General features: G+C 45.8%; 1 protein-coding gene across 1 annotated transcript; it reads right to left on the bottom strand.

Moving 5' to 3' along the window:
* Nucleotides 1-19,305: 19,305 nt before the first annotated feature.
* LOC137545712 (keratin, type II cytoskeletal 6A-like) lies at nucleotides 19,306-33,189 on the bottom strand. Its single transcript, XM_068267246.1, has 9 exons — nucleotides 32,571-33,189; nucleotides 32,063-32,277; nucleotides 27,106-27,166; nucleotides 26,910-27,005; nucleotides 24,874-25,038; nucleotides 24,500-24,625; nucleotides 23,709-23,929; nucleotides 20,548-20,582; nucleotides 19,306-20,373 (listed from the first exon to the last, which is right to left on the bottom strand). The coding sequence occupies exons 1-9, from the start codon at nucleotides 33,060-33,062 to the stop codon at nucleotides 20,102-20,104; spliced, it is 1,683 nt and encodes a 560-aa protein (XP_068123347.1). The 5' UTR covers nucleotides 33,063-33,189; the 3' UTR covers nucleotides 19,306-20,101.
* Nucleotides 33,190-72,089: the final 38,900 nt, after the last annotated feature.

The raw sequence follows: 72,089 nt of genomic DNA, 5'->3' as shown, positions 1-72,089 counted from the left end.
TTTTCGAGAAAGGCCATACCCCAACTGCACCGTGAAGTTGAGAGGCAAGTGGTGTCATCTTTTGCGAAGAGCGTTGGGTCAAGGGTACACCTGACCACGGATGCCTGGTCTGCCAAGCACGGGCAGGGCCGCTACATTACGTACACAGCCCATTGGGTCAACCTGGTGGTGAACGATGGCAAGCAGGGCGCAGCGGACTAAATTGTGACACCTCCACGGCTTGCAGGCAGGCCTCCTGCCACCTCCTCTCCTCCTGCTACATGCTCTTCGCTGTCCTCCTCCTCCTTGGCTGAGTGGCAGTTCTCCTCTCCAGCTACACAGCCCCAGCTCCGCAGGGCCTATGCTGCATGCCAGGTACGACGGTGTCACGCCATCTTAGACATGTCTTGTCTCAAAGCGGAGAGTCACACTGGAGCAGCTCTCCTGGCTGCTCTTAAGAAACAGGTGGATGAGTGGCTGACCCCGCACCACCTGGAGATAGGCAACGTGGTGTGCGACAACGGCAGCAATCTGCTTGCCGCTTTGCATATGGGGAAGCTGACACACATACCCTGCATGGCACATGTCATGAATCTAGTTGTTCAAAGATTTGTGGCAAAGTACCCTGGCTTAGCGGATGTCCTGAAGCAGGCCAGGAAGTTCTGTGGGCATTTGAGGCGGTCTTACACAGCCATGGCACGCTTTGCGGAAATTCAGCGGAAAAACAACATGCCGGTGAGACGCCTCATTTGCGATAGCCCGACTCGCTGGAATTCGACCCTGCTCATGTTCTCCCGCCTGCTAGAACAGAAGAAAGCCGTCACCCACTACCTCTACAACTACAGTAGAATGAAACAGTCTGGGAAGATGGGGATGTTCTGGCCCGACAACTGGACACTGATGAAAAATGCATGCAGGCTCATGCGGCCGTTTGAGGAGGTGACCAACCTGGTGAGCCGCAGTGAGGGCACCATCAGCGACTTAATTCCCTACGCTTACTTCTTGGAGCGTGCTGTGCGTAGAGTGGCGGATGAAGCTGCGAATGAGCGTGACCAGGAACCGTTACGGCAGGAACAGGCATGGGACCAATTTTTATCAGACCCAGCTGTTTCCTCAACACCTGTGGCAGCACAGAGGGGGGAGGAGGAGGAAGAAGAGAAGTCGTGTGCAGAAGATGAGTCAGACTCAGAGGATGATCAGCAAGGTGTTTCTTTGGGGGAGGAGGAGGAGGAGGGGACGGCGGCAGGAGAACACCCGCAGCAGGCGTCGCCGGGGGCTTGTGCTGCTCAACCTTCCCGTGGTATAGTTCGCGGCTGGGGGGAGGAGGTTGACTTACATGACGTCACTGAGGAAGAGCAAGAGGAGATGGAGGGTACTGGATCCGACTTTGTGCTGATGTCGTCTTTTATGCTGTCCTGCCTGTTGAGGGACCCCCGTATAAAAAAACCTCAAGGGGAATGAGCTGTACTGGGTGGCCACACTACTAGACCCTCGGTACAGGCACAAAGTGGCGGACCTGTTACCAACTCACCTGAAGGTGGAAAGGATGCAGCACATGCAGAACCAGCTGTCAACTATGCTTTACAATGCCTTTAAGGGTGATGTGACAGCACAACGCCAGCAAGGTACCACTGCCACTAATCCTCCTCCCGTGTCCACGCAGTCAAAGACAGGATGCTCCAGCGATCTCATGGTGATGTCGGACATGCGGACGTTCTTTAGTCCAACGCCTCGCCGTAGCCCTTCCGGATCCACCCTCCACCAATGCCTGGAACGGCAGGTAGCCGACTACCTGGCCTTAAGTGTGGATGTAGACACTGCTGTGAACAGCGATGAGGAACCCTTGAACTACTGGGTGCGCAGGCTTGACTTGTGGCCAGAGCTGTCCCAATTTGCCATCCAACTTCTCTCCTGCCCTGCCGCAAGCGTCCTGTCAGAAAGGACCTTCAGCGCAGCTGGAGGCATTGTCACTGAGAAGAGAAGTCGCCTAAGTCACAAAAGTGTTAAGTACCTCACCTTTATCAAAATAAATGAGGCATGGATCCCGGAGGGCTGCTGCTCGCCCCAAGACTAAGTCAGTCCCCGCACACACAGCATCTCTGCCTGCACGCCGTGTGACTGGCTGCCTGGCCTGCCCCAAGAAGACTAAGTCGCTCCCAGTCCCTCCACACAGCATGTCTGCCTGCAGGCCGCTTGACTACCTTCTCCGCCACCACCAACAGGGTCCGGGACTCCAGGCGGATTGCTGAATTTTTTAGGCCGCTGCTAGCAGCGGCCGCTGTAATAATTTTTCTGGTTCGTGTACATGACTGCCTAATTTTTCTGGCTGCACTGCGGGCAGCTGCAACAACAAAAGAAAAGGCATGTACATGCGCCCATTCCCCTTCGTGATCATTACCTTGCCGTGGTGAAGGGGCTTGCGTATCACAATGAAGCAATGACCGGCGCCTAGATGAGTGTCTCGGGGGGCACACAAAAGATAATAAGGTCGTTGCTTCATTGTGGTCAGACCAAATTTGATCAGCTGGACAGTCACTGTTCTGTCATTCAGCTACATCAGCCAGGCGACCATATGGGCTGTAAAGCCACCAAAACCTGCACTCTCGCCATGGTGCGCACCAGTCCAGCACGGCCGTCATTACACAAACAGCTGTTTGCGGTGCGTTACACGGTGAGTTTGGTGTGTCAGTGTGAAGCAGTACCTTAATTACACTCCCTGATTGATGTATACACATGCAAGATGTTTTAAAGCACTTTAGGCCTGTCATTTAGCATTCAATGTGATTTCTGCCCTTAAAACGCTGCTTTGCGTCAAATCCAGATTTTTCCCGGGGACTTTTGGCGTGTATCCCACTCCGCCATGCCCCCCTCCAGGTGTTAGACCCCTTGAAACATCTTTTCCATCACTTTTGTGGCCAGCATAATTTTTTTTTTTCAAAGTTCACATCCCCATTGAAGTCTATTGCGGTTCGCGAACTTTAACGCAAACCGAACGTTCCGCGAAAGTTCGCAAACCTGGTTCGCGAACCTAAAATCGGAGGTTCGGCCCAACTCTAGTACTGACTGTAAAGAATAAAAGAGGTGGTTGACACAGAATGGGGGCATGGAACACAATGTTGGACCACTTGGGAGGGAGCTGAGGCCAATACTAAAAAAAATTATAAAGTGCAGTTTGTTACCAATATGCAACTACTGTATACGTTTTTGTAGAGTTTTTTGTGATGCTCCCTGTCACGTGGCTATGCCTTAATTATTCCCTTCTCTTTCCTAGTGCCTAACCCTAACCTCTCCCCATCACACACCACTTTCTGCCACCTAACCCTAAGATCCTAACTCTAAATGTTAAATAACCCCCTCCTTTCTCACCCAGTTCCCCTTAAAGTGGTCTGAAACTCATAACATTCAATAAAAATGTGTTTTCCTACTTTTTATTACTCATACAGTTATCATATTTGCTTAAAGGGACTCCGAGCTCTACTTAAAAAGTAAAATAGTACTCACCGAGGGCTTTCTTTAGTCCAGCGCTGGTCGGGAGGTCCCACGACGGCGTCCTGGCTCCTCTCCTAGGCCCCGCTCCGGAATGGCTGACCGGCCGCAGCTCGGGCGACACTCTGCTGAGTTTCAGGCTGTTCCTTCCGCGTATGACGCGGCTGACGTCACACGCCGGCCGCCTCGCGTCATCACGGCGGCCGGCGTGGCAGTACGGCGCATGCGCGATTAAAGCACGCATGCGCCGTACTGCCACGCCGGCCGCCGTGATGACGCGAGGCGGCCGGCGTGTGACGTCAGCCGCGTCATAAGCGGAAGAAGGAGCCCGACACTCAGCAGAGTGTCGCCCAGGCTGCCGCCGTCCAGCCATTCCGGAGCGGGGCCTAGGAGAGGAGCCAGGACGCCGTCGTGGGGCCTCACGACCAGCGCTGGACTAAAGAAAGCCCCTGGTGAGTACTATTTTACTTTTTAAGTAGAGCTCGGAGTCCCTTTAAGTGCATAAGTAATATTGTCTGTTTACAAATTACAAGTTTCCAAAGTGTAGTTTATCGTACCTTGAAAGCTGGCATTGCATTTTATTCAAACTGCATTTTATTACATATGAACATCTTCTAATGAGCTTTTCTGAACTGTGTGTGGGTGTCTGTGTGTGTGCGTGCGTGCGTACGTGCGTACGTGCGTGCGTGTGTGTGTGTGTGTGTCTGAAGCACAGAGAGCTCCTTTTCACTTATTAGACTGTGTTTACACACATTGTAACAAGATTGGAATGTAAACAAAGATACTGTTATCTACAGTTTGGTTGCAGATTGAAGCTGAATAGCAGGACAAAATGCTTTTGTTTCATTTCATTTCACTTCAGTGATGTTCTGCTAAAAAAAAAAAATTCTGGGATAGTAGCTTTTAAGCTGTGAGGAATCTTTTAGAGCAAAGTGGAAGTGCTGGCTTTCAGACCACTTTACAATTTTCCATCAGATCAGATCTATTCAATGGATCTATTAGATAATTTCCAACTGGTCCAATCGGATTGCGATAGATTTTGCAATACATTTTGGGTACTTATCAATGCAAAATCTCAAAATTGATCTGAAACAATTTGGACATCTACACACGATGCAATTTCTTATCAGATTACCGGTTGATCTTATGGAAAATTGTATCATGCAGATGAGGCCTAACACTGAGGCCCATATGCAATTAAGGTTTTCTCCTGAGTTTTCATGTAGGAGATACATTTTCATCTTCTGTTTAAAAGAATGTTTAGCACTTTGCAGTTGAAAAAGTACCACAAAGTAAGTGAAAAAGTACTACTGAAATTATGTTGATATTTTCTTGCTTGCTGATGGTTTAACCACTTAATTCTATCTGGATGACTATTTGCTGGACGCTTATACACATCCAGTGTCTCTGGGAAAGTAGCTCACTGCAGGGGAGTGGAGGATCGGTTTGTCCCAGCGTGGGCACAGGACGTCTGCAGGGGGCCAGTAGAAGCCTCGGGTAACTTAAACTCCCCCTCCCCTCAGTTAAGGTTCGCTTTCATCCATGAATAAAGATTAATAAAAAAAATCCCCCACTCCCTCCCCCCCTTCCCAGCTACCAAAAACAAAAAAACTCAACCAACAGTTAAAAAAAAAAATAAGTACTTGCCTCAGGGACTCAGCTTTTTTAATATGTCATGAGGAATTATTACTGTTATTTTAGTGAATAAGAGCTTGTAGTTATTAAATGGATAAAAAAAAAATTCACCTTTATTTCCAATCAATATCTTGTGGTTGTTTTGGTAAGCTGAAGTGGAAAGAGATCAAAGAAGGTGGCAGGTGGGACCCTTGATACCCACTAGACTTGATACTAGGCTTGATACCCACTAGGTTGCCTGGTGGCTGCTGCTACCTTATGTGTTTGCAGTTTTTCTATACCTCTCACTGCTTCCTTTTTGACCACCTAAGCTATTGCCTAACCTTATATGTGATACTTACTCATATGCTGGAATTATCTAGTTACAATTATTTACTATATCCAGGATTCTCTGGTGATACTTACTTATATATTCATGTATCTGTGACTATCTGCTCAATTAGCATTGTTAATGCTTTGCTGCATTCTTGGGAGGTTAAAACCTTCTTCTGGTACATTTTCAGGAAGGAAACAACATTTACAACATCAATTTTGACCTGGATATGTGAGAAATGTTGGCCATACATAGAATAGTAATGACCCGATCAGACTCATGATCTATACTGATTATCCACAACATAACCACTGACAGATTAATTTCAGACACTGTTGACTTTGCCATCAGTGGTAAGCTTGAACTCTCCCAAGGTGTAGAGTCTAAATGGTTCTGGGTCCTCAACGAGCACCCTACAATGGATGATGAGCTGCTACACCTAGTGGCCAAGGGATTACTTTGCTGCTTGGTATCCACCAGGTCGCACCCCTGAGATTGTCCCACCAGTGGTGAGAAAGAACAGGTGATGCTGCAATATGAAGCCATTCCAGGTACAAGCTGGGTTCAGGGCAGGCAGAGTTCATGTATAGTTCATGTGTAGGGTCACAGTCCAAGGTCAAGGACAGGCAATGTTCACGGTCATGTCACAAGCCAAGGTCACGGGCAGGTGGATATGAAGCATAAACAAAGTAACAGGCCAAGGTCAAGTTAGGAGTAGAGTTGGGCCGAACCTCCGATTTTAGGTTCGCGAACCGGGTTCGCGAACTTTCGCGGAACGTTCGGTTCGCGTTAAAGTTCGCGAACCGCAATAGACTTCAATGGGGATGCGAACTTTGAAAAAAAAAAATAATTATGCTGGCCACAAAAGTGATGGAAAAGATGTTTCAAGGGGTCTAACACCTGGAGGGGGGCATGGCGGAGTGGGATACACGCCAAAAGTCCCCGGGAAAAATCTGGATTTGACGCAAAGCAGCGTTTTAAGTGCAGAAATCACATTGAATGCTAAATGACAGGCCTAAAGTGCTTTAAAACATCTTGCATGTGTATACATCAATCAGGTAGTGTAATTAAGGTACTGCTTCACACTGACACACCAAACTCACCGTGTAACGCACCGCAAACAGCTGTTTGTACTAGTGACGGCCGTGCTGGACTGGTGCGCACCATGGCGAGAGTGCAGGTTTTGGTGGCTTTACAGCCCATATGGTCGGCCTGGCTGATGTAGCTGAATGACAGAACAGTGACTGTCCAGCTGATCAAATTTGGTCTGACCACAATGAAGCAACGACCTTATTATCTTTTGTGTGCCCCCCGAGACACTCATCTAGGCGCCGGTCATTGCTTCATTGTGATACGCAAGCCCCTTCACCACGGCAAGGTAATGATCACGAAGGGGAATGGGCGCATGTACATGCCTTTTCTTTTGTTGTTGCAGCTGCCCTCAGTGCAGCCAGAAAAATTAGGCAGTCATGTACACGCACCATAAAAATTATTACAGCGGCCGCTGCTAGCAGCGGCCTAAAAAATTCAGCAATCCGCCTGGAGTCCCGGACCCTGTTGGTGGTGGCGGAGAAGGTAGTGAAGCGGCCTGCAGGCAGACATGCTGTGTGGAGGGACTGGGAGCGACTTAGTCTTTTTGGGGCAGGCCAGGCAGCCAGTCACACGGCGTGCAGGCAGAGATGCTGTGTGTGCGGGGACTGACTTAGTCTTGGGGCGGGCAGCAGCCCTCCGGGATCCATGCCTCATTCATTTTGATAAAGGTGAGGTACTTAACACTTTTGTGACTTAGGCGACTTCTCTTCTCTGTGACAATGCCTCCAGCTGCGCTGAAGGTCCTTTTTGAGAGGACGCTTGCGGCAGGGCAGGAGAGAAGTTGGATGGCAAATTGGGACAGCTCTGGCCACAGGTCAAGCCTGCGCACCCAGTAGTTCAAGGGTTCCTCATCGCTGTTCACAGCAGTGTCTACATCCACACTTAAGGCCAGGTAGTCGGCTACCTGCCGGTCGAGGCGTTGGTGGAGGGTGGATCCGGAAGGGCTACGGCGAGGCGTTGGACTAAAGAACGTCCGCATGTCCGACATCACCATGAGATCGCTGGAGCGTCCTGTCTTTGACTGCGTGGACACGGGAGGAGGATTAGTGGCAGTGGTACCTTGCTGGCGTTGTGCCGTCACATCACCCTTAAAGGCATTGTAAAGCATAGTTGACAGCTGGTTCTGCATGTGCTGCATCCTTACCACCTTCCGGTGAGTTGGTAACAGGTCCGCCACTTTGTGCCTGTACCGAGGGTCTAGTAGTGTGGCCACCCAGTACAGCTCATTCCCCTTGAGGTTTTTTATACGGGGGTCCCTCAACAGGCAGGACAGCATAAAAGACGACATCTGCACAAAGTCGGATCCAGTACCCTCCATCTCCTCTTGCTCTTCCTCAGTGACGTCAGGTAAGTCAACCTCCTCCCCCCAGCCGCGAACAATACCACGGGAAGGTTGAGCAGCACAAGCCCCCTGCGACGCCTGCTGCGGTTGTTCTCCTGCCGCTGTCCCCTCCTCCTCCTCCTCCTCCTCCCCCAAAGAAACACCTTGCTCATCATCCTCTGAGTCTGACTCGTCTTCTGCACACGACCTCTCTTCTTCCTCCTCCTCCCCCCTCTGTGCTGCCGCAGGTGTTGAGGAAACAGCTGGGTCTGATGAAAATTGGTCCCATGCCTGTTCCTGCCGTAACGGTTCCTGGTCACGCTCATTCGCAGCTTCATCCGCCACTCTACGCACAGCACGCTCCAAGAAGTACGCGTAGGGAATTAAGTCGCTGATGGTGCCCTCACTGCGGCTCACCAGGTTGGTCACCTCCTCAAACGGCCGCATGAGCCTGCATGCATTTTTCATCAGTGTCCAGTTGTCGGGCCAGAACATCCCCATCTTCCCAGACTGTTTCGTTCTACTCCAGTTGTAGAGGTACTGGGTGACGGCTTTCTTCTGTTCTAGCAGGCGGGAGAACATGAGCAGGGTCGAGTTCCAGCGAGTGGGGCTATCGCAAATGAGGCGTCTCACCGGCATGTTGTTTTTACGCTGAATTTCTGCAAATCGTGCCATGGCTGTGTAAGAGCGCCTCAAATGCCCACAGAACTTCCTGGCCTGCTTCAGGACATCCGCTAAGCCAGGGTACTTTGCCACAAATCTTTGAACCACTAGATTCATGACATGTGCCATGCAGGGTATGTGTGTCAGCTTCCCCATATGCAAAGCGGCAAGCAGATTGCTGCCGTTGTCGCACACCACGTTGCCTATCTCCAGGTGGTGCGGGGTCAGCCACTCATCCACCTGTTTCTTAAGAGCAGCCAGGAGAGCTGCTCCAGTGTGACTCTGCGCTTTGAGACAAGCCATGTCTAAGATGGCGTGACACCGTCGTACCTGGCATGCAGCATAGGCCCTGCAGAGCTGGGGCTGTGTAGCTGGAGAGGAGAACTGCCACTCAGCCAAGGAGGAGGAGGAGGACAGCGAAGAGCATGTAGCAGGAGGAGAGGAGAGGAGGTGGCAGGAGGCCTGCCTGCAAGCCGTGGAGGTGTCACAATTTGGTCCGCCGCTTTCTGCTTGCCATCGTTCACCACCAGGTTCACCCAATGGGCTGTGTAGGTAATGTAGCGGCCCTGCCCGTGCTTGGCAGACCAGCCATCCGTGGTCAGGTGTACCCTTGACCCAACGCTCTTCGCAAGAGATGACACCACTTGCCTCTCAACTTCACGGTGCAGTTGGGGTATGGCCTTTCTCGAAAAATAAGTGCGGCCTGGCATCTTCCACTGCGGTGTTCCGATGGCCACAAATTTACGGAAGGCCTCAGAGTCCACCAGCCGGTATGGTAACAGCTGGCGAGCTAACAGTTCCGCCACGCCAGCTGTCAGACGCCGGGCAAGGGGGTGACTGGCCAAAAGTGGCTTCTTCCGCTCAAACATTTCCTTCACGGACACCTGACTGCTGCTGTGGGCAGAGGAGCAGGAACCGCTCAAGGGCAGAGGCGGAGTGGAGGAGGGTGCCTGTGAAGGTGCAAAGGAGAAAGCGGCAGAAGCAGATGATGCACCTGAAGGAGGAAGAGGAGAAGGAGGGTGACTTTTCTTTTGTGTGCTGCTGCTGCTTTTGCTCAGGTGGCCATCCCATTGCTGTTTGTGCCTTTTCTCCAGGTGCCTTCGTAAGGCACTTGTCCCTACGTGAGTGTTGGCCTTTCCACGGCTCAATTTTTGTTGGCAGAGCGAACAGATGGCTTTGGTCCGATCTGAGGCACACACATTAAAAAATTTCCACACCGCTGAGCCACCCTGGGATGTGGGCACTATGGGGACCTCAGCAGCTGATGCTGAAGGGCAAGTTGGCTGGCTGTACATAGGTGGCGATACATGGTGCCGGACTCTGCCACCAGCTGTTTCTGACGAAGAGCTGCCCCAGCTTCTTTCAGCAACTTCTCTCCTCCTACTACTCTCTGACTCCCCCTCTGAACTGTCCCCCTCTTCATCTCCTCTATTGGGAACATACAGAGGATCCCTATTACCGTCATCATCGTAGTCATCCTGCCCAGCTTCGCTTGCCTCAGACAAATCCAAACTTGCACCATCAGTAGGTCCTTCATCCTCCTGACACGTTACATCCATAGTGTTGCCGCGTAACTCAGACATATTAGCTGGTGAAAATTCATCTGGCTGTAACAACAATGGCTGTGCATCAGTGATTTCAACACTAAATAATTCTTGCGAAGTGTCAAATGCAGCGGAAGTGGTGCTAGTAGTAGCGCTGGTGGCTGAGCAAGATGAGGTGTTCTGTGTCGCTAAATACTCAACCACGTCCTGACAATCTTGGGAGGTGATGGGACATGCCTTCTTCCGAGCACTGTACTGTGGGCCAGGTCCACACGAAATTACATTTACACGACCTCGCGCAGACCTGCCGGGTGGCCTTCCTCTGCCTCTGCCACTACCTCTTCCTCTTCCTCTACCTGTTTTGTCCATATTGGGTATGCACGGAGTGGTATATCACACTGCGTGCACTCACGTAGGTAGGTGGGTTCACTTAACTGCACAGGTATGCGCACTGATGCGGTGGGTTCACTGAACAGAACAGGTATACAGTGGCGGGTTCACAGAACAGGTATGCAGTGGCAGGATCACTGAACACAATAGGTATGCAGTGGCGTGTTCACTAAACAGGTATACAGTGGCGGGTCCACTGAACAGAACAGGTATACAGTGGCGGGTTCACAGAACAGGTATACAGTGGCGGGTCCACTGAACAGAACAGGTATACAGTGGCGGGTCCACTGAACAGAACAGGTATACAGTGGCGGGTCCACTGAACAGAACAGGTATACAGTGGCGGGTCCACTGAACAGAACAGGTATACAGTGGCGGGTTCACAGAACAGGTATACAGTGGCGGGTCCACTGAACAGAACAGGTATACAGTGGCGGGTTCACAGAACAGGTATGCAGTGGCAGGATCACTGAACACAATAGGTATGCAGTGGCGTGTTCACTAAACAGGTATACAGTGGCGGGTCCACTGAACAGAACAGGTATACAGTGGCGGGTCCACTGAACAGAACAGGTATACAGTGGCGGGTCCACTGAACAGAACAGGTATACAGTGGCGGGTCCACTGAACAGAACAGGTATACAGTGGCGGGTCCACTGAACAGAACAGGTATACAGTGGCGGGTTCACAGAACCGGTATGCAGTGGCAGGATCACTGAACACAATAGGTATGCAGTGGCGTGTTCACTAAACAGGTATACAGTGGCGGGTCCACTAAACAGAACAGGTATACAGTGGCGGGTCCACTGAACAGAACAGGTATACAGTGGCGGGTCCACTGAACAGAACAGGTATACAGTGGCGGGTCCACTGAACAGAACAGGTATACAGTGGCGGGTTCACAGAACAGGTATGCAGTGGCAGGATCACTGAACACAATAGGTATGCAGTGGCGTGTTCACTAAACAGGTATACAGTGGCGGGTCCACTGAACAGAACAGGTATACAGTGGCGGGTTCACAGAACAGGTATACAGTGGCGGGTCCACTGAACAGAACAGGTATACAGTGGAGGGTCCACTGAACAGAACAGGTGTACAGTGGCGGGTCCACTGAACAGAACAGGTATACAGTGGCGGGTCCACTGAACAGAACAGGTATACAGTGGCGGGTTCACAGAACAGGTATACAGTGGCGGGTCCACTGAACAGAACAGGTATACAGTGGCGGGTTCACAGAACAGGTATGCAGTGGCAGGATCACTGAACACAATAGGTATGCAGTGGCGTGTTCACTAAACAGGTATACAGTGGCGGGTCCACTGAACAGAACAGGTATACAGTGGCGGGTCCACTGAAACAGAACAGGTATACAGTGGCGGGTCCACTGAACAGAACAGGTATACAGTGGCGGGTTCACAGAACAGGTATACAGTGGCGGGTCCACTGAACAGAACAGGTATACAGTGGCGGGTTCACAGAACAGGTATGCAGTGGCAGGATCACTGAACACAATAGGTATGCAGTGGCGTGTTCACTAAACAGGTATACAGTGGCGGGTCCACTGAACAGAACAGGTATACAGTGGCGGGTTCACTGAACAGGTATACAGTGGCGGGTCCACTGAACAGAACAGGTATACAGTGGCGGGTTCACAGAACAGGTATGCAGTGGCAGGATCACTGAACACAATAGGTATGCAGTGGCGTGTTCACTAAACAGGTATACAGTGGCGGGTCCACTGAACAGAACAGGTATACAGTGGCGGGTCCACTGAACAGAACAGGTATACAGTGGCGGGTCCACTGAACAGAACAGGTATACAGTGGCGGGTTCACAGAACAGGTATACAGTGGCGGGTCCACTGAACAGAACAGGTATACAGTGGCGGGTTCACAGAACAGGTATGCAGTGGCAGGATCACTGAACACAATAGGTATGCAGTGGCGTGTTCACTAAACAGGTATACAGTGGCGGGTCCACTGAACAGAACAGGTATACAGTGGCGGGTTCACTGAACAGGTATACAGTGGCGGGTCCACTGAACAGAACAGGTATACAGTGGCGGGTTCACAGAACAGGTATGCAGTGGCAGGTTCACTGAACACAACAGGTATGCAGTGGCAGGTTCACTGAACACAACAGGTATGCAGTGGCGGGTTCACTGAACAGGTATACAGTGGCGGGTCCACTGAACAGAACAGGTATACAGTGGCGGGTCCACTGAACAGAACAGGTATACAGTGGCGGGTCCACTGAACAGAACAGGTATACAGTGGCGGGTTCACAGAACAGGTATACAGTGGCGGGTCCACTGAACAGAACAGGTATACAGTGGCGGGTTCACAGAACAGGTATGCAGTGGCAGGATCACTGAACAGGTATGCAGTGGCAGGATCACTGAACAGGTATGGAGTGGCAGGATCACAGTACAGGTATGCAGTGGGCTGAGGGCTCACTGAACAGAACAGGTATGCAGTGGCAGGATCACTGAACAGGTATGGAGTGGCAGGATCACAGTACAGGTATGCAGTGGGCTGAGGGCTCACTGAACAGAACAGGTATGCAGTGGCAGGATCACTGAACAGGTATGCAGTGGCAGGATCACTGAACAGGTATGCAGTGGCAGGATCACAGTACAGGTATGCAGTGGGCTGAGGGCTCACTGAACAGAACAGGTATGCAGTGGCAGGATCACTGAACAGGTATGGAGTGGCAGGATCACAGTACAGGTATGCAGTGGGCTGAGGGCTCACTGAACAGAATAGGTATGCAGTGGCAGGATCACTGAACAGGTATGCAGTGGCAGGATCACTGAACAGGTATGCAGTGGCAGGATCACAGTACAGGTATGCAGTGGGCTGAGGGCTCACTGAACAGAACAGGTATGCAGCCAGGAAGAAGTTAAGCCTAACTAATCTTTCCCTATATGAGAGACTGCAGCAGCTCGCCCTACTCTCTAATGGCCGCCGCTGCCTGCCTTATATAAGGGGGGGTGGGGCTCCAGGGGCTAGTGTAGCCTAATTGGCTACACTGGGCCTGCTGACTGTGATGTAGAGGGTCAAAGTTGACCCTCAGTGCATTATGGGGCGAACCGAACTTCTTCCGCAAAAGGTTCGCGTGCGGTACCCGCACGCGAACCACCTACGTTCGCGCGAACCACGTTCGCCGGCGAACCGTTCGGCCCAACTCTAGTTAGGAGCTCAACAGGGTCAGGCAGGCAAAGACACTAGAACACCAGGTCAGGGCTAACCCAAGCTGAGAGAGAGCAATAAACACTGAGTGCTTAAAGCAGCAGGCTTTTGTGGGCAAGAATATGGTATTTTGTACATGTATAGCATGCATGCTGGAAAGGTGTAATGTTGTATGTCAGTGTTTCTCAAACCTATCCTCATGACTGCCCAACGGTGCATGTTTTGCAGGCAACCTCATCTATGCACAGGTGGAGTAATTAGTGTCTCAGCTAGGTGGATTCCATGTAGCTGAGACACTAATTACCCCACCTGTGCACAGGTGAGGTTGCCTGCAAAACATGCACCATTGGGGAGTCATGAGGACAGGTTTGAGAAACACTGTTGTATGCCATTATGCCGTAAGGTGTTATACACTTAAGCACATAAAGTCATGAACAGCCTTATGAGCAGAACAGTTGATAGTGGTGAGCATGACAATAATATAGATTATAACATAAAATGGCACCTTTCCAGGAATGAGGTATATTGGGCAGCAAATGAACAATAAGTTCTTGAAGGTGATATATTGGAAGCAGGAAAATTAGGTAAACATATCTGACACTTTAAAATGTATCTTAATAGTAGGGTGAGGACAAGTGGTGGCGATTACCCTAAAGCTCATAACTTAATGAAATGCTTGCACTTTACATTTTAATAGTTTCACCAACTGACTTAGGATAAAAAAAAACTTTTATAGACTGGAGAATGGGGAAACTAGCTGGGCTTTGCTATTACCTCAAAAAGTTGGCAGCACTGACTTCAAAGTATAAAGCTGAGAATGAAACCAATAAAATGATCTTGAAATTTCACACAGAGGCCCATATGCAATTCACTTTTTCACCTGAGTTTTCTCCCAGATGATATTTTCACAACTTGTAAATAAAATGCCTTTTACACCATCAGCAAGCAACAAATACTCAAAATAATTTTGGCTGTACATTGTCACCTTATTTTTGCTACTTTTTGCATCGCAAAGTGCTAAAAAGTTATTTTAAAACAACGATGAAAAATTATCTCCTAGGAGAAAACTCAAGTGAAAAAGTGAATTGCATATGGGCCAGAGTGGGTAACTGAAATTTGTAAGTCAGCTCGACACTTGACCTGGTCTAATATGGTATCAATGCAGTAGAATAAGATCCAGAGCACACAGCAGTGGTCAATAATTATCTTTCAGAACTTGTCTACATACATTGTACGGTAGATGCAACACTTGCCTCACCGCCTCTTCTAATTTGGTCAGAATTTAGTCAAATAAACTCCAACAGAATTACTACACATCTATATACATGTAGTGTAATAGAGTAGGCTGTCCCACCGTGCCTCTAGTAAAACTATCTAAATGCAAGTAAAATATGCCCCACACAGCAATGCCAACAATTGGCTTCCCCTACAAATGTTCTCTCCAACTTAGTATCTGCCTGATGCTGAATATGTGTGTTGGGCTGGCCGGTTGCTTGACCTCAGACAACCAGTGCAAAATTAACACTAACTGCAGCTCCCCCCCCCCCCCCCCCTTCCCGGGGAGAGTGATGTTCTGGAGAAACAATTCACTCAACCTCTAGGTGCAGTCTGCAACACTTCCTGCAGCTCCCAGAAGCTTTCCCATATGACTTCAGAAGCGTGCATGCGACCCGACGCAGGCCACATGACACGCCAGGTGTTTTATAAGACGGCACCTGGAGGTTCGGTAAGTTGTTTCTGCTGCATAAAAGCTCTGCAAATGTTATAGGTTTTGCCCTCGTTCTCCCCCTCAGACATGGTGGCTTGTTGAGCCTTCTGGATTCCTGAGTTATGGATAATGGGGGGTTTACTGTAGTTGACTACCATACTGTGAATACTGGTGGATCTAAAACGTCTGGCATTAAAAGCCTTAGTTGAGGCACTACCCTATTTAACCAATATGAAATGGTGAATGGAGAGGAGACATGCTTCCCAACAAAGGACTCCATGGCTTGCCAGGCATCACCTGCTTATTGGCGGGAGCAGACCCAGCTGCTTTATGGAATTGCCCTCAAAATTTGTCACCGTAAAGATCGCAGACATTTAGTTTGGTTTCTATACTCAGATGTGCATAACATACAAAAAGCAATAATAATAGTCTGTACTAGAAACACCTATTCACATTATTTTGTATACAGGCTTTTCCCTTGAGTCTGATCACTTCTCAGGAGCAAAATTATCATTTTCCAACCCCAAAATCCTTCACATCCAACTGATACATACACAGCACTGCTGCTTCCTTATTTGGATGCAGTTTTCCCATACCTCTCACTGCTTCCTATGAAAACTCAAGCCAGTGCCCAACCCTATATTTGATACTTACTCATATTCTGTGTCTGTGATTAGCTAGGCATAATTACTTACCATATATACCGTATCTAGGATTATCTGGTTATATGTCCTGATCTATATAAATCAATAATATATACTTATGTACCTGTGATTATCTGTTAATATGCTGTTGCATCCCTGTGAGTTTCGCTCCTGCGTCTAGGGCATTCTCAGAAAGTACACAACACTAAGAGCAATGAGATATGAACAGCTGTATGGGCAGTGCGTACATATGTGGTCATTTTTTGCGTTATTACACCCTGCAAAATGCATACTGGGAAAGCACCCTTGAAGTGTTCCAGAGACCTTAGAACCGAAAGCATTCATACTTATCCGGGGCTTCCTGCAGCCCCATAAGCACATGTGAGTCCCTCGCTGTCCTCCTGCGGTCTGCCATTCAGCCTCAATCAGCCCCGGTAACTGGCTTAGTCATGTCAGTCAGGGTCTTCTGCACATTCGCAGGAGGTCCACACAGACCGCGACTGATGCGACTGAGCCAGTTACCGGGGCTGATAGTGGCTGAACCGCAGACCGCAAGAGGACGGCGACGGACTGACATGTGCTTATGGGGCTGGAGGAAGCCCCAGGTAAGTATCAATTCTTTTGGTTCTAAGATCTCTGGTTTCCTTTAAGTTTTGCCTATTGTATTGCACTAGTCATTTAGCCCTTTACATAACAGGCACTAAAGAACAGTGTCACGCACACGTTCCCGCATCTGACCTGCGGAGAACAGCGGTACACACGGGAACCTAGATGCAGAAACCCGGCATCTCTTTTAAGTAGAATAATAATATAGGTACTAGTGATAATCGTCATCTGCGTCATTACGATTATGTGAAATTTTGCGTACATTTTTGCAATTAGAACCATACGAAATTATCATTTGGAAATTCAATTGTCTATTTGTAATTTTGCATAATTTTGGGCCAAATTTGCAAAAAAAGATGAGAGCAGAGAAAAGCTGGCTAATGTAAATAACACACACACACACAGGGGAGTGTGCATAGAGGGGGCATGCATAGCAGATCACACTGAAGAGTTGGCAGCCTTCCAGACACAGGATGACAAGTCCGACAGGGGAAAGATAAGCTGATTTATTACAGAGATGGTGATAGTAGAAAGTGCTGAAGTAAGCCAGAGCACATTATAATCGGTCTAGGAACCTGTAGAATGGTAGAAAACACAATGACATTTTTGTTACAGAGCCCCTTTAACAGCTACAAGGTATTTTTGAATTTTCTTTTTACTTATTTCCACTATTGTCCCTAACTTAGGCAGCAATTTTGGTGAGGATATCATGTTTGAGGGCTTTGCTAATATCAGCCAAAGTCGGCACAAAATTACACAAAAATTATGTGCAACAGCAAAATGAAGGTTTCTGATTACGGTTACAAGCTAAATTACAAATTTTCCAGAAATTTAGCATTACAAATCTGTATTATAATTGCAAATTACAATGTAAAATTACGATTATGCTAAATTTCTGCTCATCGCTATTAGGTACATTCTTTTTGAATTAGTCTGACTCTTCAAATCCGTGACCAGCAACTCTATAGACATAGGCCCAGTAAACACCTTCAATAATGGTCATCCAAAATAATAATTCTTGATCATTTTGGGTGGCCTTTCTCTGTACAAACAGTGAGTGGAGGGGAAAAACAAGTTGGAGTGTACTAACAATTGGGCATGGTTTTGCAGCATGTCCAGTCACTAACAAACAGTAAGATTTTAGAGACTGTTATAAATATTTTAGTAAGGTGCCTGAAATGACCAGTGGTGACACAATCTTAAGAGGAACTCCAGTGAAAATAATGTAATAAAAAAGTGCTTCATTTTTACAATAATTATGTATAAATGATTTACATTCTAACATTTATTACATGGTGACATTTTTACTGTTGGCAGGTGATGTAGCTGCTGCATGCTTTTTTGGCAGTTGGAAACAGCTGTAAACAGCTATTTCCCACAATGCAACGAGGTTCACAGACAGGAAACTGCCAGGAGTACCACGGTCCTCAGAGTTTCTTGTGGGAGGGGTTTCCCCACAATTTCAGTCACCCTGATGGTCTGTTTGTAAAAAGGAATAGATTTCTCATGTAAAAGGGGGTATCAGCTACTGATTGGGATAAAGTTCAATTCTTGGTCAGAGTTTATCTTTAAAGCTTGTATGAATCTTGACAAAGATGGTAGTGATAGTCATGTCTGGGAGAACTCATGGAGAAACATGTGATTTGTTTGATCAGCTGATAGATTTGCGAAGCTCTGATTTGCTGTGATCACATCTTTCTTTAGCACACGATCCTGACTAGCAAATCAGAGACGTACATATTTCTCACCTGATCAAACTGATCACATACTTCTCCATGAGTTCTCCTGGACATGACCAAGACAGATGGAACACAAGAATAGAAAGATACTGACTGAAAAGAACTGCCTTTCCTTGCTGACCTCACCAACCAGGAAATAAAGAGTTTCCTCTCTCTGTTTAGATATATGAAGTAGACACATGCTCAATTTACTTCAGTTCACCTCATAAAACAGAAATACACCTCTGTGACAGAGGTACAAATCATTCCGTTGAAGTGTTTGCAATTATCCAACAACACATGATCTAAATTCTAATGTTTAATGCATTGATCTGCAATTTCAATATAAAAGTTATGAGTACATCTGGATGAGCACGACCCTATAAAAAAAGAACATTATAGGTTTCTTTCGTAGCTCACATACAATTATGGTTGGTTCTCTCTTGTAAAAAAAAATAATTTAATTGTTATAACTTGCTGTAACAATCACTAGCAGTATGTAATTAAACTGTGAATTGTGAAATATCTGTGTGTATGCTAATCTGAGCACTAGTATCAGTTATGTCATAAACAAGTGACGTATGTATGGCTACTATATAGTAAAAATACTTTTTTAAGGGGGAACTATAGTCCAAATACACCCTTTGCTCGAATAGGTTAGCTATACCATAAGAACGTCTATAAACAATTTCATAGAGAGTGACTGAAAAAGTTAGTAGATTGGTTACAGTTCCTCTTTAACTCCTTACTAGTTACCTTACAAGTGACTGTTTTACCTCCCTTGCTATGTTCATTTTGAATTTAAAGCTGTTCTGAGTTGTGATTATTTCATTATCTATAACATCCTTTGTGATGTTAACCCTAAAATGTACCTGAAGTGCCTACTTGAAAATGTGTGTGCAACCAAACATTTTTAGTTTTTTTTTGTTTCATACAGTGTGGAATAAAATTCAAAGTAAAGAACCATCAAGCAATGTTTTCTGAATGATAAGCTTTTATTGAATGGTTCCAGGAAGTTCAGGTTGGTTAAAGCACCAAAGAGAGCAGAAAAAAGCACCCAAGATTTTGAAAATGAAAACATGAAACTTATGCAACATATGCAATCTTCTAGTGACCTCATTTCTGTAATCAGGAGATGTGACATAGTTGAATTTATTTATTAACAAAGTTTAAAGGAAAGTTAACTGCTGTAGCCCTCACAGCAGAATATATCTGATTGGCTGCTGTGGTTTAACACTGTGATGTGTTGGCTCTCCTTGGTTGGAGATTACTGCTGAAGATAAGTGCCCAAGAAAACCGAGTACATTTTCTGGTCATGTCAGACACTAGGGAAGGTTCTGATTTGTTATTAAAGTTGTGCAATTACCTGTACACAATTACAATGACCATTTCTTTAACCATTTCCTTACCAGCAGTCTCTGGCCCCTTAAGGACTAGAGATTGCTGTTTCACAAAATGGGGATTACTGACGTCATGCCGCACGGACCAACCTCTCTTGAGTTTTCTCCATGGATATATATTTTGAAACTTTGCCAATAAAATAATTTTAAAGTTCCTGCTAGGCAAGAAAATGATTAAAACAAGTTTGATATTACCTACTTTTTTAGTGCTTTTTTTAATTGCAGAGTGCTAAAAAGTTTTTTTTAATAAGATGAAAAATTATCTCTTGGGAGAAAACTCAAAAGAAAAAGTTACTTGGAACAGGGCCAATATATCTATTGGGCATTATACATTTTGTACATAGCTGCAGAAGTAACATGTTTATGGACAAAAAGGCTGCTTTCCTCCTAGACAGAAATTTTGGAAGCTCTTAGAATTTTCGGGAAGTACTGGAGGTTGTTGAAGTTTTAGATACGATCTTCACACTTGAGTTATTGCCACCTGCAGAAACAGAGGTGCCTGGCTTCAGATTATTTACGGAGAAGCTTCCACTGCTAAATCCTTGTCCGCCACTAACACTGAGACCACTTCCACTACCAAGTCCGCTTCCACCGCCAACGTTTAGACCGCCTCCAACGCTGAAACCACCTCCATAGCCATGGCTTGCTCCACTGCTGGCACTGTAGGATGAGCTCACTACAGCTGGTAGAAAAAATGTTATATTAGTCACTCATAGACACACACACAGATATATATATATATATATATATATATATATATATATATATATATATATATATATATATGGTATATATATTTTTATATTTATATATTACATAAGTATTACATAAGTAACCAATTTTAGATAACACTTACAGATGTTTACTGGAACAACACCTTCTCCAGCCAATCTGTAAAAAAAAAACACAGTAATTAATACATTATAATACATTTCCATAGAACTGACTACTTTTCCACAGTGCTTTATTAAGGACACTGAACAACTAGGCTCAGTTCACACTGGGGAATTGTGTACTCTGTAAAAACAAAATTGCAATGCAACAGAGGAGAAAATTGGCATCATACTGTACGCATGCATTGCGACACATACAGTGAAGCATACAGTCAATGAAAAGTATGCTTCGTCATAACTGAAAACACACACGTTGTCTGGTACCGCATGCCTTTGGATTCCACCACACTACATTGCTAACCAGCCAATGTGAATGTATCATTACAAAATATTTGGTGTTGCATCAGCACTGCGATTATATCATCAGACACAATCCGACGCAACACCCCAGTGTGTGGGTAGCCTTTATGTCACTATTATCCCTCAGATGAGCTGCAGGTCTTGCCATACCATAGAGTCTAATAGAGTTGGTAGCCAGGGCTGGTTTCTGTTTGTCAAAGCAAACGTCATAGGAAATTTTGCTATATGGGAATTGTGCTGACTGCTGGGGCTCAGCAGATAACCAAATGAGCAGCCACCAAAAACATAGTAGACAATGACTGGTTAGTTGTTTTCTCAAATGACATGTCTGATAGACAAATATCTGGGCATTGGCTGCTTAAGTACTTCTACGTAAATGTTAGCAATTATGTTGTGCTTTTATCAGGAACGGATCTAGACCAAGTTGCGCCTGGGGCAAGGTCAGGTTTTGGCGCCTAAACTGCCATTCCCCATCCAAATTTTGCTGCCTTTTAAAGAATTCAACAAACTGCGCCTGGGGCAAGATACCCACTTGCCCCCCCCCCCCCCCCCAGATCCGTCCCTGGGTTTTATCCTTTTGGACTCAAAGCACACATGAGCTGCAGCCGCTAAAGGCATGCTCAATAGTCTACCCTGCTGTATTATGGACTAGAGAGTCATGCCCAAGCACTGCTTGCTGTGTAGGTACTGGCTTCAGCTAGGATTTTAACTCTAGACACCTATGGCCAGGACAGTGCCCTTAACCAGTACACTAATCTATAGCATAGACACTAATCTATAGCATAGTAAATAGTGAATATACATTAGGGAGTGCAGACATTTGTCTATATTAAGGAAGGAAGTTGCAGGTTTGATTTTTAAATTCTCAACTGTGAGAAGCAAGCACAGAATATCTGACTTATCTACAACTTAAGTAAGTCTTGGTATTGCTATAGATGATACATGTATAAAGTCTTGAAACTATTTTAGTAGAGAACTTTTGGAGAACCAAGTGAATGAGTTTGTCAGGTGAATTGATTAATCATTTTCTAATTGGTCCATCCCAGTCATGTGATCATGTCAATACTTTTCTTCCTTGTGGGCTAAAATATGAAGCAGGAGTAACTACCCAATCATGACCACACCACACAAAGACCAAAAGATCAATCACTTAAGAAAATCAATCACATGCTGTTACAAGCAGTATATCCCCCTCAAAGAGCATGTCTGTAGAATACTTTGCTCATCCTTCCCTGTTACTATAAACTTGCAGCAGCTGCAAAGGAAGAGGGGACAGTACTCAAATGATCTGGGTGATAGAGAGCATGCTGGCGGATTCAACCGTGCACCAATGTGACTTAATTTAAAGCGGACCTGAACTCAGAACATCCTTTCTACTCTAAAAGATACGCAACAGCTTTATAACCTTTAAATTAAAAAAATTTCTTTGTTACAGCTGATACAAATCCTAAAATAAAGCTGCATGTTCTACTTCCTGATTCATGGAAACAGACATATTGTTAACATCTTGTGTTTTCAAATTAGTGTATCTGCCATCTCTGCCATGACAGTCATGTGACACAGGGGAGATATCAAATTACAACTTGTATCAGAATTTTCTTCCTACCATATTGGATGAAAATACTACACTATAGTGGGCTCTCGATTTTTCAATTGTTTTTACAAATTGCAACTTGTGATTGGACACAGATGAGGGGGAATTAAACAGGCTAAACACTCTAAATACATATCGTGTGCATTTTTCTATGTTTTTCTTCTGTCCTGTGCAAGAGTTCAGGTCCACTTTAACATACTTCCAAAGATAAATTGGTACTGTTACTAGAAACTTGCATTGCATTCAATGTTATATGGTCATTCATGGTAAATTAACCTATTTTGGTTCCTGGACGTAGTTTCTACGTCCAGGAACCATGCGCACTACCGCGCGCCCCCGCGGCCGATCGTGCGCATGCACGCGCACTCCCGGCCGCGGATTTGGTAGCCAAGGAATCAATGTATCGGGCTACGGAGCCCGATCATTGATTCCTCTCCCCCGCTGAAAAAGCGACAGCTTCTCTCGGAAGCTGCGCCTTTTCTGGCCGTTCCCTCTGCGATGAGTCACTCTAAGCGCGTGCTACGCTTAGAGTAACGTCATGTAAACAAACTCATGGCCGCCATCTTGTGGCCAAAAAGTAATACTACACCTGAAAAAAAAAAAAAAAAACAGAATTAACACACATTTACATTATATATCTATTGTTTACCTCCCACCCTCCCAAAAGTACCCTAATAAAATTTTTAGTATAAAAAAAAAAAAAACATTACAATAAAAAAAAAAATGTAAATATTTACCTAAGGGTCTAAACTTTTTAAATATCAATGTAAAGATGAAATATTTCTATATTTTTTTTATTTTAAACTTGTAAATAGTGATAGATGCAAAATGGAAAAAATGCACCTTTATTTACAAATAAAATATTGTCGCCATACATTGTGATAGGGACATAATTTTAACGGTGTAATAACCGGGACATATGGGCATATACAATACGTGAGTCTTAATTATGGAGGCATGTATTATTTTAAAACTATAATGGCTGAAAACTGAGAAATAATGAATTTTTCCATTTTTTTCTTATTCTTCCTGTTAAAATGCATTTACAGTAAAGTGGCTCTTAGCAAAATGTACCCCCCAAAGAAAGCCTAATTGGTGGCGGAAAAAACAAGATATAGATCAGTGCATTGTGATAAGTAGTGATAAAGTTATAGGCTAATGAATGGGAAGTGAACATTCCTCACGTGAAAACGACGGAACCTGAATGGGTTAATAAATCACTTATTTTACCTGCTCTCTTCTCCTTCCAGCAGTTTCCTGTAGGTGGCGATCTCAATGTCCAGAGCCAGTTTGACATTCATCAACTCCTGATATTCTTTCAGTTGGCGAGCCATCTCCTGCTTGGCTTTCTGCATAGCATCTTCCAGACCTGCAAGCTTTTGCTTGGCATCCTTTACTGCAAGCTCACCACGCTGTTCAGCATCAACGATTGCCGTCTGCAGCTTGGCACACTAGAGCATTAAATAATTAATTTTAGAAAATGAACCTGCTCATTGTATGGCTATGGAGATAAACAAGAGGCAAATCAAAACGTGAATGAAATATGAACTGCAAAAACCAATATTATACACCAACTCTAATTGTGGACAGCATAATAGGTCAATTCTGGAAAGATTTGGTCCGTATTTGTGTAAGAGTTACATCGGTATTAATACTGGGCTTTGAAATTTCAGAAGATGGAAGATTGCTCATTGTTTTACCATCCCAACAATAAGGTGTATTCATTCCTCATTAACCTAGGGCCAAAACTAAATAGGTCATAACCACTATGATCAAATTCCCAGGCTGTCCTCCGATCCCCCGACCTCGCCGAGACTTTCCTTAACATCAGGACCGCTCCTCTTCTGCAGGCGTGGTCGTAATTGCACAAGCGCAGTACGGCTTAGATGGTGCCTGAAGAGGAGTGCGGCTCTGATGCTCCTACCGACAAGCTGTTGTTGGTAATCTTCTAGAGGTCTGATAATCTTTTAGATAATGAATCAGTGATGATATTTAAATGACTGCATTCACTCCATTCATACCTGTTTCTTGACATTGTCAATTTCAGAGCGCAGTCTGGTGATCAGGCGATTTAGCTCAGCAATTTCAGTTTTGGTGCTTTTCAGATCATCACCATGTCTTCCAGCAGAGACCTGGAGCTCTTCATACTAAAACAAGAGAAGATTACAGTGTATCTTCAGGTATGGAAATAAGATCATATACATTTCAATGTGGCCAGTGATCTGTTATTATTGTTGTCATTATGTACTGTATTTTGAAACTTCTGCATCCATATAGAATCCCATCCAATCCTAAAACTTACAGCTGCGAATGGGCTTTAAACACAGCATGGGCACGAGGTAAAATAAATACAGCACAGGAATCCTAAAAAAACAATTGTAGGCACAAAACTTACCTTGGATTGATACCAGGATTCTGCTTCTTGGCGGCTTCTGCTGGCGATCTCTTCATACTGAGCCTTGACCTCAGCGATGATACCGTGAAGGTCTAGATCTCTATTATTATCCATTGACAAGACGACTGAGGTATCAGAGATCTGGGCTTGCATCTGGGCAAGTTCCTAAAAGGACAGCAAAATATGAATGCATACTTATTACACCATGAGGAAACTGTCTTTACTATAAATCCCTCTCTAGGACACCTTTAACACATTAATCTCCCTGTTGTTCTTCCACTGCTTAATGCCATGGAGATTGGACTGGCAGACTCCTCTTCTTAGACTCTAGAGCACAGCCGGGCAAACTATGCCCCATGGGCCGTACCTGCCCCATTAGTGCTTTGAATTCAGTCCACCCATGGAGGACCGGATTCCTCTCCTCCCTCCCTGTAGTGTTGCAAGTGGTGCGTAATGACAGGTTTAACTCACCCAATCACAGGGAGCCAGCAGTCAGATGCCACTGTGGCCATAGAGATCCACTGTGGAAAATACAATTGGGTGATTAATGCTTTCATTAGGCACCGCTTGCAACTCTGCAGGGGGGGGGGGGATGGAGGAGAGGAAAGGAATGTGGCCCACGACTGAAAAAGAGTCCCCTGCTCCTCCTCAACAACACTTCGGCTGCCCAAACCACCTACCCCATGCATCTGTATTGGACCAGATGAGGGTAGCTCTGCTTCTCTCTCCATTCTGTATATTGATTGAGAGGGTGGTAAGTGGTAATTTGGCCACACCAACTTCTCCCAGAAGGCAGCACTCTTCCACTAGACTCATTGGCCCCTGTTCAATTGACCTTTTTGCCTGAATTTTCCCCCAGGTGATATTTTCCTACCTTATCAATACAATACCTTTCAGGCCATCAGCAAGCAAGAAAATACTCAAAATAATTTTGACAGTACTTTTTCACCTGCTTTTTAGTAGTGTTGGTTTCAGAACATTCAGTTTCAGAACATTGTTATGAATTCACCCAAACACCACATTTCAGCACTATCTTCACTTGAACACTATAGTTCAGTACCATTGAGCACTGAACCTGCCGATAGGGTCAAGGGAGTCCACTATCTTGTGCTACACGGACGGTTTCTCGTGACTCTCTACTTCCTCCATCCAATGCCGAAACGAGGAAGTATGGGAGTCACATGAAATGTGCCGTGAACTGCAAGTAAGTGAACTCCTCCTGACCCTGTCCACAGGTTCAGTGCTGAAAGGTGCTGAACTGTGGCGTACAAGTGAATTCAGAACACTTTTCCGCATTCGAACACCAACACTACATTTTAGTACTTTTTCAGTTGCAAAGTGCAGAAATGTTATTTTATAGAAAACATGAAAAAGTGTCTCCTATGGTAGAACTCAAGAGAAAACCTTTATTGAATAAGGGGCATTGAGAGATTCTGCATGAATAGTGGCAGTTACATACATGCAACTGATAATATAAATCATATACTAAACAAATAGTGGGAGGAGGAAAGAGGCTACAAATAAATATGACAAAAAGACACGGAGAAACGAGGTGCTAACGAGGATTTATTGCTGATTTCACTTGCATTCAATTTTTTGTCATAAAAGTTTTTGTTGTGTAAAAACAATGACATTCAAGATTATAGTTATTGTGCATGAGAGGAAGGTGATGAAGGGGATGTGGGATGGGCAGTGGGTGCCGTCTGTTGCACGGCCTGACCACCGTTTTGCTGTAGTAGCTTCTTCGAGGCTTAGATGTGTATAATCTTCCATGTCATTGTTTTTACACAAGATGAACTTTTATGACAAAGAATTAAATGCAAGTGCAATCAGCAATAAATCCACATTAGCAGTGCCGAGCTTTTCACCGTGTCTTTTTGTCATTGCAATATACTGCCTCGACTCAGAGCACGGTGACAGACTGCACATCACAATCTGAGTCATCCTCTCCACGTGTGCTTATTTCTGTGTGCCTACCCACTTCTCTTGGTGTTGTAATGTTTAAATAAACTTTGCCTGGGTATTTTGTGTCTTACCGCTTCATAGAGAGCCCTCAGGAAGCTGATCTCATCTGTCAGTGCGGACACCTTGGATTCCAACTCCACTTTATTCATGTAAGCAGAATCCACATCCTAAACAAGTAAAGAGGAAGGCAACATTTTATGTCTAACGGACTGCTTTTTTATGTAATATAAACGTAAGCATTGGGTAAATAAGACATTTCCTCTGTACCTTTTTGAGAACCACAAAGTCATTTTCAGCAGTTGTACGTTTGTGAATTTCATTCTCGTACCTGTTAGAGATATACAGTATTTGATTTATTATATTTTTTCATAAAATTAACAAATAATTACCAATGAACGTGCCATTTATTCCTGTATATCAGGGATGTCCAACTGGTGGCCCTGCAGGCCTGATGTGGCCCTGTGCCGCGCTCACTTGCCCAGACAAGTTTTTGTGTCAGACCCCTTCCTCTAGCAGGCCCACCTTTTGCCTGTGCTTGGCTCTGCCCCTGAAGCCAGGACATTGATGCTCTGCTCCCTCCAGCCAAAAACATCTGGTGCTAGACCCCCCCCCTCCTGCTCATGAAGTTGGACAGCACCACTGTAAATGAAAGCTAAGCTTGAGGTGAGCATGTTAAGCACAGAGAGTTAGGTTCCTATCCTGCTCACTCAGTATGAGCTCTCTTCTGTATGAGCACTTGCCCACTGAACTAAATATTTCTATTCAGGAAGGAGAGGGATGCCCAGACCCCAACTCACCAAACAAATGCTCAGCTGCAATGACACAGGAGGCTGGGTGAGGGAATTACACTACACAAAAGAGGTCTGAAGGAGAGAAGAGAGCATTGGAAGCATATCTGTAACCATAGTTGCCGCTTCTCACTCCAGAGGTAGCTATGCTTTCCAGGATTCTTCCAATGCGCGCTATGGAGGGGCTAGGGTAGCACACTGGGTGCGGGGTCTGCAGGTCACTGCCTTTGGCCCATATTTTAGGCCAAAAGTGGGAGGTGGGCTTGACCATGGTAATATACAGTATTTTGAAATTACAATTATATTTAGATATAATTCATTATATCCAAATATATATATATATATATATATATATATATATATATATATATAAAATTCAAGTTGGACAGTATGCACTATTTTTAGTATAAACAGTGGATTAAATGATGGGTTAATAATCTTGTAAGCTGCCCAAGTAATTTAAAGAGGAATTTTAGTGAAAAGGGAAAAAATAAATCAATACATTACAAAGTAAGAAGTTTAAAGAAGAGAGATCAAGAAATGATTAATACTCGCCATGTAATTTGTTCATATTGTTGGATCCCCAATCAGCCTGCACGTAATAATCTTTACTACTGGCAGACATGAAAAAAAATAGACAGCACCAACTGCTATTTTCTATAACCATACCCCCTAACAATGTGGTAGGCTAAAAGTTTTTTTTTAATATAGATTTACAAATGCACAGAGGGAGAAACTGATTGCTTGGCAGTTGGAAACAGCTGTTATTTCCAACAATGCAACAAGGCTCACACCTGGGAACATCTATGCACCTGGCTATTTTGGGGACACGGTAAGTCCTGGCTACCTATACTAGGGACACCTATACACCTGGCTACATATACTGGGGACAGCTATACACATGACGTCATGACCACGCCCATTTTTCGCTTTGCACGCTGCACTACTCTATCTACCAAAAATGTTCTCAGACATGATGCCCCCATTCACATTTCTGACTGCCCCCTCATTTGCCTGTCTCGAACCGGCTCTGGTGTGAAATAACAGTTTTTTCCAACTGCCAAGCAATCAACATCTCCCTGTGTGGACAGCGGTGGGGAAAGGCCGAGCGGGGCGCGTCTGTGCGTGCGTTTTGGAGGGGGGAGGTTAGCGGCTATGGCCTAGCGCGTGTTTTTTTAATGGACGGGCCTTTTTACTAGTTACACTATAATCTTTAATATGAACATAGGAAGTAAAGAATGCCCTGTATAATATACATTCTTGATAGGGTAAGTCCTACAACATCAGACAGAGACAGACCAACAGGAGAAGCCCAAAGGCACAAAAAAAACTAGCGTCTTAAATGCATGCCACACCCTAAGTCACGCTTCTGTCACATACCTGGCAAATCAGGCATTTTTGCTTCAAATAATGTGTTCAACTTATATAATATATTGTAGCTTGGGGTCTGTTTACACATTATCTGCATGCACACTCACAAATGTGGATGATACCAACTCTTTACCGTAAATTATAAAATGTGCCCCAGCAGCAATTATTTCTTATAATGATGCACACGCAGCAATTAATTCTAATTTCCTGCTTAGTATGCTATTGCCTGTTTAGAAGCCAATTAAATTTAATAACAGCCTCCAGGATACAGTAACAACACCTTTTTCAGGATACAAACGTCAGGTACCTAAATCCAGGATTCACCAAACTCATTATATAGCCTTTCCTTGCTGACAAAAATACAAAGACTGTGAAAGCAGTGGTGTATCCGCAGTATATGGCATTTGCCTTGGGTCTCAAGTCCATTACACAACTTGGAGTGCCGAGTTGAGTTGAGTTGCAGTGCTGCTCTGTCCCCAGTGTTCTCCACAGTCTACCCTTATCCCTCACTGCAGAGATGGCAGCAGCCAACTGGGTCATTGTGTCTGCATTGCTCCTCACCCTGTGGTGTCATGTGATGCAGGGGAAGTGAGGAGCTTAGCAGATGCAGGAAACCCTGGAGGTGGACCTTTAGTGTGGAAACAGAAAGTGGGTATGGAAATATAACTAGCTCCTTTGCTTTCTCTGCATGGGGAAGGGAGACTCTAATATGAATACCAAAGCAGGGATCCACTATAACGAAAAGGCCTCTCATGAGAAGCTATCTGTCCCAATAACAGAAGGCTGTCTGCTACTGTGACCAGTCGAGACACAGAACATTTATATTGCGCTTTACTCCTGGCACACTCAAAGTGCCAGAGCTGCAGCCCATAGGGCGTGCTCTATAGGCAGTAGCAGTGTTAGGGAGTCTTGCCCAAGGTCTCCTCTCTGAATACGTGCTGGCTTATTGAACAGGAAGAGCAGAGATCTGAACCCTGAGCCCTTAACCAGCTATCTGTTACAGGGACCTATCAAGGGTTTTTTCTATTACTGGGGTCTGTTTAGTGGTCTCGTCTCTTACTAGGATATGTCTTGGGGGAGGGGCAGGGGTCTGCCATTTTATACTACTGCAGCCTGTCATTGATGACTTCTGCTGCCAAGGTCTGTAATTTGTGTTACTGAGATTTGTTGTGGGAGCTACCTTTTACTTGTGTCTATATAATGGGGTATTTCTATTACTGGGGCTGTCATTGGAGGCTTTCTGGTACTAGGGAATATCACAGTTGGCTGTTGGTTTGGGGGGGGGGGGGCTGTTATGGAGCTGCCTTTTACTGTGGTCTGTCATGGGGGTGATTTCATGGGGGGATTTCTGTCACTGTGGTCTGTCAGGGCAGCTGTCTGTTACTATGGTCTATCATAGACGGCTGTTTGTTAACCTCTTGATGACCAGCTAACGCCGATCGGCATAAACTGGTCGTCTACGGGTTACCATGGAAACGGCCGCTCGATCGAGCGGCCTTTCCATGTCAGTTCACGGAGGGTGTCTCGTGAACAGCCGGAGAGCCGCAGATCGCGGCTCGCCGGCAAAATGTAAACACGCGGGGAAGAAATCCCCGCTGTTTACATCATACGGCGCTGCTCTGATTGGCCAGGGATCGCCGGCATCTGATAGGCGGAAGCCTATCCTTCGGAGTTCCGTCCTGCGCATTACGGAGAGAGGGAGGGAGGGAGGTAAGGAGGCAGAGGGCGGAAATGGCTGCGGAGGGGGGCTTTGAGGAGCCCCCTCCGCAAAACGCAGATGGCCGGCAGCGATCAGACCCCCCCGGCAGGACATCCCAATAGTGGGGAGAAAAGGGGGGAAGTCTGATCGCCCTGGCATAATACTGATCTGTGCTGCGGGCTGGAGAGCCCACGCAGCACAGATCAGGCAAATCACCCCTGGTCGGCAAGTGGTTAATAGTGTCTGTCATGGGGGTTTATGTTTTCTTGTGCCTGTAATGAGGTCTGACTTGCTACTGGGGTCTGATTTGTCACTGCAGACATGCTACCTAGCTGAATTATTTGGTAAACAAGCTAACCTGAGTTTGATATTTTTATGACATTCCTGCCTGGCTTTAATTTGGGGAAAAATCCCCTTCTTATTTTGGAGAACATGTCTGTCTAATAATTACTTGGGTACGTGCTAATGCCTAATTGTTTTTTGGAGAGGCAAAGTGCCTAATTATGTTGTTTGGGGGAAATGCATATGTTGACCTCTGTCTATGTCATAACTGGCCCGCTACAACACCTGATTTCTATTGGTCATGCACCACTTCAGCTTGGAGATGCCCACTTAAAGTTGCATTGTAGAGCAGTGCTCTGCCCCAACTATTTTTATAGGGAAGGTCAGAGCAAATCAAAAATCCACTTACTTGGGGTTTCTTTCAGCCGCTGGTATCCGTCCTGTGCCCTCACCGCAGCTCTGGTGGCTCCCGGTCCTCTCTGGTGGAGAAGCAAACCTAGCAAAGTCAGCTTCCATGTTGGCTTCCTGTGCGCTCCAGAGTGCGGTTTACTGGTTCGCTGACGTCATCTGGACTGTACAGAGCAGACACAATAGTCCTGCACCTGCGCTGTACAGTCCAGATGACATCAGCGCGACTCTGAGAGCCACTAGTGCAGGTGCAGTAGGAATCCTGCGCCGGAGAGGACCCGGGACCACCAGCGGTGAGCGGAGCCGCAGTGAGGGCACCGAAAGGCTGGCAGGAAGCTGGAGGAAGCCCCAGGTAAGTGGATTTTTGATTTTTGATTTTTTTCGGATATGTACCTTAAATCAGGGCCTTAGGAACACTATTTGTTAATTGCTGTTGTAAGTTGCTGAAGAAAATGTGTCAGCACTTTATAAATGCATATTAATAACAATAACTGCCAGTCAATAAGCTTCCAGCTTAATTGGTCATTATTGAGTTGCTTGCATTTGCTACAATAGCTTTTACTTCCAGGGCCAGTAGAGATTTGCACGGACACGTAATTTCAAGATACAGAGATTTTACCCAGACAAAGCTACCGCTCTTTCTGCATCATACATAACTTTGTTTTAGTTTACTCACCTGGCCTTAAATTCTTCCACTGCATCTTGCATTTGCTTCAGTTCTCCATCAAGACGGGACTTATCACTTGTAAGACTGTCCAGCTGCCTTCGTAGTGAATTAATGTAGGCTTCAAAGAGGGGCTCAATGTTACTCTTCACAATTTTTACTCCTTGCTCTTGTAGAAGTTTCCATTTTGTTTCAAGAACTTTGTTCTGCTGTTCTAAGAACCTGACCTGAAATGTAAGTGAAACAAATCCACTTTGACTATACTGTACTTATACAAATTTTAATAACATCGTGGATCAAAGATAATTTTCTGGTAGTTGGGAACCATATTAACCTTGGTTATACAGTAGATTTTATATCATTCTACTGTATATTATGGTCATTATGATACAATACCAGATTTTATTGACAAGTGCCTCTACGTCTTAAAAAATATACTGCTGCAGCACCTTATGAAAGGTCCAAGAACATGAGGAGAAGTAAATAACACTGAAAAACTTTCTTATAGAAGTATACTCACTTTGTCGATGAATGATGCAAACTTGTTATTAAGGGTCTTGATTTGTTCACGTTCTTCAGTGCGTACTTTCTGAATTTGTGGGTCAATTTCCAAATTGAGAGGCACTAATAGACTTTGATTGATAGTAACTTGTTGGATTCCCCCAGGTGGACATACGGGAAATCCAGGACCGCCACTAAATTCTTGGTTAACACCAAACCCAGAACCTGCTCCAATGCCTGATCCGATACCAGCTCCAAAGCCCAAGCCACTTCCAAAATGTGACTGAGGTGCAGTGGCAATGGATATTTTTCTGCTTCCTCCCAAATGGTAGAGACTTCTGCTGCCTAAGCCACCAGAGCAAGCCACTCCGCTACCATAACCTCCACTGCTGGAATGCGTGACCGAGGCTGAACTGAAGTTTCGGTTTGCTCCAGATGGAACAGCGGAAACAGAACTGAATCCTGATCTTGTTCCTCCGGTTGAGAAGTTAGCTCTGTGTGCCTTCTTCATAGTTTTTAGTTCCTAAGGATGAGCTCTGAAGAATGTGTTGATGGCTCGGTGACAGCTCTGTGAATTGGTCCCCTTTTATCTGTCTAAGAAAGTGGGTTTGGTCACAGAGTTGACTCTACATCATTGTTTCTCAATAATGGGTTTGGTATGTCTCCCAGCAATCTAAACACTGAGCTCATCTGATTAACTCACGCCTTGTACGTATTAAGTGCAGACAAATCTGCTTGTTAGTAAAATGATTGACCATTTCAAAATTCTATTTTCAGAAGACAAGAAGAAACAGGAGAGCTCTGAAGAATTCCTAGAAGCATCCGAAAGATCCCACTACAAAAAGTAAATAAATAAATGTGCAGGTCATCAGTTTTCATTTTTGTAAAGAAAATGCAATGTAGTATAAAACAACACAATTGTCTAAGTGTCAGTAAAGCCAAAAATGAAGTAAAGTGATGAATAAAAAAAGAAAATAAATTAACCTAAAATTTTAAAGTGACTCTAAACAGACATAAAAATGCAATACTGAACTTACCTGGGGCCTCCTCCTGCCCCCATAGCCCGTGAGGTCCCTCGGCATCCTTTTTTCCCCTCAATTCTCCCGCTGGCCGCTCTGTTAACTGCGCGACTTGGCTAAGAGTCCCATGCAACTGTGCATGCATGGCCCGCACCCGCGCACCCAACTCAATCCCGCACCTGTCGCCTATGCATGCGTGTTTCATTCCTTTAATTACCACACATACGCAGAACTCTCATTGCATATTTATTGTGTTCAGGGGGACTTTAATTACAGTTCTCAACTCTGCATTGTGGTTAGCTTAAATGGTCAGTCCCGTTAAAACGGATTTGTGTAGTAATTGACCTGTTGAATCATTTCTTGTGCTGCCCTAAAGTATTCTGCATCTAATAATAATAATTCTAACATTTGTATAGTGCTTTTTGCAGACTCAAAGCTCTCAAGAGCTGCAGCCAGTAAGGGCACACTCAAAGGGCCAACCTGCAGTGTTAGGAAGTCTTGTCCAAGGACTCCGTACTGAGTAGATACTGACCCTAGCCAGGATTCAAACCCTGGTCTCTGTGTCAAAGGCAGATCCCTTAACAGCGCCATCTAGCTTCTTACATCTTGCTGCTACCACTTTGAAATTTAAATTTGGATAAATGGAACAAACTTAAGCCTGGTACACACTTTCAATTATGATTGGCCAATCAACTGACCAATTGTATCACCTTCATGTAGCATGAGAGTTTACCTACACAATTTGCTCATGGTATTCAAAATCTGTTGACTACATGGAGGTGGTAAAATTGGTCAGTGATTGGCCAATCATAATTAAAAGTGTGTGCCAGACAGGCTTTAGGCTCCTTTCACAGTGTATCAGTTGTGTTGCAGAATAATTCTGCATGTCAACTCACTACCTATACAATTCTATGGGCCTGTGCACGTCTCTGCATTGTTTTGACTCTTAAATTTTAAATGAAGATTTACATATTAAAGAGAAACAAAACATTTAAAGCGGTAGTGTGGAATTACAACATGGAATGAGAAGAACACATTGCATTTAGACAGATGGTTACAATTTACACCGTGTGAGCTGTAACATAAAAAGCAGATATATGACCTGTAGTGTGTCAACCGAGCTCCTCTCATGTGTGTTGCTGGAAGAGAGGAAGGCGTAACCATATCATGTTGTGATCCCTGGAATGGTCCATAGGTTTAACTTATGGGCGTTTGCCCTGTAGCTTTAAATGGTAACAAATAACATCTCAACATAAAACATATAACAGATAACATGGGCTGCTTACACGACTCTCGGGGTTATCTAAAGTTTATTGATCCATAATGCCTCTAAGCCTGTATTCCATGTTTAGATTGAGGTTGGCTAGGTTTAGGATATGGTCAATTGGAGGGGCTGCGCGTTCCTTCCAGTTGGATACTATCAGATGTCGCGTGGCACAGAGTAGGTGCATTACTTGTAGTCTGTGGGTCAGAGGGATTTGATCCAAGTCAATATTAAGTAGGGCTGACTGGGAGAGGGGTTGTATATTATAACCTATGATGTTGGATATTTCTCGGAAAATTGATGACCATACCGGTCTGATTTTAGGGCAGTGCCATAGAATGTGGTATAGCGTGCCAGCTTCTCCACATTGTCTCCAGCAATGGTCAGAGGCCTCTTTATAGTATTTTGATAGTTTTGTGGGGGTGTAGTACCAGTCTAAGAGGATTTTTTGTAGTGTTTCCCAGTGGGTGGTACATTTTGAATATTTTGATATATACCTGATTGCTTTTTCCCATTTGACGCTTGTCAGGTTGGTCCTCATTTCTGAGGACCAATATTCTGTATATTTAAGGAGGTTGTCCTGGAGTTGTGAGGTGAGCTGATTGTAACATGTAGAAATATCTTTTTTGGCAATAAGCCCCCTGTCGAACAGGGTGTATAATGCCTTGGGCCAGAGTGGGAATTTATGTTCGTAGCTGGTTATAAAATGCCTTAGTTGAAGATAGGTGTGGAACTCAGTGTTGGGGAGGTTGAATTTTTCTTTGATTTGCTGGAAGCTGAGTACCCCTCACGTCTCTGCATTGTAACGGATCACGTTATGCTAACTTCCTGCATGCAGGCTTTAATTTAACGTCTACATTCATCTAATTCAGCGACTGAAGAATTACTGTGGCCTAAGGGGTACTGTTCTTAGCTGGTTTCAGACCTTCCTATCTGGCAGGACACAGCAAGTATGTCTGGGCACACACTACTCTAATCCAGTACCACTTGCCTATGGAGTTCCACAGGGTTCTGCACTATCACCATTACTCTTTGCAGTCTACATGCTTCCACTGGGCAAAATAATCCAGAACTATGGCCTAGGATACCATTGTTATGCTGATGACACACAACTGTTTCTGTCCTTCAAGCCTGGCACCCAAGACCCATCAGCATCCATAAATGCGTGTCTAGTGGATTTACAAAATTGGATGAACACCAGCTGGCTCTGACAAAACAGAGGTGTTGGTGGTAGGTGGTCCACACATGACGGATAAAGTTCAAAACGCTCACCACTTCAAACTAGCAATTGGGGGAAATACCATACAGTATAAAGACTCTGTGCGAAACCTTGGGGTGATCCTGGATGGAAATCTAAAACTCAGACAGCAGATATCAGCTGTCGTCAAGTCTTCCTTCTTCCATCTAAGATATATAGCGAAAATCAAACACCTTATCCCAGCTGAAGACCTACCTGCCCTGGTTCATGCATTTGTATCCTCCCGCCTAGACTACTGCAACGCCCTGTTCATCGGATCTACAGATAAGGTTCCCCCTTACAATTAGTACAAAATGCTGCAGCCAGACTCCTAGCCAATGCCCCCCGCAGCTCACACATCACCCCAGTACTGCAAACTCTTCACTGGTTGCTAGTAAAATGGAGAATCAATTTTAAGATCTGCCTGCTGACATTCAAGGCTCTAAACCACATGGGACCCAAATACATAGCCGATCTATTGGAACTTTATGCCCCTCCACGCACCCTCCGCTCTGCCAACAAGATGAAGCTGGTTATTCCCAGGATATACTTAACATTTGATGCCCGGGCCTTTTCCTATGCAGCCCCTACTCTATGGAACTCACTTCCACAATCAGTACGAGAGGCTCCTTCTCTGGACAGCTTTAAAAAAAGGCTAAAAACTCACCTCTTTTCCCTAGCCTTTGACACTGCATAATGCAGGGTCACAGCGCTTTGAATCCCCAGGGAGAAAAGCGCTATAAAAAATATTGTTGTTATTGTTACACATTGTAATGAGTGTGTTATGCAACTCGCACAGTGTGAATCCAGCCAAACAAAGGTACCTATTTATTGTGTAATAGCTTTAATTAATTAGATGTTAGACTTGATAAACACTTTAAATCTAATGTAAAGCCTAATAAATGATTAATGTTCAATCATTCTGGGCCTGATGCACGAAGCAGCTGTAAGATTGGGATGCCGAGAAAGTGGCGCACAATCCAGTGGTTGCGATTGGGCACTCCATCTAATGTCGTTAGGGTGATTGGCACTGCGGCGTAGGCAATGCCCCTCAATCATCAGTAATTCAATGTATCAGCACACCAATAGTTCAATTAAGCATGATTCTTTATTGAGCCATGTGTTTCCACTGAAAATTAGCCAAGTGGCGAAAGTAGAAAGTGATGCAGGCGCGGTATATTTACCTACCGAGAACCTGCGCAGGCACAGTAGCAGGTTTCTGATTGGGCTCAGCAGAAATAGCCAAACCTGATCGGGTCCCCTCTACTGAGCAGGCACGAGTCACCAGCGCAGTAGAGTGGACGCAATTCGACATGGCTATTTCAGCTGAGCCCGATCGGAAAACTGGTACCGCACCTGCACTGTATCGCAGCAGTAAATAATAACCTCTCCAGTGTTCGGGAGCCGCCAGTGCTGGATCCCAGAGGGTGAGGAGGACGGTGGAAGCCTCATTTGGATCCAGAGGTTTCCCCCTCCCGAAGTACATACCTTCCATGGACAGGTTTTTTTTAACCAATTTTCTTGGTAACTGACCCTCCTAAACGTAAAAATTGATCATGCCTATTGAGTTCTCCCAACTGATTGCATCTGCTTTTACTTTGGGTAAGCCAGCACTGGATGCCTTTTTGCTTTGCTTTTCTGTTCTCTACAAACATATACAACACATGTCTGCTCTCTAACCTAGGAAACATTTTCTGCTGTTCGGAAGGTGCCTGTGTGACTGATTATCATTTCTTGTATGTGAACAGTGGTGGGCCGAAATTTCGCATTGAAGTTCACAATTATGCATTGTAATTGTAATCCAAAGTTTCAGGGAAAATCATAATTAATTTCGTATGTAATAGTAATATTTCATAATTCCGCGTAATTTTTTGCATAATTTTTGTGAAATTTAGCATTATTTTCTGTCGACTTTAGTGGTTAATAGCAAAACCCCCATACATGCTATTGCTACCAAAATTGCTACATATGTAGGAGATATAAGGAGAATAGTGGGTACAAGTCAAAAAATAATTTTTCAAAAAGACCTTGTAGTTTTTGAAAAAATGTATTTTAAAAATGCAAAGAAAAATGTTTTTTTTAAATTGTAATTTTTCAGAGTTTAAAAATCATTTTTTCTTTGCATTTTTAAAATTGATTTTCTCAAAAACTACAAGGTCTTTTTGGAAAATTATTATTTTTTTTTTTTTTTGTGATGTTGGTGTCAATAGAATGTACTTTGCTATTCACTGCCAAAATTGATATCAAAGTATGCAAAAATTACAGAAAATTTTACATGAAATCAAGTAAATGTACAAATCATAATTCTGTATAGGCGAAATTGCAAAAATTTACGCAAAAAATTGCTGAATCGCAATGAGCTGAATACGATCAACTCTAGATGTGAGTAGGTAATAATAATGGTGACAAATATAAAATATTTTACATTTATTGGAGGAACCCCTCCCTTCCTTTCAAATTGCCGGGATTTTTCCGGCAAACTGGTGGAGTAGATGGTGTCCGGCAATGGAGGAATTGCTAATGGCTGCCCCCAGTATAACCCTAGCTATGAAAAGAGAAGGGTGAAAAGCATGCACTGAAATGATCATAGGTTTGAAGGAGTGTTTATTTATCGTTGTATGTGTCAGAGTGGTGCAACTAAATATTTTTAATTAAAAAAAGTTTGGTTTGGGTCCGCTTTAAAGACCTGATCTGTAAAAAGTACCCCAACACCATCAGGTCTCAACTTCCGTCACCTTTTACTGTCAGCTGTGACAGATACTCACTCTGTATATCACTTAGAGATTTTATTCAGAATCAATAGGCAGGGTACACACAAGAGAATAGCACTGACGCGTTTTACATCCCCAACAGATGCCTATTCATAGAGTAGAGTACCCACATGAGAAGCCATCGCATGTTTTACAGCTCTAACAGGTGCTTACTCATAGGGGATACTCTCTACCCTTAGTTGGTACCCTCTGGGTACCCTGCCTATTCATTTTGAATAAAATCTCTGAGTGAGCAACCAATAGTTGTGCGGATCCTTGTTTGATATTTGGGTGGGGCGGATGTCCCGTGATGGTGTCCAGGCCCTTTAATGGGGAGCAGGTTTAGCTAAAGCAACTCCTTTTGCATTAAGTACAGACACTCACTTTCCCTGCTCCTGAGCCACACCAGTGGGAACCCTCATATTTTCATACTTCCTGTTCGTGGTTAGTGTGTTCCTTCCTTGTAGCATGACAAGCACATCTTGAGTGTCTGATTGGTGGTTTAAAGCAGTGATGCTCAGCAAGATTTCGGATATCCGAACTACTCAGATAATCTGAACTTTTTCCACTATCCGAACTTTGAATAGCAATTCGGATAGACTGTCCGAGCAATCTTGGATTTCCCATCTGAAATCCGAAATCTGGGCGGATAGTTAGTTCAGATATCCGAGCAGAAGCCAAAATCACCTTCAATGGCAAAAATCCCTTTCGCAGGCATCCAGGCCTAGAGAGAGAGAGAGAGAGAGAGAGAGAGAGAGAGAGAGAGAGAGAGAGACAGAGAGAGAGAGACAGAGAGAGAGAGACAGAGAGAGAGAGAGAGAGACAGAGAGAGACAGAGACAGAGAGACAGAGAGACAGAGACAGAGAAAGAGAGAGAGAGAGAGAGAAAGAGACAGAGAGACAGAGAGACAGAGACAGAGAAAGAGAGAGAGAGAGAGAGAGAGAGAGAGAGAGAGGGAGAGAGAGAGAGAGAGAGAGAGAGAAAGAGAGAGAGAGAGAGAGAGGGAGAGAGAGAGAGATCCAGTTAGTGAAAAGTGGTATCCGAGCAGCACTGGTTTAAAGTATAATCACAACAGGGTAGAAGCATCTATTCAACATTCCCAGCCCCAAGATTTTTATTTTTATATTTTCATATGGAGGATTTGTGGGTCTGTGCAAGTATGGTACAGGAATGGAGAAGGTGCCAACTGTGTACTGGTAGGGTCAGGGCACATAAAAGTTGTAGTTTCTCTTAAAGAGGAACATTAACCAAGAATTGACCTTCATTCCAATCAATAGCTCATACCCCCATTCCCATGAGAGATCTTTACCTTTTCTGGATAAGATCATCAGGGGGCTCTGTATGACTGGTATTGTGGTGAAACCTCTCCCACAGTATGGTGTCATGACCATGGTTCTGACAGTTTGCTGCCTGTGAACTTTGTTGCATTGTGGGAAATAATGGCTTTTACCAACTGCCAAGCAAGCAATATCTCCCTCTGTTAATAGAACTCTCAGGAAATGAACATTTCGCACAGAACACCTGGCAGAACTAAAGGTGTCACCACCTGGGATACATTTCAGAATGTAAATCAGGGAGAGAAAAGATTTTACAATAAGCAAACACGGACTAAGTAATCTATAAATAAATATTGAAAATATAAGCAATTGTATTCATTGCGCAGTTTTCTCTACAGTTCTTCTTTAAAGTCTGCATTTCATTTATTACAACTACACATTATCATTGATAATATTTTGACACAATTGGACAAGGCTTTGATATTATCCTGTATTTATGCGTACCTGTATATTTCTCTTCATCTTGTTGATAAATTATCAACAAGATGGAGAGAAGAATCCAGGTATTCATGAATACAGGAGAGCCGTGTCCAATTGTGTCAAAATATTTGGTGCTTTGTTGCGAAGTACCAAGATTTTTGAGGGTGTGGAGCGAGAAATAAAGAACAATAAGGGGTGTATACATCAGAAACATATACGGGTGTGGATTGCGAAAATCTGAAGCCACCACTCAAGAGGCACCACATTCAGCTGGGAGACGACATTCTCTATTGCTGACACCATATAATGAACAATTAGTTACTCATCCACAACAACAACTTGTGTCTAAGGGTTTGTGTGTATATGGGAATTGTTACTTCATTTTTAAACCCTTTAATCTCTTTTTTTTAAAAGCAGCACTAGGAGATCCTTCCTATATTGACTGTATGTTCAACCAAATGCAGGTTTAATTGCTTTGCATTGTCACTTGTGTTTGTAAGTGCGGTGTGTAACATTGGAGCATGCTCAGTCTATGCTTCATGTCTCTCCCCATTATTACACTGTAGTCACTGAGATGGACATGCCCAGTGTTAATCTTGCTTTGTGCAAAACCCAGTGGAGACTGATTGGAAATAACAGCATTTTTTTTAATATAAAGAATACAAAAGAATACAATGATCATGAAAAAGTAAACAAAGATTCAAATTCGAGACAAATTATTATTTTTTTATTTTATTTTATGATATACAGTAATTAAACAATACATGTGCACCTGCTGGGGTTGATTCACTAAAAGGTACTGGTAGGGCAAAAATTCCAGGAGCTTACGTAGTTAAAACTTTCATACATTTAATCACTATCTTCATTAAGAACTAAGCATAATAAGAAACATATACTTATCAAGTCCAGAACAATACTGGTGCAGCAAATGATAATGCAGTATTAAGGGTGCGGAGGCAGGTCGATGATCATTTCACCTTTCAATTAGGGCTTTTTCAAGACGATCATCTGGTCTTGGAAAAGTCCTAATCGAGGGGCGAAACGATCATCGACCTGCCTCCGCACCTCCTAATACTGCATTATCATCTGCTGCACCTTATAGTGATAGTGATTAAAGTTATGGATGTTTTGACGACATAAGCAAGTTGCTCCTGGATTCTGTGTTTCTTGTTAGATATTTTAATATGGATCTTTGTTTAACCGGATGTTACACTGCTTAAAAGAGTGTTTGGTCTATATCAGGCAGCATATTGGTGTGCACCCACTTTTTGTCTTCTTTGTGGAATATTGGCATACGTTTATGTTTGCCACCAGTGAGCTGGGCGCAGGGTGAGCCAAATAACTGCTCCCCTTGCTGCCGCTCAAATCATGGCGGCGTAAAATACTATTCTCCCTCCAAGTGATTGCAACTCGGAGGGAGATGTAATTTGAACCTCGAATTACCCTAAAGCGCCCCGCGCAGTACAGCATCGCTGAACCTCGTGCATTGAAACCACTTGCTTTGATAATATTGCATCAAATGGGTACTCCCCTGAATAGAGGCTTCCCTACTCCTCTTTCACCGGGCCGTTCCAATGCTGCATACTCCGAAAAGTTCATAGACAATCCCTTTTGCAGTTGATCAACAAGCCCTTTATTTGCAGACCTTGGTTAAAATTTAAATTCCGTTAAAATAGTTGTGTGCAGATAGCAACCAACAATTTTACTGGTTTAAGCAAGCAACATAAAGAGCATTGCAACCATAGCCCAACTCGAGTTATGCACAATGTGCATGTTGCATTTTTAACATACGTTAAGCATGTGAGTTGTAACAAACACAATTACTATCAGCACACGAGTTAAGAGCATTAGGGCATGCAATAATATAGAACTAAATATATGCAAACAGCATAAAAAATAGTTGCACCACCAAGTAAATCAATATGTAACTATCTTTCTTTATTAATTCTCTAAAAACAATTAAAATAAACAAAACTGTCTCCTGAAAATTGGTCATACATGACCCAGCCACCCATGGAGCATCATCCGCCTCTATCCCCTTATCTGGATGCCGCCTCTATCCCCCTCATCTTGATACCTGCAGCCTTTGGCTTGCAGTCACTACCATGCATCCCCTTGTCTTATTTCTTTCTGCTTCAAACACAATAGGGGAATGATAGCTGAGTGAGTTTTGCGCCCCCTCCTATACTGCGCCTTGAGGCTGGATCCTCTCTCGCCACTGCCACAGCCTGGTCTTGCCTGCAGCGATGCCTGCAGTGATGGACGTATTGTTACTGACACAGGTATGTTTTAACCATTACCTTTCATGTCATTTGGCTTATTGCTGTGAACACCATGGTTTGACCATTTTTTTATTTATTATTTGTTTAATTGATATTGAGCATATTTATTCGCATGATGGTGCTATCAGTTTTGTCTACATCTTTCCTTACACATTCACTGATTATTTATCCTTTTTTCTTGTCCATTTCAGACCCAGGTCTTTCTCATCCTGTCCTGGATAATCACAACCCAGTTTTGGGATTTGTGCAGTCACTACGGGTTATTTTTTGTAAGGCGGTGTAATGGTGGTACTCTGTTAACTGTCCCACTGAGGTGATGGTAACTATTAGAGTGCAGGGTCTAAGGGTCCACGAGTTCTCACCAGAGCGCCCTATAAGAGAGTATGGGCTTTGCTGCCTAGTGCCCACCATGTGGCACTCCAGAGTCCCATAATAGTGATAAGAACAGGTGACACCCCAATGTGGAGGTTCAGTTGGATATCTGCAGATGTTAGCGTAGCAGTACAATCCAATGATAGGGCAAGTTGCTTGGATCATAAACAGTTAACAGGACCCGGTCAGTGCAGGCAGAGTTCAATCAGAGTCAGTTACAATCTGGGATCGGACAGGCTGCAAAGATTCAGATACAATAGACAAGCCAAGGTTGGTACAGGCAGAGTTCAATCAGTGTCAGATACAATCCAAGAATGGGCAAGCTTCAAACAGTTAAGTCCAGGAACAAGCCGGAGTCAATCCCAAGGGAATCAGATCAGGGATGGTCAAACGAGCCAGTCAATAACAGTAGTCAATCAGAGAGAACGCATACTGCTATAGTCTCTGGTAACCACACTAACTGACAGAGGTATCAGCACAGTGTGATGGGACAGTCTGCCTTTTATAGCTAGGCAAGGCTAATCTCGCATGTAAATTTGCATGCATGCACATTGGCCAAACTACACGCAAGCGCACAAAGAATTCTGGTCCCACATCGCCTATCCAAGCACACGCCCCCAGCCAAAGATGTCAGTAAACCTCTGATGATGCGCGCGTACATGATCGCACAGATGCTCAGTCAGAGAAACAGGCCAGCAGGACTTGCGGAACACTAAGGATGCCAGATGCCTCTGACACTCACAAGGCTAAACGAATGCAAGGTGGCCATGGCAGGTGGCTTGTATGGTCATCCCCTTGCTTTTTTAGGGGACTGTTGTGGGTATTTTAAATGATTTTTAACTTTCTTGTATTGTAATATGCGTTTTCAAGACATAATAAAGATAGATTGTTATATACTAATTTACGTGGTGGTGCAAGTGTTGAAAATCACAACCTTTGTTAGTCTAGATTGTCCGACATCATCTCTCAAAATAATGCGTTGTGTGTGAAACCAGTCAGTGCTCCCCTCCATAAAGTGTTGAGTATCCTAAAACAATTCGATGAAAGACTGGTGCACAAGTCCCTAAAGTTGAGGTTTAGTTCACCCCAGAAAAACTGGAGGAAGGCTGGTTGAACAATTTCAATTCAGCATATATTCAAATACAACCGCCACTCAAGGAACTATATACCAAAAATACTTTATTGAGTAGAAAAAAGCACAGCAACCATCCCATAAAACCCCAAAATCCCTAAAAACAAAGACATGGGCATTGAACAAACGGAGTACTCCCGGTGCTCACACTCACTCCACATTCACACGCAATCTGGATCGGCTGATCCCTGAGATGTGTGTGTATGTGATGCGCCTAAAGGTGGCCACTCATGATCCAATCTTTTTCATCCAATTTTACCAAATCTATGTAGTAGAAGGGTAAACTGAGTGAATATATTGAATAGATAATTTAGGGATTTCCCTTATATTACATAGAAATGGTAAGATTGGATGAAAAAGATTGGATCATTAGTGGCCACCATAAGCAGCTGTTTTACTTGTGCAACTCCTATCGCTGCCTGGAACCAAGCCTAAAAACATGCAAATATGTGCTTTTATACAGCTCCACAGTTCCAATAGAGCACAGCCAACTGCCGCCTTGCAATGTCCAACATTAGCGATTCCATGGAACGGATAACACTGGTACTAAGTCCAACTCCCTCAGCAGGGCTGTGTAATATAGAAGAGTTACCTCCTTCCAGCAGTACCAATTATTCCTCCACAGACCAGGAACCCCGCGGCGTCCTGCGGTTAACAGGTATGTGGAGTGAGTGTGAGTGTGAGCGCCGGGAGTACTCCGTTTGTTCAATGCCCATGTCTTTGTTTTTAGGGATTTTGGGGTTTTATGGGATGGTTGCTGTGCTTTTTTCCTACTCAATAAAGTATTTTTGTTATATAGTTCCTTGAGTGGCGGTTGTATTTGAATATATGCTGTGTTGAGTATCCTATAAGTCATGGTGTAGGAAATATTAGAGAGTGCATAGTGCTGTTCCCCACCTGTTTTCTGAAGATCTCTGACAGCTTGCAATATGTTTTTTAGAGTTATCCATTAAAAGTTATCATTTTTACAACAGTTTTCTACTCAATTATTTCTGTCAACTAACACACCCCAAAACTATCTTCTGAACGTCGTTTTTCTTAGTCTGCAACATGAACAGATCAGGGTAATCCATAAAAATTAACCTGCCAAGATCTAATTACTAATCTTTTCCAGTTATAAGATATGGGTGGGGTCTGGGGAGGTGTCGGCTTTGGTGATTAAGCCATTTCTAAGCCACAGCTGTGCATACCTGAGACTTCTGGGAAATTCTGCTCCTTTTCACCCATGTGTTCATTCAAAACACTTCTACTCTATACAACCATATATGGCTAGTGCTGTGCAGTAAGTTCTGAGAGAAGTTCATTCTGCACTAAATCTGCTCAGTAAACTGGTAAATAGTTTCTAGGATTGTCACCTAAAACCTTACGTCATCTCCCCACCTGTATTTGATTTTTACTTTAATTGAATTGAAAACTTACTTTGTATCTTTTAGCTTATTTGCAGACCTGTTTAAGGTACTGACACCCACCTTATAAGTTTGTCCCTATGGAGGGGAGCGTGTGCTCCCACATATCAACAAAAGGACTGTCTCACTTAGTCTCAATCAACACTTCAAAATTTATTAATTATCTGCATACAAAACCCCCCATTAACCCCCATAAAAACGAGCCTAAGAGTATATACCAGCCTAGCATACACAGCCGTCCGTGTCACTCGCGCTGACCAACCAATCACCACCACTCAATCATAGAGCTACACTCCCGGGAGTACCAGGTTGTAACAGATCTCCATGATGTGTGAACTATGACCTTGGATCCAGTTCCATATCCAGTATTGCATATAATCTATTGTAAAGAGTCCCAGTTCAATTCAAGGTACAATCTTCACATATAAATGTAACAACTGCTGCGCTGTCCTGCCGTGTATGTTCATATGTAGACTCAGGGGGAGTGAGAGTTAGCATGCAATAGTGTTAGTCCATGCAGCGGGGGTCTCAGTTTGCAATTGCGACCACTTAACTTGAAGCCAGCATTAAGGCATTAGTGACAGTTCAGTAACACTTGGAGGGCTAAAGCCCAATCCTCGCAGCGTTTTTCACTTCCCTCATATGCATAAATATGATGCACTGCCCAGCGGGCTCTCACCACCTCCGCAGGCTTGCAGATCGTTCCTAGCGTCTCTTCGGGGAACCCTTCCGGCTACTGCTCGCCTCCTCCTCCTCTCACCCCTTACACCGCCAGCATCAGTCCACGTAACTCTGGATCCATGCGCCAACAAGCGCGCAGCGTGTGACGTCACTCCGGCTCGTTCCCGTAACTAGTATCGCCCGCCCCTCGGGCTTCCTCAGATGGTCACATGGGCAGCGCAGTCATGTTACTTTTAAAAGCCATCCTCTCATGCCTCATCTGCGTATCTCCGCCTCTGCACATTGACCATTGGTTATTCAGTTCACCACTACGTGCTAAAACAGCAGATAGTCATAGCGCTGTGTACTTTCCTAATCCCACATATCAAAGGTGTATACTTGCAAAAAGGGCAATAAATTTAGGCACAGGGTGAAGCTGAAAAATGGCTCACCATGCTATAGCAAATTTCCCCGCAGCGTTAATTACTATTCCCTTCCAGACCACTATGGACTTAGGGGTAAGATGCAATTCGGCTGCCAGCTATTGTTGGTGGCTGAAGTACACTGTATTTTTCACAATTTAGACTCCGTCTTTTGCCAGCGCCCAAATTACCTTCTGAGTGCCGCTATAGCCATAATTCCTATTGCCATATGCAGCACGGTGGCGTTGTGGTTAGCACTCTTGCCTTGCAACGTTGGGTCCCTGGTTCAAAATCACAGTTTGAATCACAGCCAGGGCACTATCTGCAAGGAGTTTGTATGTTCTCCCCGTGTCTGTGTAGGTTTCTGTCAGGAAATGTGGAAGCGCAGCCGCTCGCTCTCAGAGCGGGGCGGCTGCTTCCACATCCAGCGTGGCAGAGCACGGGGAGTCAGCCGCCTCCACTCAGTCTGAGGCGGCTGTCCCCGTGCAGGGCTTGGCGGAGCGCGGGAAAACCACCGCGTTGGATGCGGCGGTTAGCGCGCATGGTCCTCTGGCTGCAACACCGCAGAGCGGTGTTGGGGTGGCTGGGACACGTAGTCCCTCTAGGGTAAGAATGACGCGCGCGCGCGCACTGAGGCAGAGCATATATGCCAGCCAGAAATGAGTCAGCTGACCAGGTTGGTCAGCTGACTCTGGCTCCCTTCCTGATTGGTCCAGCACTTAGGGAGGTGCTGGAGAGGCCTCCGTGTATATATACTGCCAGCTGTCCAGTTGTTGGGTGTCTGGCGTTGCGATCACATATGTGGGAGCACCCAGATCCGTAGTCAGATCCGCAAGTGTGCCGGGACCAGCTGGAGCTGTAATCCTACACTTAGCTAGATTCTGTTGATAGCTAAAGTACTAGTTTGATTGTGATTATCTGTTATGACTTTTTGCCTGCCTGACTATCCTCCTGAACTCTGACCTTGTACCTCGATATTTCTGATACTCTGTTGCCGAACCCCGGCTCGTCCTTAGACTCTGTTCCTGCCTCCTGATCTTGTACCTCGATATTTCTGATACCCTGTTGCCGAACTCTGCCTGTACCTAGACTCCGCCTCTGCTTTATGATCTTGTATTTTGTCTGTCCCTGTGTGTACGACCTGGCTTGTCCGACCTCGAGAACCGACCTTACACTTGGAGGCGGTTCCCCGTCCTGTCAGTGACATCTCCTCCTGAGTGTCACTTTCAGACAATCCTTCCTACTGTCAGTCTGACTCCTCCCGTCTTGGAGAGCTCAGGTCTGCAGAAGGAATCTGTACAGTACTCCTTGCTGCACTGAGGCCTAGTCCTCTAAGTGTTACTGTTACACCAAACACTACACTCTACTCAGGTGAACAGAGGTTAGTTAGTATATCGGATTATCGGTGATACTGCAGATCACTTATAATCTGGTATACATCTGTATTCCCAGTGATACTGCAGATCACCGGTAATCAGATCCTCTCTGTGCTTCACCGATCGTTACAGAACGCCAGACCAAAAAACAGATGGACGCACGCGCTGACCCTCTGAATGTGCTTGCCACTTCGGTGGATAACATCCATCAAGCACTGGGCCAGCACAAAGCATTAATTGATGCCCTAACAGGCTCTGTGCGAACCCTTCAGACTTCAGTTGATTCAGTGCGATCCCCTCCTAGTGATGACATACGTATGCCCGTACCTGATAAATTTTCCGGCCACAAGTCTGACTTCCGGAATTTTAAGAGTAGAGTGTTGTCATATTTCAAGTTGAGACCCCGATCCTCGGGGACTGAGACCCAACGGGTCATTTTTATTAAAACCTTGTTAACTGGTGATTCCCAGTCCTGGGCATACAACCTGCCTCCCACAGATACAGCTCTGACCTCAGTAGAGGAATTTTTTAAGGCCATGGCAGTGATATACGACGACCCTGACCTTGCGGCAACCTCTGAGCGGAAGCTCAAACTTTTGCGGCAAGGCAGAGGCTCGGTCGAGGATTACGCGGCAGAATTTCGTAGGTGGTCAGTCACCGCCAGATTTGACACCTATGCCCTGATGGATTACTTCCTGTCTGGGTTGTCGGAGGAGGTCTCCGACCTAATGTTAACTTTACCCGAGCCCCAGACAGTCGATGAGGCCATCTCATCGGCCATTCGAGTCGACCGTCGGCTACGCCATCAGAGGCAGACTCGGGGCATCACCGTGTTAGGGTGACATCTTATGCGGCACCATCCGCTGCATCCTCAGTAACGACCTCTCCGCCTGTCTCTTCCTTTCCGGCCGTACCTCCACCCGAGCCAATGCAGATTGGTCGATCAAAACTGACCCAGGTGGAGCGAAGGCGGAGAATAGCTGAACAATTGTACCTGTACTGTGCAGAAGCGGGGCATAGAGTGCGAAACTGCCCTAACAAGCCGGGAAACGAGTCTGCCTAGGAGTAGTGGGGGGTGACACCCTAGGCACACCTTTCTCACCCCAAAAGGAGAAAAAATGTCTTCTCCCCTGTACGATTACATGGGAGAATAAATCTGTAGCCACTGAGGCTTTTATTGATTCTGGCTCAGCGGCTAATTTTATGAACCTTGAATTTGCGCAGGAGTTGGGTATTCCCCTCACTCCAGTAAGTCCCCCCATTCAGGTCACGGCAGTAGACAATTCCCCTCTGCAACGGGATCGTCCCCTGTCACAGACTCCGCAGGTGAAAGTCACGTTAGGAGTACTGCATGGGGAACAACTACAGTTTTTTGTATTGTGTATGTCAACCTCCACTATCATCCTAGGCATGCCGTGGTTACAAGTCCATTCTCCACACATAGACTGGGCTACGGGTCAGGTAACCAGATGGTCCGATCATTGTCACCAACAGTGTTTAGGGAAGGTGACATTGGGTCGGACCAAGATTTGTGTGGAGGGGGTTCCCGAAGAGTATTCTGAGTTCTCCGATGTATTTTGTCCTAAGTCTGCTGATCAATTACCTCCTCATTGCCCGTTCGATTGCACCATTGATCTCCGTGCTGGTTGTATGCCTCCTAGGGGTCACCTGTATAACCTGTCCGGTCCAGAGAAGATGGCTATGCAGGAATACATTCGTGATAACTTGGCCAAGGGGTTCATCCGACCCTCCCGGTCACCTGCTGGGGCCGGTTTCTTTTTCGTTAAGAAGAAAGACGGGGGTCTCCGACCTTGTATTGATTATCGGGGCCTCAATAAAATCACGGTAAAAAATCGCTATCCTCTACCCTTGATAGTCGATTTATTTACGCAGGTCACAGCCGCAAAAATCTTCTCTAAGTTGGATCTGAGGGGGGCATACAATCTAATCCGCATTAGAGAGGGCGATGAGTGGAAGACGGCCTTCAACACACCCGACGGGAATTACGAGTACCTAGTGATGCCCTTCGGGTTGTGCAATGCGCCAGCCGTCTTCCAAGAATTAATCAATGAGGTATTCCGGGAGGTATTGGGTAGATTCGTGCTGGTATACCTTGATGATATATTAATCTATTCCAATAACCTCTCCGAACACAGGGTCCACGTGAAGTTTGTTTTGAACAAATTAAGACAACATAGGCTCTATGCTAAGGTGGAAAAGTGTATTTTCGAGGTGACCACTGTCACGTTCCTAGGGTACGTAATTTCCACCTCGGGCCTTTCAATGGATCCTGCCAAGGTCACAGCTGTGTTGGAGTGGCCACAGCCGGTGGGGTTAAAAGCCCTACAAAGATTTTTAGGTTTTGCAAACTATTACAGGAGGTTCATTAAGGGGTACTCCACGTTAGTTGCCCCCCTTACCAGTATGACGAAAAAAGGGGCGGATACCAACCACTGGTCCCCTGAAGCCATGGCAGCATTTTCTCTTCTTAAGAAATTATTTTGCTCAGCACCAATTTTGAGGCATGTGGACACGTCCTTTCCCTTTATCGTGGAGGTTGATGCCTCAGAAGTTGGGGTGGGGGCGGTGTTGTCTCAACGATCAGGCTTGCAGGGCAGATTACACCCGTGCGCTTACTTTTCCCGTAGGTTCTCACCTGCAGAAAGAAATTACGATATAGGCAACCGGGAACTTCTGGGCATTAAATTGGCGTTTGAGGAATGGCGCCACTGGTTAGAGAGGGCATTTTGCCACCAAATGGGCATGAAATTGTCTTTTTCGTCAGGCTACCACCCACAGACTAATGGGCAGACGGAACGTATCAACCGGTCTTTGGAGCAATTCCTAAGATGTTACGTTGCGGAGGCACAGAGTGACTGGGTAAAATTTTTGCCCTTCGCGGAATTCGCACAAAATAATTTGAAGAATTCCTCATCTAGGTTCTCTCCATTCCAGATTGTGACAGGGAGGTCACCCAAATTCTCCACTTTTCCAGTTGTCTCGTCTCCATTTCCAGCACTGGAGGATTGGCAGAGGTCACTCAGGGACAATTGGGGAATTGTTAAGGGGAATTTGCAGAAGGCGTTCCAGAGTCAGAAGGGTCAAGCAGACAAGAGACGATCCGTGGAATGGAAGTTTCAGCCAGGGGATTTAGTCTGGGTGTCCACACGTCACTTGACCCTGAAGCAGCCTTCTGCCAAACTGGGTCCCAGGTTTGTGGGTCCATTCCCAGTGACCAAAAGAATCAATAATGTGACTTACGCCATTGATCTTCCTGCCAGCATGCGGGGCGTAAGGTCGTTTCATGTGTCCCTACTCAAACCTGCGGTCCAGGTGGGTCCCACTCCTCCTCCTCCTGTGTTGGTAGATGACCAACCTGAATACGAGGTGGAAAAGATCTTAGACTCACGCATTGTTCAGAACTCGATACAATATATAGTGCATTGGAAAGGGTACGGCATTGAGGAGAGACAATGGGTACCAGGGACTCGCATGCATGCTGATGAGTTAAAAAGGGAGTTTCACACTTTGCACCCAGAAAAACCTGGAAGGAGTTGTCCGGAGTCCACTCCTAGGGGGGGTACTGTCAGGAAACGTGGAAGCGCAGCTGCTCGCTCTCAGAGCGGGGCGGCTGCTTCCACATCCAGCGTGGCAGAGCACGGGGAGTCAGCCGCCTCCACTCAGTCTGAGGCGGCTGTCCCCGTGCAGGGCTTGGTGGAGCGCGGGAAAACCGCCGCGTTGGACGCGGCGGTTAGCGCGCATGGTCCTCTGGCTGCAACACCGCAGAGCGGTGTTGGGGTGGCTGGGACACGTAGTCCCTCTAGGGTAAGAATGACGCGCGCGCGCGCACTGAGGCAGAGCATATATGCCAGCCAGAAATGAGTCAGCTGACCAGGTTGGTCAGCTGACTCTGGCTCCCTTTCTGATTGGTCCAGCACTTAGGGAGGTGCTGGAGAGGCCTCCGTGTATATATACTGCCAGCTGTTCAGTTGTTGGGTGTCTGGCGTTGCGATCACGTATGTGGGAGCACCCAGATCCGTAGTCAGATCCGCAAGTGTGGCGGGACCAGCTGGAGCTGTAATCCTACGCTAGATTCTGTTGATAGCTAAAGTACTAGTTTGATTGTGATTAACTGTTATGACTTTTTGCCTGCCTGACTATCCTCCTGAACTCTGACCTTGTACCTCGATATTTCTGATACTCTGTTGCCGAACCCTGGCTCGTCCTTAGACTCTGTTCCTGCCTCCTGATCTTGTACCTCGATATTTCTGATACCCTGTTGCCGAAGTCTGCCTGTACCTAGACTCCGCCTCTGCTTTATGATCTTGTACTTTGTCTGTCCGTGTGTGTACAACCTGGCTTGTCCGACCTCGAGAACCGACCTTACACTTGGAGGCGGTTCCCCGTCCTGTCAGTGACATCTCCTCCTGAGTGTCACTTTCAGACAATCCTTCCTACTGTCAGTCTGACTCCTCCCGTCTTGGAGAGCTCAGGTCTGCGGAAGGAATCTGTACAGTACTCCTTGCTGCACTGAGGCCTAGTCCTCTAAGTGTTACTGTTACACCAAACACTACACTCTACTCAGGTGAACAGAGGTTAGTTAGTATATCGGATTATCGGTGATACTGCAGATCACTTATAATCTGGTATACATCTGTATTCCCAGTGATACTGCAGATCACCGGTAATCAGATCCTCTCTGTGCTTCACCGATCGTTACAGTTTCCTCTGGGCACTCCGATTTCCTCCAACATCCCAAATGCATACAGATAAGTTAATTGGTCTCCCCTAAAATTGGCCCTAGAAATACACTTCCGCGCATGCGTGCAACAATGTTGCATTGGTAAGTTTTTAACGATCCACGCATCGCCATAGGCTAATGTGACTTCTGGACTTACGCAGATCACTGCAACTCGATGTAGAAGCCGTGCGGTAACGTGGTTCTGGACCTGCGTCGGGGATGCAGCGAAAACCTCACTTCTGTTGCGCCGTAACTTGGCAGTATGACTGTCTCCATAGACTTTCGTTGCCCGGCAGTGGGGTGCGGTAAAAATGCTGCACTGTATTGCCCTGGTGTGAAAGAAGCCCTGACACTTTGAGCCTAGAATATTGAACATTTTCACAATAATCTAATGGGCTAAGATTTAGATTTTGTTGTATTCATCATAAGCTGTAAGCCATATTCATCAACATTATAACAAATAAAGGCTTGAAATATCTCGCTTTGTATGTAATGAGTTTATTTCATATATTAGTTTCACCTTTAAGTTGAATTACTAAAAGAAATGATTTTTTTTCTATTGTTTGGCATTTCACCTGTATCTGTCATGTCATATTACACCAAATATATAATATGATGCACCCTTTGTACAGCATCGTATTTGATTGGGATGAAGTGTAGAGATTGCTGGAAGAGGAAAGTGGATACTGTAACTATACAGCCTACAAGAAGCTTTACAAAAAGCATTACAGTAAGCAAACATCAAATATGAATATTTTATGTAACCCGTGCTGTATGTAATGAAATCAAACTTTTATGTTTTATATATGAAATATGATATACTTTATGTGTAATTTAAAACCCACCCATTGCTCCAGAGGCGTAGATATTCGTCAATGCAAGTTAATGAGAAATGAATGGGGCAGGGAAAATTGCTCTGGTCCTGAAGTGGTTTATTTCATATATGATCGTCGTGATAGATAGGCAGAAATAATATTACATGAACATTTAATTTATCACCCAGTATAACTTCCATGTTCAGGTTATTTGAGAGCTGTATCGGGATCAAGAGGACTTTTATTTTTTGTATTGTATCTCTGTAAAGAGGATTAGTTATTAAGCACAAAATTTCCACTTTCACAAAATAAACAAAAGACTGTTGTTTACAGTGTTTTTTTTGCATATTAAAAATATATAAGGATGATGTAGGTTGCAATTTTGTTATTTGGACACAAGAGGCACCAGCATTCAGATTATCATTAGGATGTCGTTTTAGGTAAAGAAAGGAGAAAAATGTTGCAAAAGCAATCCTTGTGAAAGGTGTTCAGAACTAAATTGTATAAAAGGCTCTGGGATGCAAGGCTGAGCTTAGATAACCACTACTACCACCACCCTGACCTTAGTATTCTAGCATTCCCATTTCAGTACCACTGCGAAAAGGAACTGAAACCTGTGCATATACAGTATATGAACGCTACCAACTGGAATGATGGCAACTTTTGGATAATCATCCAACTCAGGGCCTGGATAAGGGTTTCCAGCTCTAGAGGCATAGATTCCAAATGCCATCCCCACCCCCTGAATTGTGCCTGCCCCAGTGTATGGTAGGATGACACCTCCCTCAGCATAGATACCCAGATGTGCCACCAGTATTAGGCAGGCAGAGAAGAACAGTTAAAAAGGGCACAAGATGCATCCTGTTTAAAAGGGCGCCCACTATATTAGCATTGTGACCTCTATTTGTAGCCTCAACTCACATAGCGGGCAGACCAAGTGCCCACTATTATAATGGTATATAATTTTAAACAGGACATTGGGGGTTAAAGTTTGGCACCCTTTGGAGGGTTACCGTTAGGTGTGTGTGTGTGTGTGTGTGTGGGGGGGGGGGGGGTTAAGGCTAGGTGCAGGGGGGGAGTTAATGTTAGGTGTGGTTAAAATTAGTTGCCACCAGTGGAGTTGTTAAAGTTAGGCACCCACCAGGGGAACTGAGGCTTAGGGTGGGGAGGTGTTAGGTTATGTGTGTGTGTGTGTGTGTGTGTGTGTGTGGGGGGGGGGGGGGGGGGGGGTTAGGTGCCCACCGGGGGGGGGGGGAGGGGGGGCTAAGGTCGGTGTGAGGACAGAGAATGGTTAGGTCATAGTAAAATATAGTAAATATTACCAATATAGTACTATATGAATAGAGTAGTAGAGTATATGCAAATTTAACAATATTCTACTACCACTATTCCTACACCTTTTTAAACAAATGTACACAGACAGCCTCCCTCCTAAGGATAGATAGCCAGATGTGCTCCCAGTATTTGGCAGGCAGCCCCCTCCACAGGATAGATAGCCAGATGTGCCCCCAGTATTTGGCAGGCAGCCCCCTCCCCAGGATAGATAGCTAGATGTGCCCCAGTATTAGGCAGGCAGCCCCCTCCTCAGGATAGATAGCCAGGTGTGCCCTCAGTATTTGGCAGGTTGCCCCTCCCCAGGATAGATAGCCAGATGTGCCCCCAGTATTTGACAGGCAGCCCCCTCCTCAGGATAGATAGCCAGATGTGCCCTCAGTATTTGGCAGGCTGCCCCTCCCCAGGATAGATAGCCTGATGTGCCCCCAGTATTTGGCAGGCAGCCCCCTCCCCAGGATAGATAGCCAGATGTGCCACCAGTATTTGGCAGGATAGATAGCCATATGTGCCCCCAGTGTTTGGCAGGAAGTCCCCTCCCCAGGATAGATAGCTAGATGTGTCCCAGTGTTAGGTAGGCAGCCCTCTCCCCAAGATAGATAGCCAGATGTGCCCCCAGTATTTGGCAGGCAGCCCTCTCCCCAGGATAGATAGCCAGATGTGCCCCCAGGATTTGGCAGACAGCCCCCTCCCCAGGACAGATAGCCAGATGTGCCCACAGTATTTGGTAGGCAGCCCCCTCCCCAGGATAGATAGCCAGACGTGCCCTCAGAATTTGGCCGAAAAGTACTCTCCCCAGGGTAGATAGCTAGATGTGCCCCAGTGTTAGGCAGGCAGCCCCCTCCCCAGGATAGATAGCCAGATGTGCCCCCAGTATTTGGCAGACTGCCCCCTCCCCAGGATAGATAGCCAGATGTGCCCCCCGTATTTGGCAGACAGCCCCCTCCCCAGGATAGATAGCCAGATGTGCCCGCAGTATATGGCAGGCAGCACCCTCCCCAGTATAGATAGCCAGATGTGCCCCCAGTATTTGGCAGGCAGTCCCCTCCACAGGATAGATAGCCAGATGTGCCCCCAGTATTTGGCAGACAGCTCCCTCCCCAGGATAGATAGCCAGATGCGCCCCCAGTATTTGGCAGGCAGTCCCCTCCACAGTATAGATAGCTAGATGTGCCCCCAGTATTTGGCACGCAGTCCCCTCCCTAGGATAGATAATTAGATGTGCCCCCAGTATTTGGCAGGCTGCCCCTTCCCCAGGATAGATAGACAGATGTGCCCCCAGTATTTGGCAGGCAGTCCCCTCTACAGGATAGATAGCTAGATGTGCCCCCAATATTTGGCAGGCAGTCCCCTCTACAGGATAGATATCTAGATGTGCCCCCAGTATTTAGCAGGCAGTCCCCTGCACAGGATAGATAGCCAGATGTGCCCCCAGTATTTGGCAGGCAGTCCCCTCCACAGGATAGATTGCCAGATGTGCCCCCAGTATTTGGCAGGAAGCGCCCTCCCCAACATAGATAGCCAGATGTGCCCCCAGTATTTGGCAGGCTGCCCCCTTCACAGGATAGATAGCCAGATGTGCCCCCCATATTTGGCAAGCAGCCCCCTCCCCAGGGTAGATAGCCAGATGTGTTCCTAGTATTTGGCAGGCAGCCCCCTCCCCAGGATAGATAGCCAGATGTGCCCGCAGTATTTGGCAGGCAGCCCCCTCCCCAGGATAGATAGCCAGATGAGCCCCCAGTATTGGCAGGCAGCCTCTTCCACAGGATAGATAGCTAGATGTGCCCCCAGTATTTGGCAGGCAGCCCCCTCCCCAGGATAGATAGCCAAATTTGCCCCAGTATTTGGCAGGCAGCCCCCTCCCCAGGATAGATAGCCAGATGTGCCTCCAGTATTTAGCAGGCTGCCCTCTCCCGTGGATACATAGCCAGATGTCCCCCCAGTATTTGGTAGGAAGTCCCATCCACAGGTTAGATAGCTAGATGTGCCCCAGTATTTGGCAGGCAGCCCCTTCCTGGGGATAGATAGCCAGATGTGCCCCCAGTATTTGGCAGGCATCCCCCTCCCCAGGATAGATAGCTAGATGTGCCTCCAGTATTTGGCAGGCAGCCCCCTCCCCAGGATAGATAGCCTGATGTGCCCCCAGTATTTGGTAGGCAGCCCCCACCCCAGGATAGATAGCCAGATGTGCCCCCAGTATTTGGCAGGCAGTCCCCTCCACAAAATAGATCGCCAGATGTGCCCCCAGTATTTGGCAGGCAGCCCCCTCTCCAGGATAGAAAGCCAGATGTGCCCACAATATTTGGCAGGCAGTCCCCTCCCCAGGATAGATAGCTAGATGTGCCCCCAATATTTGCCAGGCAGCCCCCTCCCCAGGATAGATAGCCAGATTTGCCCCAGTATTTGGCAGGCAGCTCCCTCTCCAGGATAGATAGCCAGACGTGCCAGCAGTATTTGGCAGGAAGCCTCCTCCCCAGGATAGATAGCTAGATGTGCCCCAGTATTTGGCAGGCAGTCCCCTCCCCAGGATAGATAGCCTGATGTGCCCCCAGTATTTGGCAGGCAGCCCCCTCTCCAGGATAGATAGCCAGATGTGCCCACAGTATTTGGCAGGCAGTCCCCTCCCCAGGATAGATAGCTAGATGTGCCCCCAATATTTGCCAGGTAGCCCCCTCCCCAGGATAGATAGCCAGATGTGCCCCCAGTATTTGGCAGACAGCCCCCTCTCCAGGATAGATAGCCAGACGTGCCAGCAGTATTTGGCAGGAAGCCCCCTCCCCAAGATAGATAGCTAGATGTGCCCCAGTATTTGGCAGGCAGCCCGCTGTCGAGGATAGATAGCCAGATGTGCCCCCAGTATTTGGCAGGCAGCCCCCACCCCAGGATAGATAGCCAGATGTGCCTCCAGTATTTGGCAGGCAGTCCCCTCCACAAGATAGATAGCCAGATGTGCCCCCAGTATTTGGCAGGCGGCCCCCTCTCCAGGATAGATAGCCAGATGTGCCCACAGTATTTGGCAGGCAGCCCCCTCCCCAGGATAGATAGGTAGATGTGCCCCCAATATTTGGCAGGCAGCCCCCTCCCCAGGATAGATAGCCAGATGTACCCCCAGTATTTGGCAGGCAGCCCCTTCCCCAGGATAGATAGTCAGATGTGCCCCAGTATTTGGCAGGCAGCCCCCTCCCGAAGATAGATAGCCAGATGTGCCCCCAGTATTTGGCAGGCAGCCCCTTTCCCCAGGATAGATAGCCAAATGTGCCCCCAGTATTTGGCAGGCAGCCCCCTCCACAGGATAGATAGCCAGATGTGCCCCCAGTATTCGACAAGAAGCTCCCTCCACAGAATAGATAGCCAGATGTGCCCCCAGTATTTGGCAGGCTGCCCCCTCCCCAGGATAGATAACCAGACGCACCTCAGTATTAGACACCCCACTCTCCAGTTTACTTAGCTAGATGTTCCCCCAATATTAGACAGCCACCTCCCCAGTTTAGTTATCTAGATGTACTCCCAGCATTAGGCAGTCTCCCCCCCAACATGCAGAGTATGTGGAGCACGGCACTACAGAACTGCTACACACCTCACGTAAGGGCACCAGGATCCCTCTCAGCATGTTGCAGGCTTGAGTATCTCCTCTCGTTTCCCTCTAGTGGAGCACATGATGAGAGATACCGCTAGAGGGAGCCATAGAGGCAGGGGGTCCATCTTGAAGGGGTTCTAAAACAACTGTGGACATCATAATCTTCACACCCATAAGTGTTGCCATATAAACACCTGATCTGAATGATGGACCCCTTTATTAGAGGCAGTGAAGTAGTAGTTGGGGCTTCCTTAGAGCTCTGTGCCCCACTGCTGTTACAGGTGCTGTTTCCCTCTAGTTACGCCCCTGCATAGAGGAGATACTGTGAGCCTGCGCTATGCTAAAAATGGATCCTGGTGCAGAGACGTGAGTAGCACACAGTGTCCTGCTTCCCATACTCTGCAATGGCCGGCTGAGGGGGGCAGTCAGGGGACGGGCTGGGACTTGTGATGAAACTGCCAACTTCAAACTATGTGATGGGCATCAGCGGCACGGGCTTATCCTATAGAATAAAATGCAAGTGTTCCTGCGTCATCAACTGAATGGTGGTGTGTCCCTGGCTTTTTTGTACTGAGCATGTGCGCAGCCAAGGCAGTTAGGACACAGGGCCGGATCTGACAGTTTGTTGTGTGTGGTTCACAGAGGTTCTCATTGCATTGTGGGAAATAACAGCTTTTTCCAGCTGCCAAGCATGCAGCTCCCTGTGTGCATATACTTCAGTCAGTGGTGGGGAACATGCAAGCAGGGTGCGTATGTGCACGCATTGCGGGGGGGTATCGGCTGTGACCTATCGCCCGTTTTCTAACAGACGGGCCGTTTTAATAGTTACAAAATAACAGAGTGAATCAGTGAATTGATGTCATTATTTTAAGGTTATGATGAGCTCAAAGCCGCTAAACAGCCTTGAAAAATACGTATACAGCACAACACTACTGCGAGGCATTGAGCAGGTTTATATGCAGGACCTGGCTTGTAAAGAAGTTATTATTTTAATGTTATAAGTCATAAACTCCACAAAGAGGATTATTTCATCTCAAAATGAATGGCCTCAAGGAAAACATCCCAGCTTGTGCAGATCCCTATGTTGTTATCCAGGATCCTGATTTTTTTTTATTATCCTGAGTAAAAAATGTATTTAACCAATTGTCAGACTCAATCTATGATTATATTTTCACACATTGAAAGCAGTGGAACTGATTTTTTTTTCCACCATAGCATTGTAATATGTATCCTGATCATATAAAAAAAAGCTATGTAGTCCATACCACAAAAAAATAAATAAAAAAAAGTTTTGGAAAATATGATGTTATTGTTATTTTTTAACTGGTTATTAGATTAAGAACATCCTATACAATAAAACTTAACTGTCCCTGCGTCATCCACTTTCCCTGTCTGTCCATCCAAAGCTTTTTTTGTACTGCGGATGTGCACGGTACAGAAAGTTGGGATGGGAGGTGAGGCCAGGGAGCAGAGTGGGTGTGTGCACGCGCGGGGCGGGCAGGCGGGTGCGCGTGCAGACTGGGCACGTGCGGCGGGCAGGCAGGTGCGTGCGCAGGCGGGCAGCGGGCACGCGCAGTTAAATCACTACCTAGAGCCCATTTTTAAACGGGCTTAGGTAGCCTAGTATATTCATAATATACCACCACATAGTTAATAATAGGCCTCTTTTTACAGTAAGAGAATCATGGCTGTATTTATTAACTACTTCGGCATCCTGGACGTACTAGCTACGCCCAGGAGGCCATGTGCGCGTCCGTGCGCTCCCGCGGCCGATGCACGCGCGCTCCCGGCCCGCGGTTCGTTAGCCAGGCATTCAGTGAATCGGGCTATGGTGCCCGATCACTGATTCCTCTCCCCCGCAGAAAAAGCAACATCTTCTCTCGGAAGCTTCGCTTTTTCTGGCTGTTGCGTTCCCAATGCGTCTCTCTAAGCGTATGTTACGCTTAGAGTGACGTCATTTAAACAAACTCATGGCCGCCATCTTGTGACCAAAAAGTAAAACTACAACTAAAAGTAAAAAAAATAAAACTCAACACACATTTACATTATAAAACTACTGTTTACATCCCACCCTCCCAAAAATACCCAAATAAAATGTTTAATATAAAAAAAAACAAAAAAACATTTCAATAAAAAAAACATATAAAATATTTACCTAAGGGTCTAAACTTTTTAAATATCATTGTAAAGATGAAATATTTCTACTTTTTTTAATGTAAATAGTAAACTTGTAAATAGTGATAGAAAAATGCACCTTTATTTCCAAATAAAATATTGTCGCCATACATTGTGATAGGGACATAATTTTAACGGTGTAATAACCAGGACAGATGGGCAAATACAATACGTGAGTTTTAATTATGGAGGCATGTATTATTTTAAAACTATAATGGCTGAAAACTGAGAAATAATGATTTTTTCCCGTTTTTTTCTTATTCTTCCTTTTAAAATGCATTTAAAGTAAAGTGGCTCTTAGCAAAATGTACCACCCAAAGAAAGCCTAGGTGATTGACAGGTGATTGACAGGTGATCAGAGGGTTATTACAGGGAAGAATAGATGTAAATAATGCACTGGCGAATTGATAAGGGGGGGTCTAAGGACAATCTGAGCATGTGGGGCGGTTGATTGGGAGCCCGCAAGGGGCAGATTAGGGTCTATTCTGATGGGTAACAGTGACAAGTGGTGATAGGGGGTGATTGATGGGTAATTAGTGGGTGTTTAGAGGAGAGAACAGATGTAAACACTGCACTTGGGAGGTGATCTGATGTCGGATCTGCGGGCGATCTATTGGTGTGGGTGGGTGATCAGATTGCCCGCAAGGGGCAGGTTAGGGGCTGATTGATGGGTGGCAGTGACAGGGGGTGATTGATGGGTGGCAGTGACAGGGGGTGATTGATGGGTGGCAGTGACAGGGGGTGATTGATGGGTGATTGATAGGTGATTGACAGGTGATCAGTGGGTTATTACAGGGAAGAACAAATGTAAATAATGCACTGGCGAATTGATAAGGGGGGGTCTGAGGGCAATCTGAGCATGTGGGTGGGCGATTGGGTGCCCGCAAGGGGCAGATTAGGGTCTAATCTGATGGGTAACAGTGACAGGTGGTGATAGGGGGTGATTGATGGGTAATTAGTGGGTGTTTAGAGGAGAGAACAGATGTAAACACTGCACTTGGGAGGTGATCTGATGTCGGATCTGCGGGCGATCTATTGGTGTGGGTGGGTGATCAGATTGCCCGCAAGGGGCAGGTTAGGGGCTGATTGATGGGTGGCAGTGACAGGGGGTGATTGATGGGTGGCAGTGACAGGGGGTGATTGACAGGTGATTGACAGGTGATCAGTGGGTTATTACAGGGAAGAACAGATGTAAATAATGCACTGGCGAATTGATAAGGGGGGGTCTGAGGGCAATCTGAGCATGTGGGCGGGTGATTGGGTGCCCGCAAGGGGCAGATTAGGGTCTAATCTGATGGGTAACAGTGACAGGTGGTGATAGGGGGTGATTGATGGGTAATTAGTGGGTGTTTAGAGGAGAGAACAGATGTAAACACTGCACTTGGGAGGTGATCTGATGTCGGATCTGCGGGCGATCTATTGGTGTGGGTGGGTGATCAGATTGCCCGCAAGGGGCAGGTTAGGGACTGATTGATGGGTGGCAGTGACAGGGGGTGATTGATGGGTGATTGACAGGTGATCAGTGGGTTATTACAGGGGGGATAGAGGCATATAGTACACAGGGGGGGGGGGGTCTGGGGAGAATCTGAGGGGTGGGGGTGATCAGGAGGGAGCAGGGGGCAGTTTAGGGTTTAAAAAAAATAGTGTTGATAGAAAGTGACAGGGAGAGATTGATGGGTGATTAGGGGGGTGATTGGGTGCTAACAGTGGTCTGGGGGGTGGGCAGGGGGGGTGTCTGAGAATGCTGTGGGCGATCAGGGGGCAAGGAGGGAGGAATAATTGTGCTTGGGTGCAGACTAGGGTGGCTGCAGCCTGCCCTGGTGGTACCTCGGACACTGGGACCACCAGGGCAGGAGGCAGCCTGTATAATAGGCTTTGTATACATTACAAACTCTATTATACATACGGGCAGCGGCGCGAGGGGGGGGGGGGCGGAGCCAGTCACCGGCAGCTGATCGCGTCACGAAAACGCGATCGCCGCCTAACCACAACCGCCGCCGCCCCCGCCGATGGGCGTATTGCGGTCGTTTGGGCCCGGTCTTTGCCGCCGCCCATCGGCTGGGGGCGGTCCTGAAGTGGTTAATGTTTTGTTTTTTATATTAAACATTTTATTTGGTTATTTTTGGGAGGGTGGGATGCAAACAGTCATTTTTTTATGTCAATATGTGTTGATTTGGTTTTTTTTTTACATTTAGTTGTAGTTTTACTTTTTTGGCCACAAGATGGCAGCCATGAGTTTGTTTACATGACATCACTCTAAGCGTAACATATACGGTTACAGGGACGCATGGGGACGCAAGAGCCAGAAAAAGCGAAGCTTCCGAGAGAAGCCGTCGCTTTTTCTGCGGGGGAGAGGAATCAAACATCGGGCACCATGGCCCGATTGATTGCTTCCTGGGCTAACGACCCGCGGCTGGGAGTGTGCGTGCACGCGAGCGATTGGCCGCAGGAGCGCACATGGCCTCCTGGACGTAGCTGCTACGTCCAGGAAGCTTAAATGGTTAAGGAGGGTCCTGGCGCACCACCCCGCTCCCCCCACCCCCCGTCCCAGGTTGAACCGACAAAAAAACTGGTCACTCTACCAGAAGCATACTGCACTTATGCAGTTCAGAAATATTGCAACAGTGCATACATATAACACTTCGGCCACAGGAGTGCGATCAAGGAGACATGTAGCTGGGGCCACACATGCGCAGTAGCCCACAACTGGCCCAGTCAGCCAGCTTTTTGAAAGGCAAAGCAGGTGAATTGGAAAGAGCTGAACACAGCGAAGGTCCAGAAGGACTACATGGGGCTGGAAGAAGCCCCAGGTAAGTTAAATTGTGCAGCCTCATTTTAGTTTAGATACCATTTAACCCTTGTTAGACACTGAGAGCAGCTTATTAAGAGGAGTGGAGTAGAGCATAGTGAAAATCAGGGAAGAGCCCAAAATATATGGATGGAAGAGAAGGACTGCGACAAATGTCTGAAGAGCAACCTGGTGTGTAAAGAAGCCAGTGATGTGAACCTGGGAAAATCCAGGTAGAATTACCTTGGAGAAGATCTTTTTTTGCTTCTTTGTTTGTTTGTTTTTTGAAGTATTGAATGTACAGTGGGCTGGATTTACAAAGACCAGCGAAAAAAAAACCTGGGGCAACAGTCAAGCAGCAGTTGCTGAAAGCACTCAAGATGTGTATTTTGTGTAATATTTAAAACCTGATTAGATGGTTTGGAACACTTTTAAATACCTCCATTTCAGTTTTTTTGCCCCTACTTTGATAAATCAGCCCCATCGTGTTAACATATATAAACATACTATATATATAGGTGCAAACAGCTTCTACTAATAAACCATGATTATAAAAAGGCTGTTTATTAGATAAGTGGTATGAAGCCCGCCCTCCTACTGATGTGTACCCTAGGCTTTTTATTATGCTAAATTCTTCCCCCCACCCTGCCCTTATAGCATTCTGGGAGACCAGAGATCACCTGCCAGGACCATAGATGTCACCATCAGTAATACATTTCAGAATGTAAATCAGGGCGAGGAAAGTTTTTACAATGAGTAAACACTGACTAAATCATTTATAATTGAACATTGTAAAAAAAAAATCAGCAATTTTAATAATCATCAAGGACGTTGGTAGCCCCAAAGATACATGGCAAGTGCCCTGGATCTATTCTGGGGTACCCTGGATGTCCCCCAGGCAGAGTCAGACAGCGGGCAGCTGTACTCATCTCTGGCTGCTTAGTCTCTAGATTCTGCAGACATCTCTTCTGGGCTTCACCCCTTAGTGTCTGAGAAGGAATCAGAAGCTAGAGCTCCTAGCGTCTGATTCTCAGATGCTAGGGGGAGAATTGTCAGCTAGAGAGGATCTCTCCAGACCTGAAGAGTGGATGAAGGAGATGAGTCGTTCCTCCTACTGTGCTACTCTGCTGGGAAGGTGGGTTCTGGGGGAGGAACAATGAGGACACACACAACGATGCATGCACCCTATGAAGGCATTGTTACTAATCTTCCAGGGGGCCGCGCTCAGTGACGGGGGTCCACAGAGTAGCAAGGGAAGCCTCATTAGGATCCTGAGGCTTTCCTCGCTTAAGGTAGGTATCTGATTTTGTGTACCGAGCTTCGGCTCAGGTACACTTTAACCACTTCCCGACCGCCGGATATACAATTGGCGGCCGGGAAGTGCACCCCGCAAGGACCGCCGTATAGACAAATGGCGGCGGTCCTAGTAGGGGCATGGGCGGAGCGATCGCGTCATCCGTGACGCGATCCTCCGCCTCCGCCTGGCGCCGCTTACCCGCCGCAACATCCCGCCAGCCATACGGAAGCGCCGGCGGGATGTTAACCCGACGATCGCCGCATACAAAGTGTATAATACACTTTGTAATGTTTACAAAGTGTATTATACAGGCTGCCTCCTGCCCTGGTGGTCCCAGTGTCCGAGGGACCACCAGGGCAGGCTGCAGCCACCCTAGTCTGCACCAAGCACACTGATTTCCCCCCCCCTGCCCCAGATCGCCCACAGCACCCATCAGACCCCCCCCCTGCCCACCCCCCAGATCCCTGTTTGCACCCAATCACCCCCTAATCACCCATCAATCACTCCCTGTCACTATCTGTCAACGCTATTTTTTTATACCCCCCCTGCCCCCTGCTCCCTCCTGATCACCCCCCCCCCCCACCCCTCAGATTCTCCCCAGACCCCCCCCATGTACTGTATGCATCTATCCCCCCTGATCACCTGTCAATTACCTGTCAATCACCTGTCAATCACCCATCAATCACCCCCTGTCACTGCCACCCATCAATCAGCCCCTAACCTGCCCCTTGCGGGCAATCTGATCACCCACCCACACCATTAGATCGCCCGCAAACCCGCCGTCAGATTACCTCCCAAATGTATTGTTTACATCTGTTATCTTCTCTAAACACCCACTAATTACCCATCAATCACCCATCAATCACCCCCTATCACCACCTGTCACTGTTACCTATCAGATCAGACCCTAATCTGCCCCTTGCGGGCACCCAATCACCCGCCCACACCCTCAGATTGCCCCTCAGACCCCCCCCCCTTATCAATTCGCCAGTGCATTAATCACATCTATCCTTCCCTGTAATAACCCACTGATCACCTGTCAATCACCTGCCAATCACCTATCACCCATCAATCACCCCCTGTCACCCCCTGTCACTGCCACCCAACAATCAGCCCCTAACCTGCCCCTTGCGGGCAATCTGATCACCCCCCCACACCAATAGATCGCCCGCAGATCCGACATCAGATCACCTCCCAAATCCATTGTTTACATCTATTCTCTCCTCTAAACACCCACTAATTACCCATCAATCACCCATCAATCACCCCCTATCACCACCTGTCACTTTTACCTATCAGATCAGACCCTAATCTGCCCCTTGCAGGCACCCAATCACCCGTCCACACGCTCAGATTGCCCTCTGACCCCCCCTTATCAATTCACCAGTGCATTAATTACATCTGTTCTTCCCTGTAATAACCCACTGATCACCTGTCAATCACCTGCCAATCACCTATCACCCATCAATCACCCCCTGTCACCCCCTGTCACTGCCACCCATCAATCAGCCCCTAACCTGCCCCTTGCGGGCAATCTGATCACCCACCCACACCATTAGATCGCCCGCAAACCCGCCGTCAGATTACCTCCCAAATGTATTGTTTACATCTGTTATCTTCTCTAAACACCCACTAATTACCCATCAATCACCCATCAATCACCCCCTATCACCACCTGTCACTGTTACCTATCAGATCAGACCCTAATCTGCCCCTTGCGGGCACCCAATCACCCGCCCACACCCTCAGATTGCCCTCAGACCCCCCCCTTATCAATTCGCCAGTGCATTAATCACATCTGTCCTTCCCTGTAATAACCCACTGATCACCTGTCAATCACCTGCCAATCACCTATCACCCATCAATCACCCCCTGTCACTGCCACCCAACAATCAGCCCCTAACCTGCCCCTTGCGGGCAATCTGATCATCCACCCACACCAATAGATCGCCCGCAGATCCGACATCAGATCACCACCCAAGCGCAGCGTTTACATCTATTCTCTCCTCTAAACACCCACTAATTACCCATCAATCACCCATCAATCACCCCCTATCACCACCTGTCACTGTTACCCATCAGATCAGACCCTAATCTGCCCCTTTGCGGGCACCCAATCACCCGCCTACACGCTCAGATTGCCCTCAGACCCCCCCTTATCAATTTGCCAGGGCATTATTTACATCTGTCCTTCCCTGTAATAACCCACTGATCACCTGTCAATCACCTGTCAATCACCCATCAATCACCCCCTGTCACTGCCACCCATCAATCACCCCCTGTCACTGCCACCCATCAATCAGCCCCTAACCTGCCCCTTGCGGGCAATCTGATCACCCACCCACACCAATAGATCGCCCGCAGATCCGACATCAGATCACCACCCAAGCGCAGTGTTTCCATCTATTCTCTCCTCTAAACACCCACTAATTACCCATCAATCACCCATCAATCACCCCCTATCACCACCTGTCACTGTTACCCATCAGATCAGACCCTAATCTGCCCCTTGCGGGCACCCAATCACCCGCCTACACGCTCAGATTGCCCTCAGACCCCCCCTTATCAATTTGCCAGTGCAATATTTACATCTGTTCTCCCCTGTAATAACCCACTGATTACCTGTCAATCACCTATCAATCACCCATCAATCACCCCCTGTCACTGCCACCCATCAATCACCCCCTGTCACTGCCACCCATCAATCACCCGCTGTCACTGCCACCCATCAATCAGCCCCTAACCTGCCCCTTGCGGGCAGTCTGATCACCCACCCACACCAATAGATCGCCCGCAGATCCGACGTCCGATCACCTCCTAAGTGCATTGTTTACATCTGTTCTCTACCCTAAACACCCACTAATTACCCATCAATCACCCCCTGTCACTGCTACCTATCAGATTAGACCCCTATCTGCCCCTAGGGCACTCAATCACCCGCCCACACCCTCAGAATGCCCTCAGACCCCAGCCCTGATCACCTCGCCAGTGCATTGCTTGCATCTATTCCCCCCTCTAATCACACCTTGAGACACCCATTAATCACCTCCTGTCACCCCCTAGCACACCTACTCATCAGATCAGGCCCTAATTTGCCCCGTGTGGGCTCCTGATCACTCGGCCAAACCCTCAGATCCCCCTCAGACCCCCTTCCGATCACCTCCCCAGTGCATTGATTGCATCTATTTTCCCCTCTAACCACCCCCTGAGACACCCATCAATCACCTCCTGTCACCCCCCTAGCACTCCTATCCATCAGATCAGGCCCAATACAACCTGTCATCTAAAAGGCCACCCTGCTTATGACCGGTTCCACAAAATTCGCCCCCTCATAGACCACCTGTCATCAAAATTTGCAGATGCTTATACCCCTGAACAGTCATTTTGAGACATTTGGTTTCCAGACTACTCACGGTTTTGGGCCCGTAAAATGCCAGGGCGGTATAGGAACCCCACAAGTGACCCCATTTTAGAAAAAAAGACACCCCAAGGTATTCTGTTAGGTGTATGACGAGTTCATAGAAGATTTTATTTTTTGTCAAAAGTTAGCGGAAATTGATTTTTATTGGTTTTTTTTCACAAAGTGTCATTTTTCACTAACTAGTGACAAAAAATAAAATCTTCTATGAACTCGCCATACACCTAACGGAATACCTTGGGGTGTCTTTTTTCTAAAATGGGGTCACTTGTGGGGTTCCTATACTGCCCTGGCATTTTAGGGGCCCTAAACCGCAAAGAGTAGTCTAGAAAACAAATGCCTCAAAAAGACCTGTGAATAGGACGTTGGGCCCCTTAGCGCACCTAGGCTGCAAAAAAGTGTCACACATGTGGTACCGCCGTACTCAGGAAAAGTAGTATAATGTGTTTTAGGGGGTATTTTTACACATACCCATGCTGGGTGGGAGAAATTTCTATGTAAATGGACAATAGTGTGTAAAAAAAATCAAACAATTGTCATTTACAGAGATATTTCTCCCACTTAGCATGGGTATGTGTAAAAATACACCCCAAAACACATTATACTACTTCTCCTAAATATGTCAGGACCACAAGTGTGGCACTTTTTTACACCCTAAGTACGCTAAGGGGCCCAAAGTCCAATGAGTACCTTTAGGATTTCACAGGTCATTTTGCGACATTTGGTTTCAAGACTACTCCTCACGGTTTAGGGCCCCTAAAATGCCAGGGCAGTATAGGAACCCCACAAATGACCCCATTCTAGAAAGAAGACACCCAAAGGTATTCTGTTAGGAGTATGGTGAGTTCATAGAAGATTTTATTTTTTGTGACAAGTTAGCGGAAAATGACACTTTGTGAAAAAAAACTATTAAAATCAATTTCCGCTAACTTGTGACAAAAAAAATAAAAACTTCTATAAATTCACCATACTCCTAACGGAATACCTTGGGGTGTCTTCTTTCTAAAATGGGGTCATTTGTGGGGTTCCTATACTGCCCTGGCATTTTAGGGGCCCTAAACCGTGAGGAGTAGTCTTGAAACAAAAATGATCTGTGAAATCCTAAAGGTACTCATTGGACTTTGGGGACCCTTAGCGCAGTTAGGGTGCAAAAAAGTGCCACACATGTGGTATTGCCGTACTCGGGAGAAGTAGTACAATGTGTTTTGAGGTGTATTTTTACACATACCCATGCTAGGTGGGAGAAATACCTCTGTAAATGACAATCTTTTGATTTTTTTACACACAATTGTCCATTTACAGAGTTATTTCTCCCACCCAGCATGGGTATGTGTAAAAATACACCCCAAAACACATTGTACCACTTCTCCCGAGTACGGCGATACCACATGTGTGGCACTTTTTTGCACCCTAACTGCGCTAAGGGGCCCAAAGTCCAATGAGTACCTTTAGGATTTCACAGGTCATTTTGAGAAATTTTGTTTCAAGACTACTCCTCACGGTTTAGGGCCCCTAAAATGCCAGGACAGTATAGGAACCCCACAAATGACTCCATTTTAGAAAGAAGACACCCCAAGGTATTCTGTTAGTAGTACGGTGAGTTCATAGAAGATTTTATTTTTTGTCACAAGTTAGCGGAAATTGATTTTTATTGGTTTTTTTCACAAAGTGTCATTTTCCGCTAACTTGTGACAAAAAATAAAATCTTCTATGAACTCACCGTACTACTAAGGGAATACCTTGGGGTGTCTTCTTTCTAAAATGGGGTCATTTGTGGGGTTCCTATACTGTCCTGGCATTTTAGGGGCCCTAAACCGTGAGGAGTAGTTTTGAAACGAAATTTCTCAAAATGACCTGTGATTCTAAAGGTACTCATTGGACTTTGGGCCCCTTAGCGCAGTTAGGGTGCAAAAAAGTGCCACACATGTGGTATCGCCGTACTCAGGAGAAGTAGTATAATGTGTTTTGGGGTGTATTTGTACACATACCCATGCTGAGTGGGAGAAAGATCTCTGTAAATGGACAATTGTGTGTAAAAAAAATTAAAAAATTGTCATTTACAGAGATATTTCTCCCACCCAGCATGGGTATGTGTAAAAATACACCCCAAAACACATTATACTACTTCTCCTGAGTACGGCAATACCACATGTGTGGCACTTTTTTGCAGCCTAACTGCGCTAAGGGGCCCAAAGTCCAATGAGCACCTTTAGGCTTTACAGGGGTGCTTACAAATTAGCACCCCCCAAAATGCAAGGACAGTAAACACACCCCACAAATGACCCCATTTTTTAAAGTAGACACTTCAAGGTATTCAGAGAGGGGCATGGTGAGTCCATGGCAGATTTCATTTTTTTTTGTCGCAAGTTAGAAGAAATGGAAACTTTTTTTTTTTTTTGTCACAAAGTGTCATTTTCCGCTTACTTGTGACAAAAATTAATATCTTCTATAAACTCACTATGCCTCTCAGTGAATACTTTGGGATGTCTTCTTTCCAAAATGGGGTCATTTGGGGGGTATTTATACTATCCTGGAATTCTAGCCCCTCATGAAACATGTCAGGTGGTCAGAAAAGTCATAGATGCTTGAAAATGGGAAAATTCACTTTTTGCACCATAGTTTGTAAACGCTATAACTTTTACCCAAACCAATAAATATACACTGAATGGGGTTTTTTTTAATCAAAAACATGTTTGTCCACATTTTTCGCGCTGCATGTATACAGAAATTTTACTTTATTTGAAAAATGTCAGCACAGAAAGTTAAAAAAATCATTTTTTTGCCAAAATTCATGTCTTTTTTGATGAATATAATAAAAAGTAAAAATCGCAGGAGCAATCAAATAGCACCAAAAGAAAGCTTTATTAGTGACAAGAAAAGGAGCCAAAATTCATTTAGGTGGTAGGTTGTATGAGCGCTGTATGAAAGCTGCAGTGGTCTGAATGGAAAAAAAGTGGCCGGTCCTTAAGGGGTAGAAAGCCCTAGGTCCTCAAGTGGTTAAATAAAGTGTTCGCCTCCCCATTGAAGTCTATTGCGGTTTGCGGAAGTTAGCACAAACTGAACTTTTTCGGAAGTTTGCGAACCCAGTTCGCGAACTGAAAATCGGAGGTTCGGGCCATCTCTATGCAAAATAACAACATTTTCAGCCTTATTTCTTATTTCTATTCTATAAGTTCCTATACCTGTTCTAATGTGCTCTGCCTTAGTGCAGCCTTTCTTAGTTGCACAGTGGCTGTATTATCTCTGTTATATAATCTAATCTTCTTTCCTTTGTCAGCTTTGTTGGGCTCAGGCACTCAGGCAGGAATGTGCTGCTCTGCTTGTGATAGGTAGAAGTTATACACACCCTCTCCATGCCCCCTGCAGGCTCTGTATGAGTCACAGACTGAGCTTCTCTCAGCCTATCACATGCTGGTTAGCAGCCATGTTTTTTGTTTGTAAACACTGCCTAAACTGGCAATTACAAGCCGGGATTGCAGCAGGGAGTGGCAGAAACAGCACAGAGGGGCCCAGGAGAACATAATGAATGGAATGGTATGCTTTTTATTGTAAGAATTTTAGAGTACTTATTATCTTTACATTTTCACTATAGGGGTCATTTATATGTAAAAATGGTGACTTATATTGTGATTGTTGACCATTTCTACTGTGCACACTGCTGGCACAATTACTTTAAATAAAAAGGCTGATTTTTTTAACAAGGTGCAGAGGAGACTT

Source organism: Hyperolius riggenbachi, chromosome 2 (genome assembly GCF_040937935.1).
Source record: "Hyperolius riggenbachi isolate aHypRig1 chromosome 2, aHypRig1.pri, whole genome shotgun sequence".
NCBI lineage: Eukaryota > Metazoa > Chordata > Amphibia > Anura > Hyperoliidae > Hyperolius > Hyperolius riggenbachi.
The sequence above is the reverse complement of the archived record's forward strand: the minus strand, read 5'-3'. Positions and strand labels throughout refer to the sequence as shown.

Bases quoted from the DNA above. Each gene is read 5' to 3' on its own strand.
- LOC137545712 (XM_068267246.1), bottom strand. From the start codon at position 33,062: ATGAAGAAGGCACACAGAGCTAACTTCTCAACCGGAGGAACAAGATCA. The intron at 32,278-32,570 runs GTGAGTATACTT...CTTACATTTCAG, and splicing joins TTGCATCATTCATCGACAAA to GTCAGGTTCTTAGAACAGCA. The intron at 27,167-32,062 runs GTGAGTAAACTA...TATCTCTAACAG, and splicing joins GTGGAAGAATTTAAGGCCAG to GTACGAGAATGAAATTCACA.